This window comes from Pistacia vera, unplaced genomic scaffold, assembly GCF_008641045.1.
Source record: "Pistacia vera cultivar Batoury unplaced genomic scaffold, PisVer_v2 Contig437, whole genome shotgun sequence".
In the NCBI taxonomy this organism is placed as follows: Eukaryota; Viridiplantae; Streptophyta; class Magnoliopsida; order Sapindales; family Anacardiaceae; genus Pistacia; species Pistacia vera.
Genome location: NW_022196265.1, coordinates 1 through 59,812, shown reverse-complemented (window position 1 = coordinate 59,812; position 59,812 = coordinate 1). Strand labels below are relative to the sequence as shown.

The following is a 59,812-nucleotide window of genomic DNA, read 5'->3' as shown; positions in this document are numbered from 1 at the left end:
TTGATATCCGAGCATAACTCTTATTGTAAACTATGTGGCCTTAAGAAATCGTTGCCACTTGATCATATGCAGAATCTGCAAAATCACCTATTTAGAAATATAAGACACCATTAAATCAGTGTTAAAAGCATGGTAGAATATTAAAATCATGTATCAAACTAAGTGTTAAATGAGTTGTATTGAATTAGTCGGTATAGCATTGATGAGTCACATTCTTTTTATCAACTTTCAAAACAATCTTTTCACCTACATTCAAAACAAGAGACCTATTTTTTTTCGTTGAAGGGAGAGACCATTGAAACAAATATAAAACTGAGTAACCGACTTTTTCCCACCCAAGGTTTGACCTAATGACACTTTCTCACCCAAATAGTTTCAAAACACAGCTTTACTATCCATGCTAAGATCTCTCAGTTAAGTTTAACTAAAGAAAGGATATAATAGTAAATTCAAAAAACAGTTAAGGGGTAATGATTTCATTTTATCCCCTATATATGAACTCAAAAATAAAAAATAGAAACCCTAATTCAAACCCTTTTACTTTCTTCACCACCTAACCCCCCAAAAATCCTCCACCCCCACCAATCGACCAAAATTGCACTCGGCCTGGTGCGATTGACCAAAAATGCACTAGGTCGAGTGCGATTCCATTATTGACGGAAACGTGAAGTAATGGAACCTACAAACGGCTCTACAAAAATATTGCATTGTAATGTTCGATGTCGTGAGTATAAGGTAGATTAATTATGTTATCGTGGTCGATGGGGAAAGGCACTGACTTTACAGCTGAGGTTATCACCTATTGCATGGATAGTCTTGTGAGCTGGTTGCCTTGTGAGTAAGCACAATATGTGTACTCATCAGCAATGAGGATGGTTCCAGAGATGTTGGCCTCAGTTTGGTCGGTGTAAAGAGAGACGGTTTGCCACCAATGGGAGACGAATGGAGTAGGGGAGGGCTTGGCAGTAGTTTGGTTTTGGCTGATAAGGTGGTGGAGGAGATGGAAAGAATCTTCTCACCTTCTAACACAAATTACCCCCCTAATTTTTAAAAAATGACAGATAATCCCTTTTAAAATTACATATAAACCTAAAATTAAAATTACATATAATTTTTTTCTCTCTTCTCCCTCAATATTTCCCCTCATTTTCTTGTTTTTCCCTCATTCTCTTCACTTTGCCTTTTCCCCTTTCCTTCTCTCTCTCACTTTTTCTCTCTCTCTCTCTCTCTCTCTCTCTCTCTCTCTCTCTCTCTCTCTCTCTCCCCCTCTCTCTTCTCATAGAAACCTAGATCTTAAATATAAAGAGACAGGCTACAAGCAAAGTTGCCGGTGGTGACAAGGTGACCAATAGCTCACTTTGTTTTCCTTTACTCCCCTTCTTCCTCCTTCCTCCTTTCTTACCTCTATTCATGCCTTTCTTTATCCCCCTCCATGTACTTTCTCATATCTAAAGTCAAGCTGACTAGCCGCCACAACCACCTGCTTTGCCATTGTGATCTGATGGCTAGTCGCCATGAGCTGCTCGCTTGGCGGTGTCTATTCTCATGGTGGTGTCCTTTTTTCAATTTTGGCAAGTTTTTTCTGTGGGCAATTACTTTTGGTGTAATGGTAGATGTGATGGTGGATGATGGATTGATGGTAGATTTTGGTTTGTTTGCTGGTATGAGATAGAGAAAGTTGAGACGAGTCCTGTCATACTATATACTCGACATTCAAAAATTGTTAATATACTCCTTCTATTTGTGACGTTCTCATCTTACAATAATACTAGTAAATGTTGAAGTTGTTACAAGTTTTACATTCCATGTTGTAAATTACCGATATCTTAATGACTTCCTTAATTCATTTGATTAAGCATAAGTCGTTGTTGATGATGTAGTAATAGTATATAATTCTTTTACATGCCTTCATAGCATTTGATTAATTAATTAAATTAAATTCATTAGTTTAATTACTTGACTTAATAGTACGGAATTTGTGGATCACATGGATGTCTTATAACCAAATCCGTTGGTGCATGTTTCTTCAGAATATACACAATACTATAAGGGTGCGTTTGGTTTAGGGAATATTATATTACTGGGAATGTTATATTAATGAGAAGATAGATTATTCTGAAGATTACTAGAAATGTTCTATTAAATGTGTTTGGTTAGATTGGGATAGATTGATGGGTATGTTTGGTTAGATTGGGATAGATTGATGGGTATGTTATAGTGATATGTTTGGTTGAGAGGAATAAATTAGAGGTTATGTTATATCTATTCTCAAATTGTCCTTCTTTTATAATAATAATAATATTATTATTTTAATTATTTCTGTTAACCCCTTATATTTGAGATTTTGCTAAAACACCCTAGCATAATAAAAGTTTAAATTTTAACAAAATCATTCCCACCCACCCAAACCATTGCCGGCCGTCGGCAGTCCCCGTAATGACCTAATCAATAGCCAAAAATGACCAAATGGTAGTGGATTTGGTCGTTATGACCATATTTATGGTCGTTAACAACCAGATTTATTCTAGCCGCTTGTATCTGACTGTTTTCGATCAAATCCATGGTTGTTAACAACCATGGATCTTGCCGAAAATGGTTAGATCTATTCTAGTCGTTTGAATCTATTAACAGCCATGGATCTGGCTGAAAATGGCCAAATCTATTCTAGTCGTTTGGATCTAACCATTTTTGGCCAAATCCGTGGTTGTTAAAAGCCAGAATTGTAGCCGTTAACGACATGGATATCGTCGAAAATGACCAGATCCATGATCATCCATTTCTGGCCATCGATCTAGCTGTTTTCGGACAGATCAGCGTATGGTCGGCCCGATTTAGCTGGTCGTGCGCCGTTACAATGATTGCCGATAGTGGTCGATGATGGTGGCTTGTGGTTGGCGACCGACGAGGGTGGTCAGATGTGGTTGTGGTCTTAGGTAATTTGGTTGGAGTACAAGGGTAATAATGTCTTAAAAATCTTGTGTATGAGGCTAAAATTGTCCATGAAAATTGTTGTAAATTGTTTAGGTAACATAGACATTATTGTCCTAAATTTTATTAATAAGGTGTAAAATTATAATAAAAATAAGATTATCAAGTAACCTCATAATACCTAAGAAAATGGTAGTATTCAAATTACCACATATATAACTAACAATGATTGTTATAATTCAAATCAAGATATCTATAAGAAAGAATGACTATGATAATTCAAATTACAATATTAATTAATAAACAATTGGATAATGTGATATGTTCGTTACAATATACTGTGTATTTTCACACCCAGTTCATAACCCAAGTGGAGTAGCTACTAGCAATGTTGCATAATTTCTTGAAAGATTAAATGAACAATTTATGAAACTATAGCGATTTCAAACATATACAAATATTGAATCATATCATCTGTGTAAGGAATGAAATTAATCTATAGAACAATTTGCTTTTGACTTGCAAAGGCAGGCCAAATAAGTGGTACATGGTACAAGAAATCAAATAAACAAAGTGTTTTTTCTAAAATATTTTCAAATATTAATTATTTGAAATTAATATTAGAAAAGAACAAGCCAGCTAAATGAAGTATTCAAGTGAATAAACAAAGTTTACACTTCAAAACGGCCAATAAAATAGAATTGAGTATACAAAAGTTAATATAAAAAGAAAGAAAAAAAGACATGTGTCTAGAATTTAACTTGAACAAGTTATCACTAAACTTGTTTTATTGCTTAGATTAGAAATTAACTAACAAGTTTCGAATTCAGCTAAGATTTTGTCCATGCAGTGATTAATATCTCTTAACTGTTTTATATTCCATTCATTCATATTGCATAATTTGTCTTCTAATATTGATAGTTGAAAAAAAGCTCAAACCGGCTCCCAAGCAATGTTTTGAAACCAACCCAAGTAATAACTCGATTAGGCGACTTGGTCTTGGGTTGAGCAATTGAACCGATTTGATTGGTAGGTTGGACTGGTGGTGTCATCATACTGATGTTAGCATGATGAAGTCATGTTGATGTCAACATGATGAAGGCATGCTAATGTCAGCATGACACCATAAATCATAGTAATTTAAAAATCCCATTTCTTATTGTACTGTCGTTTCTCAATTTTAGTTGAACAAAATGGCTATTGAAGAAAGTAAATACGCAATGTGGTAAAATCATGTGCTACCGTTTGTAATTTTCTTCTTCTTTCCTACTTCACTCTCAAACCCATTTCTTAAAACCCTCGTTTTATCTCTGCTCCTTCTCTTCTTTTGCCATGGCGGCCCCAAATCACCCCAAAGATGAAGACTATTAAAATCATATGCCATCGTTTCTCATTTTCTTCTTCTTTCCTACTTTACTCTCAAACTCATTTCTTAAAACCCTCGTTTTATGTTCGCTCTGTACAGAATAAATTATTTTATTGTATAGTTGGTTACATTAGTTAGATGCTGAGCTGTAAAGCAGTTAGTTTGTTAGATTAGTCACGTTTTTAGTTAGCTACAGTTCCTTGTATATATACAACAATTTTTACTTTACTCAATAACAAAATATACAACTTTACCAAATACCTTTTACTCTGTAAAGCTTGCGTTACTCTGTTCATGGTATCAGAGCAATAGATCCTTCACGAAATCATTGATTTTCTGGTTTTGTGACATACTATTAGTTCTAGTTGACATGGAACCTGGTATAAGGAGCTCGGATCTTCAAAGTGAAGCAACAATGGAACTTGATTCAGTACGAACAGGAGAAAATATACGAAGCGGAGATCCTTTTTTTCTGCAAAACTCTGATCATCCAGGTATGATCCTTGTCTCAACTCCATTAATGGATAAGAACTACTTGTCTTGGAGTCGTTCGATGAAACTCGCATTAGGAGCCAAAGTGAAGTTAGGGTTTATTAATGGACAATGTAAGATACCTGATGAAAGTTCTCCAACATTTGATCAATGGAGAAGGGTAGATTGCATGGTTACTTCTTGGATTTTGAATTCAATTTCACGAGAGATAGTTGAAGCTTTCCTGTATACAACCTCTGCAAAAGATTTGTGGAAGGAATTGGAAGAAAGGTTTGGTGAATGTAATGGATTTTTGTTATATCAAATCCAAAGGGATATTAGTTCAATTAATCAGGGAAATATGCCGGTAGTACAATACTACACAAATTGAAGAAGTTATGAGATGAATTGACATGTTTGATGCCTATACCACAGTGTAGTTGTGGAGCAACTAAATCGGTGGCAGAAATAACTTCTTTTAATCGTTTGATGTAGTTCCTTATGGGATTGAATGATAGCTTTGATCATGTTCGAAATCAGATTCTGGTCATGGATCCCTTACCCACTATTAACAAGGCATACTCAATGATCTTGCGAGTTGAAAAACAGAGAGAGGTACATGTAGCATTTGCAGATAATCTTGAAAATAGTGTTATGTTTGCAAAAGCACAGGGTGTTAAGACAGGATACAAGAGGAAGCATACGATTAAGAAGTAAAAGAGACATTGTGATTTTTGCAATAACAATGGGCATACAAAGGAGACATGTTTTAAGCTTTATGGTTATCCTGACTAGTACAAAGATTTGAAGGAACAAAAGGGAAAGACTCAACACAAGAGTTATGCAAATATGATTGATACACCTCTGGAAGCTGGAAAGGAACCTGGCAATACTAGAACTGAGTGGGGAACAACAATATCAGAATTAATCCAACAAGAGTTGGCCAAGCTTATGAAAGGAAAGGCATTAGCTGATGGCTCTACAACTAATTTTGCTCATTTCGCTGACTTTGCAGGTATTGGTCTAACACAAGCATTAAGTTCAATTGAATTTTTATGTTCAGGATCTTGGATTATAGATACAGGAGCCTTGAGTCATATGTGTAATGATCTTGCCTTGTTTAACACCTATAATTCAATTCATAAACCCACACCTGTATACTTACTTGATGGATCAATTAATTTTGTCCAACACATAGGAAAAGTCCTTTTGCAGCAAGCCTTAACACTTACTGAGGTTTTACATATTCCAAATTTTAAGTTTAACTTACTTTCAGTAAATAAACTTTCAGAGTCTGCACTCATCAAGTTTGTTTTTTACCCTACTCACTGTATCTTACAAGACCTGCAGACTGAGGCAATATTGGTAGTCGGCAAGTTAGTGGGAAGATTATACATTCTAGATAAATTCTCTTTTAGACTAGAAACTATTAAAACTTTTTCTTCACAGTTTGTATCTAGGTTTGAATTACCTGTTAGTACCCATGCTTGTAACACCTTCTGTTTTGTCACTAATAATGTACCATCATCAACTTTATGGAATCAAAGATTAGGCCATCCATCACATGATATTCTTAATAAAGTTTCTACTGTTAAACATTCTGATCTAGCAACTTTTATTTGTGATGTATGTCCACTGTCAAAACAACATCGATTACCTTTCCATCTTAGCACAACTTACTCTATCACAGCTTTTGAATTGATTCATATTGACATTTGGGGACCTTATAAAGTAGCCACACTTACAGGGGCACATTATTTTTTAACTATAGTTGATGATTTCAGTAGAGCTACTTGGACTTTTCTTTTAAGTCATAAGAGTCAAGTAGTACATACATTGACTACATTCTTTAGAATGATTAAAAATTAGTTCTCCCTGTACATTAAAAGAATTCAAACTGATAATGAAACTGAATTTCTTAGTAAAGATTGTCAGAATCTTTTCCTTGAACATGACATCTTACATAAAAAATCATGCACTCATACACCCCAGCAGAATGGATTAGTTGAAAGAAAACATAAACATTTGCTTTAAGTAGCTAGATCCCTTATCTTTCAATCAGCTCTCCCTAAACACTTTTGGGGAGAAGCCATACTCACAGCCACTTATATCATTAACAGATTGCCCACTCCTGTTCTCAAATGGAAAACCCCTTATGAAATACTTTTCCATAAACCTCCAGATTACCTTTTCCTAAGAACATTTGGATGCATATGTTTTGCTACTAACACTCATCCTCATAAAGATAAGTTTACACCTAGAGCTTATAAATGTGTTTTCCTAGGGTATAACAGTGGTCATAAAGCCTATAAAATGTTTGATATTCAGTCTAAAACAGTGTTTATGTCTAGGGATGTCATTTTTCATGAGCATTCTTTTCCTTTTAAACAAAATAGCCCTACATCAACAACTGTGTCTTTACCTCAGATTCCTATTACTGAAAATCATCATTATACTCCTCCTAATCATACAGAATTACCTTTTCCCCTTTTGTCACCTTTATCACTTAACTCCTCTTTTATAGACTTTTCACCCTTACCAATTATACCTCATATACGACGCAGTACCAAGACATCAAAACCACTTGCTTGGTTAGAAGATTTTGTCTCTAATGTTCTTACTTGTCCATCAACTTCCACTGCCACTACTGCTCAATCTGGTGTCTCTTCACCACATACACCTCCCACATTTCCATATGTGCAATCACCTTTTTTTACTTCATCATATATGTCTTTCTTGGCAAATGCATCTAATGTCTAAGAGCCTGCTTCTTATAGTCAAGCTAGACTTAATGCTTAGTGGGTATAGGCCATGCAACATGAACTTCAGGCTTTAGAAGCAAATCATACATGGGAGTTAACCTCTTTACCTACAGGAAAGAAAGCCGTTGGTTCACGATGGGTTTAGAAGATCAAACTTAATCAAGATGGTTCAGTTGATAGGTATAAAGCCCGATTAGTTGCCAAGGGTTATAATCAAGTAGAAGGTGTTGACTACTTTGATTCCTTTTCTCTTGTAGCAAAATCAGTTACTGTATGCATTTTTCTTGCTGTAGCTACTGCAAAATTCTGGCCTATTCATCAGCTTGATATTAATAATGCATTTTTGCATGGCTATCTTGATGAAGAAGTGTATATGTTACCACCTGCTGGTTATGATACAGCTGGACCAGATTAGGTTTGTCATCTGAAACGATCTCTATACGGTTTGAAACAGGCTTCCAGACAGTGGAATAATGAGTTTACTTCTCAGCTGATTACTTATGGTTTTACTCAGTCTACTCATGATACTTCTTTGTTTGTTAAATCTACTGATTCTTCCTTTATTACTCTTTTAGTATATGTTGACGATGTCATCATTACTGGTTCTTCTGAAATTGACATTCTTGCTATGAAGAAGTTCCTTCAAGACCAATTTACCATTAAAGATCTTGGATATGCCAAATATTTCCTTGGTCTTGAGATTGCTCGGTCTTCACAGGGTACTTACATATATGAAAGAAAATATGCTATGGATATTATTACAGATACAGGCCTTTCTGGTGCCAAACCTGCTACAACTCCTTTACCTAAAGGCTTCAAGTTTTGTTCTACTGAGGATACTTTCTTTGCTAATCCTGATCAATATCGCAGATTGGTTGGCAGATTTCTTTATCTTGGCTTCACCCGACCTGATCTTGCTTATACAGTTCAGCAGCTCAGTCAACATGTTCAACATCCCTGCACTCATCATTGGGAAGCTGCTGTTCATGTTCTTCGTTACTTGAAGGGTTGTCCTTCCAAAAGCTGGTTTTTCCCTGCAAACAACTCTTTTCATTTAGAAGCATTTTGTGATGCAGATTGGGCTTCTTGTCTAACTACCAGAAAGTCTTTAATTGGTTATTGTGTTTATCTTGGTTCTTCTCTCATCTCTTGGAAAACCAAGAAATAGACCACTGTCTCCAGATCTTCTGCTGAAGCTGAATATCGCAACCTTGCCTCTACTGTTTGTGAATTGCAATGGATTTCCTATATTCTTCAGGACTTAAATGTTCATCTTCACCTTCCTATTCCTCTATGGTGCGATAATTAGGCTGCCTTCCATATCACTGCCAACCTTGTTTTCCATGAGCGCACCAAGCATCTCGAAATTGAGTGTCATTTGGTTCACAATCAATTTAAGGTTGGTTTTGTTCATCCTCAACATATTCCTTCCAAGCTGCAGGTTGCCGACATTTTCACCAAATCCTTAGCTGGTCCTTTGTTTCATCAATTTACTCCCAAGTTGGGGTTGCTGGATTTCCATCAAGTTCCAACTTGAGGGGGGGATGTACAGACTAAATTATTTTATTGTATAGTTGGTTACATTAGTTAGATGTTGAGCTGTAAAGCAGTTAGTTTGTTAGATTAGTCACGTTTTTAGTTAGCTACAGTTCCTTGTATATATACAGCAACTTTTACTTTACTTAATAACAGAATATACAACTTTACCAAATACCTTTTACTCTGTAAAGCTTGCGTTACTCTGTTCACACTCCTTCTCTTCTTTTTCCATGGCGGCCCCAAATCACCCCAAAGACGAAGACTATATGAAGAACGTTATACCCAAACGAATTAGTCTTTTCCAATCCATTCAGTCACAACCACAAGCCCACATTCAATCGCTACCTCACAACCCTATCAAGTTTGTTCTTCTTCTTTTATTTTTCTTTTTCAAACGATAAGAGATTGTGAAGGTTACTGATGATTTGAGATTGAAGGATGCATAGAGAACCGGAAATTGAATATTTAGATCGTGTTTGGAGATTGAAGGATGCATAGAGAATAATTGAAGATTGAAGATGCAGATCGTGTTTGGAGATTAAATTTTTTTTTACGGGTTTTCACTTTTAGTGACTCAGTTTTGGCCCTGAGCTGGTTGGACCAGTGGTTCGCTATTGTTCCTCTAGTCCAACTACGGGTCACTATGGGTTAATTAACATAGTCGGGTTTAATGAGTGTCCAGACTGGTGAAGGCCTCGGTTCTCGGTTCGACTGGTTGAACCAGCTTGGTCAGGCCGGGTTTCAAAACACTACTCCCGAGTACATGGAGCATCGAATATTTTTTATTCCCTTTGGTTACTGATATCATCCTCTCTAATTAGATAGTACAAAATTTTTATATACAATGCATTAGTTTGTCTTAGTTGCAGACGCATTTCTTTTGAATACATAACTTATTTAATAAAAAAACAACATTTTAGAGTCATTAAAAATTTTGAATACGTGAATTTTTATATTTGATGTCTATACAAAAGAATTTTGATATTTGATATCACAACATTTTAGAAGCTCATTAAAAGAGAGTTTGTGGACAAAGGATGTAATTATCAACAAAACAAGCTAAATTTATTGTGATGTAAAATGTCATATTTGTAACGTAAAATTGTGTTCTCTATTTTACATTTAACTCTTTCATTTCGATGATTTTTTTTTTTTTTTTTGAAGATTATATGAAACGCAAGGTCTTCGAATGATTCTATCTTAAATATTTGAAATGTACTTGGACGTTTTATTCCACCAAATACGAGACACGAGTTTTACTATAATGTAAAAAATTAAATAAATAAATATAAAATTTGAAAGTGTTTGTATAATAACATTAGAAATAGATCTTTTTGTAGATCTCAAGTTGTCGGTTTTAATAAATTAGTTCAGAAGAAATTTTCAGATCATTTTCATGCATGAAAAGAAATATATTTTTATTGAAACATAATAGTTAATCATATTATTTTATTTCTCATATGAGCCTATCAAATCATCAAATTAATTATGTAATACATATAACATAATATATATTTATTAGAGGTTGGGGTATTCTCACAACTAAAAAAACGAAAACTAGAAATCTAATTTGCATTTAATAATTTATTTTATGGGAGGACTCATTTTCACAAGAATTTTGGATTGTTGTCAATGAAGAAATATCAAACAACTGCGGAAACATAGGGATTTATATATATTGGTCAACTATATATATTCACATAGATAGATATATTTTGATAAAAATGTCATAATTTATAAGTTGTAAATTCTTATATTAGAAGTTTACGGTACACCTCACATGATTAATCACAAGAAGTTAAGGTTTCACATTACAAGTTATGTGTGTTTTAATGAGATGATCATTTCTCTCCCTTATTAGTTATTATGTTCAACCTTTCATATTTTGTTAATGGTTGAGCTAAAACTTTCTTATATATCTTAATACACAGCGGGGATCTTGACATGGCAATTCCATATGTGGGAACAGAAACGTGGATCAAATCACTTAACTTGACAATTTACAACGGTTGGCAACCGTGGGCTGTTGAAGGCCAAGTTGCAGGGTTGGTTGATTAATATATTTAATTTAAAAATTTATCATTAATTATTATCCTATCAACTTTTATGTACTAATAAACGGGAATTATTATCCTATCAACTTCAACAACTATATATGTGATGTTTGGAATCTTTCGATAAGTATTTTCTTTCTTTGTTTTAATTGTTTTAGTATTTTTATTATTATGCCTTGATATTAATTGTTTAAGATGAATAACTAATTGTTAGAAGGGAAATTTTCCAAATTTTATTTTGTTTTCATATATTGTTCAATTAAATGATGGTTTGAAATTGATAAGAGGGAAGATAGATTCTGTTTAAAAGAGGAACAGGGCCTCCAAAGAAAAAAGGTTGAAGAAGTTGGATTATCAATTTTCTTATTTTCAAACCTGAAGTTTTTAGGCCTTATATAGCCTGACAACCTAACTTTTTCCTACTAACAAAAAGACTCTTGCATAATGATAAAACCTAATTCTTCGTTAACTACAGTTCCTAATACTATTCTATATGAATAAAATACTAATGGGTCCCTTCGTTTTAATATTTCATATCCTATTCCCAATCATATTCTTAAAATAACTGTTTGTTTCATTATCCTCAAAATACCATTATATTTTTTCCAACTATATTTTAAATCCCTTAAGTTTATTAATTTAACTAAACACCCTCAAAAAAAGTTTAAAAATTAACAAAAACACCCCCACCTATCCACATTTGTCAAATTCCAGCCACCACCACCATTGGAAGGTGGTCGAAATTTGGTATAATGGCACACTACCGGCTGGATCTGGTCGATACTGTGCCCATCTATCATTTTTCGACCAGATCCACTGTGGATCTGGCCGTTGACAGCCAGATCTTTGGCCGTAGCTGGTCGTCGTTGACCATCAACAATGGCCATATCTTTGGCCGTTGTTGACTTCAGATTTGGCCGTCGACAGCCAGAAATGGCCATATATTTGGCCTTTTCTAGCCAGATCCGTGGTGAATCTGGCTAGAAAAGGCCATATCGGCACACAAATGGCTAGATCCTATCGGTCGTGCGTCATAACGCTAGATTCCAATGGTGGTGGCTGGACTCTGGCAACTATGGGTAGGGGTGTTTTTGTCATTTTATAAAATTTTTATATATTGGGGTGTTTCATAAATTAGCAAACCTAGAGGGGTGTTTTTGTTAATTTTTAAATCTTACCTCGTTATTCTCACCCAACTCTAAATATCAAAAATCTTATCCAAAATACTAAATCAAACGGACCCAATAATATTCTAATTATAATCATTTGCCCATGCAGGTTGTCTTTTTGAACGCATAGACCTTCTAACCACACTCCTATCATGATCATCCAAGTTCCTAATGCTGCCCACCCTTGCAGAAGCAACCTTGTCCTCAAGGTTGGGAAAGATATTGCCATAAAGAGCTGCGAGGTCATCAGCATCTTCCCATGACGTCTCCTCCACTGGCAGGCTGTGCCACTAAACCAAACATTGTGAAACTAAGACCCCATTGTGAATGAGTTGTCGAATACTCACAATGGTGGGCGGAGAAACCTATGTCTGATTGTGATAAACCATAGGGGGAAGAGAGGAAGCTGAAACTGGTGGAATGCCATGGCATGGCTTAAGCAAGGAAAAGTGAAAAAAAAGATGAATCTTGGATTATGAAGGCAACTCAAGGCAGTAAGCAACCTTACCATGTTTCTAAGATATTGTGAACGGCCCGTAATACTTACGGCCAAGCTTCGTATAACGTTCCTTGTGTAGGGAGACCTATTTATATGGTCGAAGCTTCTGGTAAACAGATTGACCAACCTGGAAGCCCTTTGACCGGCAATGCTTGTTGGTCTGGCAAACCATGCACTGTTGAGCCTTGGCCAAGCTATCTTTCAACTCCTTAAAAACCAGATCACGAGTACTAAGCTCAAAATCAATAGCCTTTAAGTTGGATCCACGCAGAACATATGACACAATGGCAGGGGGATCGCGGCCATACACTAAATTAAACAGGGTGGTACCGACGGCAGTATGGAAAGAAGTATTATAATAAAATTCTGCCTAGGGCAAGTACTCCACCCACTTGTGCTGCTGATCCATGACAAAACACCTAAGATACTATTCCAAAAATCTATCTGTAACCTCCATTTGGCCGTCAGTTTACAGGTGATATGTAGATCTATGTTTGAGAATTATGTCATTGAGTGTAAATAATTCCTGCCAAAACTTGCTCAAGAAAACAAGGTCCCGATCACTAAGGATAGTCTTTGACAAGCCATGTAATTTGTAGATCATCTGGACAAATAGAGTAGCCACTTTGATGGCTGTAAACCTATGATGCAATGGGCCAAAGTGAGGGTACTTGGTTAGGCAATCTACTACTAAAAAAATGATTGAAAATCCTGAGGAAAGAGGAAGCCCGGTTATGAAGTCTATCGAGATTTCCTCCCAAATATGGAGCGAAATGTTGAATGGTTGAAGAACCCCCCTGGAGAATGAGATTGATGCTTGGCTTGGCTACACACATGACAATGCTGAATAAAAAGACTTGACATCCCAAGCCATCTGCCGCCAATAAAAGTTAAGAGCCAACTTACTCAAAAGTTTTTTGCACTCCCTCGTGACCACCCAACTAGTTCGCATGAAATTCCACCAAAAGCATCAGCTTAACAGTTTCATCGTTAGGCACTGCAATGCAACCCCAAAAAAATAACAGTCCATCATGAATGGTATAACTTGTAAGGACCTCTAAACCCGCTGAAATGGCTTACAGTAAAGCTGTAGAAGTGTTATCCACTTGAAGGGCTGCTCGTATTTGTTGTAGAATGTCAAAAGTAGGTGCCGAGAGGCCGAGAAAGGTGTGTGGTTGCGGCAGTTCTGCGTCGAACTGATGAGAAAGAGCATCAATAGCAACATTGTCTTTTTCGGGTTTGTAATTCACCGAAAAATCAAAGCCTAACAATTTGGCAAGGTAAGTTTGTTGTTTTAGAGTGTGAGCTATTTGGGAGATCATTGTACAGAGACTTTGCTTATTCATACGAATGATGAATTTTATGCCCAACAAATATCGTCATCAACGCATGACTGATTCGGTGACAACATATAATTCACGCACATACACTGAAGCACGCTGTAGATGACCTGATATTTTCTTGTCGAAATAAGTTACGGGACATTAATTTTGTATCAATACAGCCCTAACACCAACCCTAGAAGTGTTAACTTTGACAATAAACACCTCCTTAAAATTAGGCAAAGCCAATACTAGTGCAGTGGTTAGGGCATTCTTGAGTTTGTCAAAGGTTGTTTGGGCATCCATGAACCATACAAATTTATCTTTTTGCAAGAGTGATGTCAAAGGCCCAGCAATGGTGGTGTAGGCATGCACAAACCAGTGGTAGTACCTGGTCAGGCCAAGGAAGCCACGTAGTTGCCTAATCAGGTGGGAAGGGGCCAATCCAACATTGCCTGAATCTTGGAAGGATTCGGTTCAACGCCAGCACCAAATACAATATGTCCCAAATACTCAATATGGTTAATGGCAAAAGAGCACTTCTCGCGCTTCGTATTAAACCAATTATCACGCAGGCAACTGAGCATAATAGAAAGGTGATCCACATGATCCAACACCCCCTTACTGTAAACAAGTATGTCATCAAAGAATATGATTATGAATTTTCTGAGGTATAGTCAAAGCACATATTTCATTATAGACTAGAAGGTGGCTGTAATGTTGTTGTTGCCAAAAGGCATGACAACAAACTCATAATAGTCGTCATGTGTATAGAAGGCAGTCTTGGGAATGTTGAATTCTATCATGCGAATCTGATGGTATCCAAAACGAAGATCAATTTTTAAAAAAATTGTGGCACCAAATAACTTATCGAGCAATTCATCCACTGTCACGACCCAATCTAACCGTGGGCCCGATTGGGGATCACAAAGCACCCACTTTCATGACCATTCTACTTAGTACTGTCCCACCCCCCCCCCCCCCCCCCTCGAGCAATTCATCCACTGTCACGACCCAATCTAACCGTGAGCCCGGTTGGGGATCACAAAGCACCCACTTTCGTGACCATTCTACGTAGTACTGTCCCACCCGCCCCCCTTAAGGGATTTCTTCGCCTCTCCTACTACTTGAACCTAAGACCAAGGGGCTATAGTTAATTTGGTATTCACCATGCTTCCCAATTAACTATAGCCCCTTGGTCTTGGGTTCAAGTGGTGGGAGAGGCGAAAGAAATCGCTTAAGGGGAAGGGGGGGGGGGGGACAATACCTTCCACGTAAGGAGCTGTGTGAACTCCATGGCCGGGCCAGTCAGGGTGTCAGAGCCAGACAGTCCGTTACATCCACTATCGAAATAGGGAACTTATCGAGGATTATAATGTGATTAAGGGCACGGTAATCCACACAAAACTGCCAAGGTCTATCCTTCTTCTTGATAAACAAAACCGGTGATGAAAAAGGGCTACGGCTTGGTCGAATGATGTCACTATCATGCATGTCCCTCACCATGCGTTCCAATTCACCCTTTTGAAAGAAAGAATATCCATATGGTTCAACACGTACTGGTTCTACACTCGATTGAAAAGGAATGTGGTGATCATGCGGTTGAGGTGGTGACAACTAAGTTGGTGGTACGATCACAGCTACGAAACTATCCTAGGTGGTTTGAATGCATTCGTCAAGTACAAGGTGAAGGATCGAAATCCATTACAGCCAAACTATAAAGGTGAAAGGTTTTCGCCACTGAATCAACCTCTAATAGTCGCTCCAATTGATGGAAGTGGATTAGTTCCACTAGTTGTCACTACTTGCCATGTAATATCAATGAATTGGAGTGAAAGAAAGAGAGAGAGCCTTATAGTCCATTAAAATAGGTCCCAATGTGGAAAGCCATTGTGCGCCTTGATAATTATTTGTATAGGAAATATAAAGGATATTGGGATACAACTTGTTTTGAGTGTTTGAGAAGGAGTTAAAATAGTAGAGTTGGTTTATTGATGAAGAGAAAAGTGAAGTGACGTGATGATTTTTAGGGAAGTAAAGAAAGTAGGCTATAGGTTATAGGCTATAGTAGAGAACTTGATGGGATTTTATGATAGAAGCGCTGCAAATTTTTTTTTTTTTTTTTAATATTATTGTTAGCTTAGTTGATACAAGAGTAAGACAACCTATTTATAGTATGTAAAGTCGGTGGTTTTAACCTACATATTCTAGAGTTCTCCCTAGTTTTCTACATTTTTTTTAATTTCTAATTATTTCATTTACTTGATTATTATTATTTTACAAAATATATTAGAGTCTGTTTGTTTAAATATTTTTCCCTATCTTATTAATACTATTTCTAAAATACATGTTTGTTTCCCTATTCTGAAAATTCTAATATATTTTATTCAACTATTTTAAACCCCCTAAGTTTATTAATTTAACTAAACACCCCTAAAAAAAGTTTAGAAATTGATGAAAACACCCCCATCTACCCACATTTGCCAGATTCCGGCCATCACCATCGGAAGGTGGCCGAAATCTGGTATAATGGCGCACTACCTACTGGATCTGGCCGGTAGTGCGCCGATCTATCAGTTACTGGCCAAATCCACTATGGATTTGGGCGGAAAAGGCTAGATCTACGGCCAAATCTATGGCCATAGTTGGTCTTCAACGACGACCACATGTGTGATCGTCGTTGACGATCAAAGATGGTCAGATCTAGCCTTTTCTGGCTAGATCCACGATGGATCTGGTTGGAAAAGGTCATCTCGATGCATAACCGGCCAGATCCAACTGGTCATGCACTGTAATGCTAGATTCCAGCGCTGGTGGCCGGAATCTGGCAACTGTGTGTGGTGGGGGGTTTTTTTTATCATTTTACAAAATTTTATATACTGGGTATTTAGTTAAATTAGCAAACCTAGGGGTTTTTTTTGTTAATTTTTAAATTCTACCTTGTAATAATCACCTAGGTCTACCTATCAATAATATTTCAAAAATACTACTCAAAATAATAAAACAAACACACCCTTAATGTTTCTAGAAGATCTAGAAGATTGCATCATAATTTATTACTCCTCCTTGATGGTCATTCTTGTGACTCTGATCAGGTCTCGTAATCGTTCGAACTTTCCTCTTGGTATTGCTTTCGTGAAGATGTTTGATATTGTTCCTCAGTCCTCAAATACTCGAGCTCTATTTCTTCATTAGCTGTTGCTTCTCGAAGAAAGTGGTACTTGATTGCAATGTGCTTTGTCCGACTATGAAATATTGGATTCTTTGTCATTGTGATCATTGACTTGTTATCGCAGTAGATCTTTGTAGGCTTAGTTCGTGTTTCTCCCATGTCTTCAAGTATGCGCTTTAGCCATATAGCTTGACTTGTAGTTAATGCTACTTCAATATACTCTGCTTCTACTGATGATTGTGCAATTGTTGCTTGTTTCTTCGATGCCCAAGAAAATATCCCCGAACCGAGTGTGAAAGCATATGCTGATGCACTTTTCATGTCATCCATGGATCTTGTCTAGTCACTGTCGGTGTAGCCAATTAGTCTTAAGTCAGGTGTGAATTCATACGAGATGTCATAGTTCTTTGTTCCTTGTAAGTATCTGAGTACTCCTTTTACTACTCCATACTAAACTTGAGTTGGACTTTACATGAATCTTGAAAGTAGACAAGTCACGTACATGATGTCTGGCCTTGTGGTTGTTAGGTAGAATAGATTCCCAATAAGGCTTCAAAATTTTTCCTAGTCTGCGCTTGGTGAACCATCTTCCTTTTTCATAGCTTTATTGTTGTCGAGTGGAATGGCAACTGTCTTGCATCCTTCCATCTTGTACTTCTTTAGTAGAGTTTCAGTGTATTTCTTTTGACAGATAAAGATTCCTTCTTTTCTTTGGCTTATCTGGATTCCAAGAAAGTAATGCATCAAACCCAGATCTATCATCTTGAATGTGCTCATCATGTCTTCCTTGAAATCTCGAACCATCTTTTTGCAATTGCCTATGTAGATCACATCATCCACATATAGAGAGACAATGAGTGTGTTTTTTTGTACCTTCATCAATCTTAATGTATAGTGTTGGCTCACTCTAGCTCCTCCTAAATCCTTGCTCTGTAAAGTAATTGTCAATCCTGTTGTACCAGGCTCACAGAGCTTGCTTTAACTTGTACAAAGCCTTCTTCAACTTCAGAACTTTGTCTTCTTTTCCTTGAACCACGAACCCTTGTGGTTGCTTGACATAGATCTCTTCTTGGAAATAGCCATTGAGGAATGCAGACTTCATATCTAGTTGGTAGATCTTCCACTTTTTCTATGTAGCTAGTGCAATCAATGCTCGAATGGTGTCTAGACATGCTACTGGTGCGAATGTCTTGTCGTAGTCGATGTCGTATTGTTGTGAGTATCCCTTGGCGACAAGTCTTGCTTTGTTCTTCCAGATTAAGCCATTAAAGTTAAGTTTGGTTTTGTAGACCCACTTAACCCCAATGACCTTCTTGTCTTGAGGACATTTTGTGAGCTCCCATGTCTCGTTCTTCTCTAACATCTTTATTTCTTCTTCCATAGCTTTTCTCCATATTTCTTGTTTTGAAACTACTTCGTAGCTTTCTGGCTCCATAATAGTCAAGTTACACCTTTGTATATGTTTGAAATAGATCTAGTTCTTTTTGGTGATGCTTTAAGAGATGATTCATGTTGTTGGATTGATTCTTGTATGGGTGCTTGAGTTGGTGACTCTAGCTGATCAGTTTCTTCTTTTTCTTGGTTATGTGTTGGTGCCGACAAGTTGATACTTTTCCTTTCGATCTTTTCTGTCTCCCAATTTTATGTCGCATCTTCGTTGAACTAGACATCTCTGCTAATGATAAGTTTCTTTGTTCTTAAGCTATAAAGTCAGTAACCCTTTAATTGAGTACTATAGCCTAAGAAGATTCCTTTTTCGGTCTTCTCATCTAGCTTGCTCCTTTTTTTTTTTTTTTTTTTTTTTTTTTTTTTTTTTTTTTTTTGTGTGCAGAATGTGAGCATAGTAGATGCAACCAAAGACTCTGAGGTGCTTAGCTGATGGTTTGCGTCCGCTCCAAGCTTCAACTGGTGTCTTGTCTTTTATTGCATTAGTTGGACATCTATTTAGTAGGTAGACTATAATGTATACAGCTTTTGCCCAAAAGGTTTTTGAAAGTCCCTTCTCCATTAGCATAGCCCTTGTTGTCTCCATCACGGTTCTATTTTTTCTTCTAGAAACACCATTTTGTTCTAGGGCATATCCAACAGTGAGTTGATGTTGTACACCTTCTCCTTCGCAGAATTTGTTGAACTCCCTGGAGGTGTATTCTTTCCCTCTATCACTTCTGATTGTTTTTATGTAATGACCACTTTGTTTCTCAACATAGGCTTTAAACTTCTTGAAGATTCCAAAGACTTGTGATCGCTCCTGTAGGAAGTAAACCCACGTCATTCTGGTGTAGTCATCAATGAATAGGATAAAGTATCTGTTTTGATCATTTGATGGAGTACGCATTGGACCGCATATGTCTGTATGGACTAGCTCCAACAGCTTCTTGGCTCTCCAGGCTTTTCCATATGGGAAAGGTTGTCGGTGTTGTTTACCGAGCATGCATCTTTTGCATGTATCATCCATCTCCTTTATTGTTGGTAGATATCGCATCATTTTCTTTTGTTGGAGGATCTTCAACCCATGGAAGTTGAAGTGCCCTAACCTTCTATGACACAACAATGATTCGTCCACTTGTGCCTTCATAGCTGTGTCAATTGCATATCTCCATTGGATAGGGAAACACCTAGTCTCTTGCATTTTGACTCTTGCAATTATGAGGGATTTATCCTTTTTGTCATATATAGTGCCGGACTTTCCCTCAAAATGCAAGGAGTAACCTTTCTCGATCATTTGACCAATACTTAATACATTTTGAGTTATGTTTGGAACCAAAAGTACTTCACTAATGTACCTCTTGCGCTTTTTTGTGTCAATAGCAATGGTGCCTTTTCCTATTGCTTCTACATACTCACCATTTCCAATTTTTACTTTCGTTTTTGTTTTATCAATATTACAAAAAATAGTTTCATTTTTTGTCATATGATTACGGCAGCCACTATCTAAAAGCCATATATTATTCTATTCTTTAGTTACAGTTTAGGAGACATGGAAAAGATAATTTTCTTCTTTTTCTTCTGAAAAATTTGCTTGATGATTTCTTTTCAATTGGCACTCTTTTTCAATATGCCATGATTTTTTACAGTTTCTATATTGTGGTTTTTCTTTAAACCAACAATCTTTTTCCAAGTGACTTTTTCTATTGCAAATTCCACATGGAGGAAAATTTATTTTATTTTCAAAATGTTTATCTTGATTTTGATTTTGATTTTTGAAGTTTTCTATTGTTTTTCTCCTACTTTCTTTTAGTTTTTGAGACCGCTTATTTGTTTAGATGGAAACGCATTTTCTGTAGTATTTTCATTTCGCCTATTTAAATGTTTTTCATGTGCTTCAAGAGAGCCCACTAGTTCAGTGGGTGTTAATTTTTCTAAATCTATAGATTCTTCAATAGCAGAAATTATCGAATCATATTTTTCAGTGCAAGTTATTAGTATTTTTTGTACTATTTTCTTCTCAATTATATTTTCTCCATAGTGTCACGCACTTAACTTCTTTGCTAAGTTCGTGCGGCCTTAACTCGTCGGAAATGAGTTAAGCAGCCTAACGCTCACACAAACTCACAGGCTAAAAGCTTATAAACGAGAGAGAAGTATAGAGAAAATATAAACTCTGTATATTGATCGGATTCAAGTTATGAACTTTACATGGTGGAGTTGCCTATTTATAGGCTCAAGCTCCTCAAAGTAAATGAATTATTAAGCTACATGGGTTCGAGCATTGGTGCAGCCTTGAAAACGAAGCTCGTGGGTAGCGAGCATTGGAGCAACCTTGGAAACGAAGGTGCTTAGTCGCCGAACCTAGTTGCTGAGTCGTTAACTTAGCCCCTAAGTTAACTTAGCTCTTAAGTTTGCTTCACCCTGAAGTATACTTAATCAGTAAGTAACGTGCAGCATGCTTGGGCAAGCAGGCTGGTCGTGACATTCTCCCGCACCTAATGCTGCGACGCCCTCGTCGCACTATCCTTATAGCGCAGGATTGAGTCTTGGAATTGCCACGATGAGTCTTCGGTCTCCCAACTGGCCTCAGTATCGGGAAGTCCCTTCCATTTGATGAAGTACTCCCATTAATTTGGCACTCCTCGTCGGCGAATGACTCTGTCGGCAATCAAAGGAATAGGATAGCTATTTTTAACAGATACCTTGTTTAGTGCTCGGTAGTCGATGCACATGCGCAAGGAACCATCCTTCTTCCTTTGAAACAAAACTGGTGCGCCATAGGAAGCTTTGGAGGGCTTGATGAACCCTGCATCTAGTAGTTCCCGTAACTGCCTCCTTCATTCCGCAAGCTCAGGTGGTGCCATACGGTAAGGACCCTTGGCAGGTGACTTGGCGCCTGGTTCTAGCTCAATCTGATGGTCTACCTCCCTTCTAGGTGGTAGTTCCTTTGGCAGCTCGTTTGGTGAGACATCAATAAACTCCTCGAGTACTTGTGCTACTTCCCGGGGCACTGCCTCTGGCGGGATTGGCTCCTCGTCGTCAAATTGCTTAAGGATGGCCAATTAGCTTTCCTCTTTCTTCTTGATGCCTTTCTTGAACTGCATAGCCCAGAGTGTTGTTGTCTCCGGCTTGATAGAACGGCTAGTGGGCAACACACAAGCTTGTTCCCCGTCCATGATACACATGGTGTTGGTTGATGGCAAGGGAAACGCCTTGACTTGTTCCATGAACTCCAAGCCAAGGACAACTTGGTAGTCATCCATCGGTGCAACTGAGAAATCTAAGTAGCCGGACCAAGTTCCCATTGTGGTTCTGACATGTCGAGCCACTCCATGTATCGGTTGTGCCACTGAGTTGACTGCCTTGATGGTGCCTCCACCTCCTGAAGCCTTGATGCCTAGTCGACGTGCTTCGCTTACTGAAATGAAATTATGCGAAGCTCCCGTATCTACCATGGCTTTGGTGGCCTTCCCATTGATGGCCATATCAACATAGAGCAACCCTTTGGCTTGGGTTTTTGGTGCGGATTGAATCCCATTGAGTAGTTGCATCGATCCCATATGTGCTCCATCACTACTGCTTTCGGCTTGCTTGCCCTTCTGATGCTTAGCTATGAGGGAAGTAAGAGCTTTCTTCTCCGGACAGTCTTTCACCCAATGAGGTCCATTGCAAATGAAGCAGTTGTTGCGGGGTTTGATTGCGCTCTTGTCCCAACGTTTGCCCTTATCTTTACCTTTGGATGAGGAGTAGTCTTGGCGGGTGTCTCGGTTGCTCTCCTTGGATTGCCCCCTGTCTCCCGCACCTTTAACAAAGCTGCCCTTCTTATCTTTGGATTTGCCGGTAAATTCTTTTTGGGTGCTGTAATCAATCAAACTTTCAGCAACTGCTATGGCCGTGGTAAGATCTTGCACTCCCCGACACCTTAGCTCTGTTTTCACCCATGATTGCAACCCATCCATGAAATTGAAGAGTGAGTCCTTGTCGGACATCTCCGGGATCTCTAGTATCAAGTCGGTGAAGTCCTTGATATAGTCACGAATTGTACCTGTTTGCTTGATCCTTCGCAAGCGAGCTCTTGCGTCATCCTCGACATTCTCCGGGTAAAACTGCCGTTTAAGCTCTCTTTTAAAATCATTAAAAGTAGAGATAGTGCAAATACCTTTTTCGATGTCTCCTTCCTTCTCGTCTCCTCCACCACAACCTTGCGGTGTCTGTGAGATAGAGGACTGCAGATTTCAATCCTCGAGCTTTCCTCCGTGACGCCTACGACCCCGAAGTACTTGTCTAGTCCCACAGGAAGTTGTCAACCTCTTGTGCCTTGCGTGAGCCACCAAAACTTCTAGGCCTTGGGACGTCAATCCTTTGGCTTTCAATGACGTTGCTGCCGGTCCTTGCAACCATGCCGTGCTTGCATCGCGCTAAATCAGCTTGCATCTCGTCTAAACGAACAAGTGTGCTGTTGATTTCGGTTTGGAACACATGACGGGTTTTGGCAAGCTCCCCTACGAACTCCTCACGGATTCTCCCCATTTCAGTCCTGAGCGACTCTTCCATTTGAAGCAACATAGCTTTCACGACAGTGTGGGTTTCGGAAACCTCAGACTCTAGATCATCCACACGATGATCTAGATCCTCCGACTGCGTGCTCACCCTTTCTTCTACACGAGATAAGCGTGAGTCAAAACTGGAAAGAAAATCTTTGGACTTACCTCTCTGCCTTGAGGGGTTGGGGTTCGGGTCGACTTTCTCCGGACGACCACGTTCTTGGGAAGTCTCCATCTCTGCCGTCTTGGTTCCCTTCGAAGCGACAGTATCCTTTGCCATTGAATGAAAACCAAGGTTATGCTAACCGAGGCTCTGATACCACTTGTCACGCACTTAACTTCTTTGCTAAGTTCGTGCGGCCTTAACTCGTCAGAAATGAGCTAAGCAGCCTAACGCTCACACAAACTCACAGGCTTAAAGTATGTAAACGAGAGAGAAGTATAGAGAAAATATAAACTCTGTATATTGTAGGCTTTATTTTATATAATATCAGAGTAAATTATTAATTTTATATTTTTGTAAATTATAATAGCAATTAATTCAAAATGAAACTAGGGGCGGAATGGCCAGGTTCTCGGGTAGCAAAAACCGAAGACTAAAGTTGGAATTGAACCGGTGTGGAAACGAACCCCACGGGCTTTGTCATAAAATTTTAATATTATTCCATAGTTTTGCTACATCAATGTCATCGATCTTTTAGTCTTTTTCTAAGTCTATAACCCAATATTTTCCATAAATCGGTTAAATAAGTCTACTCTATTACGCCTCCACTAATGAAAGTCTCAGTAATATAATATATATTACCCCCATATCTCTATAATTAAAATTGTCACATTTGCTTTAAATACACTAGTGGATTGAAGAGAAAATAAATAAATTCATAGACATAGTTTTTATCAGATAATTATATGTTGTCTAACTCTTTTTTTTTTTTTTTTTTTCTCCTTTAGGCCATAATATACTGTACATACAGCATACAGCTATAAAAACTCCGCGTTTTTGTTGAGCAACACACCGGTTTCCTTCCAACTATCAACCAAACTGAAATGAAAAACCGATAAAACTAGCAGGGCAAGGACAAAAGGAAGTAACATTCTTGATTACGAAGTCAAATTCAAAGTTATGTCCCGTCTGTAATCGCTAATATTGCCCCATTTCTTTAATAATTATCTGATATTGATATATAGTAAAGTCAAGTTTTGAACCATTGAAATAGTAGACCATGCAATTCTTTACGTTTAAAATCACTGATCGAAACATTTAACCTAATTTAATTCAATGAGTTGTGTAGCCGTCTCCCATATAAATCCTTGATTTATATCTCCTCATTCAACAAATACGCCCCATTTGAACTTCATCTATGGCATCTTGTCGAATTTCGCCTTTGGGCCATCAAATCATCACCATCTTATTCTTGCTCTCTCTACCTTTCCAGCTTCAATTCTCCTCCATCCGTACAAAATTCCAGACTCTCCAACGCTTATAAAGCCCTCCAAGCTTGGAAACATGCCATCTCCTCTGACCCTAAACTTCACCGGTAACTGGTGCGGCCCTGAGGTCTGAACTATACCGGTGTTTATTGTGCGCCTGCCCCGGATGATCCGGGCACCATTACGGTTGCCGGAATAGACCTGAACCATGCAAACATTTCGGATATTTGCCTAAAGAGCTTGGCCTCCTTACGGACCTCTCTCTCTTCCACATAAACTCTAATCGCTTTGTGGTTCAGTTCCTGATTCGTTCCGTAATATGAAGGTTCTTTTGAGCTTGATATTAGCAATACCCATTCGCCGGTCAGTTTCCTTCGGTTTCCTTTGTTTACCTTCACTCAGGTTTCTTGATATCCGATTCAATGAATTCCAAGGTGATGTCCCCTCAAAACTCTTGATTTAAAACTTGATGCCTTGTTTATCAACAGCAACAAGTTCCGAACATCCATACCGGAAAACATTGGTAATTCTACTGTTTCTGTTATCGTCTTAGCAAATAATGACTTCAGTGGGACTGGCTGCATACCCTCCAGTCTGACGAAAATGGCGCAGACTCTTCAAGAGATTTTGTTCATTAACATGGGATTGACTGGTTGTTTGCCGGAAGATATGGGTTGTTAAAGAAATGACAGTGTTTGATGTTAGTCTTAACGGGTTGGTTGGCCCTTACCAGAGTCCATGGGGAAATGAAGAATGAAGCAGCTAAATGTGGCTCATAATAAATTTTCTGGTCAAATTCCTGAGAGTATTTGCTCACTGCCAAACTTGGAGAATTTCACATTCTCTGATAATTACTTCTGCAGTGAGTCAACGTGTCTCAAATTACCAGCTAAAAATGACACGAAGAATTGTTCCTGACAGGCCACTTCAACGATCACCTGAAGAATGTAAGTCATTTTATGCCTATCCTGTCGATTGTGCGCCTTTGGTTGCTCATCCAGAAGTCCTCCACCACCACCACCACCACCTCCACCTCCTCCACCTCCACCTCCACCACCTCCTCCGCCTCCACACTCCTCCTCCACCTCCACCACCACCTCCGCCCTCACCCCACCCCCAAAGAAGTATCCACCACCTCCGCCTCCACCACCACCGCCAAAGAAGTGTCCACCACACCCTCGCCAGTGACATTATCCATGATCAGACACAGATATATATATAGGAGAAATATATAGTTCTGTTTTTGTTAATTTATTACTTCCAAATTAAATTGAATAACCAGTCTGTAAGTTATTGTATAATTCTGGGTTTGGAGATGAAAGTTTCAGCGAGGTTTCTGTCCAATGATGATTACTTGTTGAATTTTTTTTTGAGATGTCAGTCAGTTATACCTACCCATGCATGTCATATTCACTCACGGATTAATAGCAATTATATAAACCTTAATAGAACAGTCCTGGATCCTGCTTATCACATTATGAATCAGATAAAAATCAAAGCCAATTAATCAATTTTTAATTTAATTAACTACTGGCCAAACATTAACGACGTCGTCTTCTAATCATTGACGGAATATCAATTATTAGATAAAAATAAAAACATAGAGATAGGTTATGACAAAATGATTATTAGATATGGTAATTATCTCTCGGTAACCGAATGGTTCGATTTCAAGAAGCCTTGAGTTCGAATACCTCTTCAGTTGTCAATGGAATAGCTATTAAAACTCTTACCTGATCAATAACTCTAAGATTTCAAGAGATTAGTTAAAGTATGTGTAAATTGATCAGAAGACTTCCGATCATTAAAACAAATAAAAAAAAAAAGTATTGGATAATGGTAGACTAGTTGATGAATGTGAGGTGACAGTAAGAAGAAAGGGAGGGGTAACTCAATGAAAGGATATTTACTCCTTCCTAAGGACACCAGATGTTGTGTCACAGCTAATTGTTTCTTTTTCCTTTTTATCATATCAATATTAGGAAATTTGACTTCATTTTTTAGTTGGGTATATTTTTTCATTGAAAAATATTTTTAAGAAATATATCAGTAACACCAAGGATTATGACGGTGATTGTGTTTCAAGGAGCAATGAAGGTAACGGCATATCGTACATTTTGGGATGGGCAAAAGAAACCCGGCCCAATTTACCTGGGTTCCAGCCCAATTTGTCTTTGCCTAGATGAGTTTATAGAAATTAATACGAAAATTGGTATTAAATTCTAAAAAAAGTTAATAACTAGACAAATACGCAATATATAATGAATGGTGAAGAAGAGTATTATAAATTATTGTACAATTTATTGAACGTCTCAAGTTTTGTTTATCCCGCTTTTTAACCTAATCAAGAAAGTGTACGATCTCATTCATTAATCTAATATACGAAATCTTCTGTTATTCGATCAATCTACTGAAATATTAATGTTCAATTGCCAAAAAATTTGAACTCGTTGAATTTGATTAATGAATTTTAGATGATTTATTTCTTACGCCGAATCACAACCATAAATCCTCATTGCTACTGCGATTGACTTGGTTAGGAGGGTTATAGTGATAAATTTGCTTTATGTTAAGTACATTTGTTAAATACATTTAAGAAAACTTAAGAGATGACTGACAGTCAAGAATATTTTCTCTTCATCGACTTTTGAATTGAACCATTTTGGGGTCAAGTACAACATCTATGGCTTTGCAGGATGTTCAATGAGCTTGTCCCGAGGATTAATTAAGATATACCATGGGGGCTCTGAACACCGGGTCATCAAACAAAAAAATACATTTAAGAATTATTTTTAATTATAATTTTACTTGAAAATAAGATTCACTCAAAAGTTTAACAGGTTCAGTTCAAATGATACAAAATATTTGTAAATTACACCACCATCCCCTAAATATGATTTATTACAATCACTCCCCTCGCGGGGCAAGGTACAACTCTCTAAAGCAGAAAGAACCCTCCCAAAGTACAACCCTCCAAAGGAGAAAACATATCTACTTAGAGATATATAAATGCTCAAACCAAAATAGGTTTTGAGCTTGAAAATACACTCAGAGCGTCTCCCAGCAGTTGTGCAGAAAACCCTAAACTCGTTTGCGCTGCACTCACCCAACCATGGCCGTCGGGTAAACAAACTGAAACTGACCCTATTTGTTCTCGACACAATTACTCATTTGCATGAAGCAAATTCTCTCTGTGTATTTTTTTTCGTTGTTTTGGTTTTGTGCAGAAAGAACAAGAGGATTTTAAGGGAAGAAGGGAGGAAAGAAGAAGGCGTGAGTATTGTTTACAACATTTACTCAATCTACTTCTCTTCTTTAGATCGTCGTTGTCTTCATGTGTTGGGTTCTTATCCTCTGTTCTTGCAACAGGGCGGATCCATTTGCCAAGAAGGACTGGTATGACATCAAAGCTCCATCTGTTTTCAGTAACAGAAACGTTGGCAAGACTCTTGTTACCGTACTCAGGGTACCAAGGTACTTTTCTTCCTTTTGTTATGATTTATATCCGTATTGTTTCCATTTCGTGGCTTGGACTTGGCACAAAGGTGTGGAGTGATAGTAATGTTATTGTTATAATGGCTATTGGGTTTTGTGATTGTTTAGCATTAGGGTTTTGCGAACCATTTTCGCGTTAGAGTTGATATTGGTTGTGTTGTCTTGTTTTGTGTATTATATCTCTTGTTAGAAGTTGACCTAAATGATTTTGAGTGAAATGAATGTATTCGTTTTGAGTCTTATCATCTAAAGACAAGTTTAATTGTAATAGATTGGTCTTAAGTTTTTAAGTCTTCATAACTTAGTATATTTTAGTTAGGCATATGATCTTCTAAGATATTTTAGTTATGGTGCTGTAACATGCTAAAGAATGCCTTGTTTCATCTGGTTTTGGTAATGCATGTAGTGCCATTTTTTAATGTGTTGATGTTGTGTGTAATTATTGTAAATTTAACTACCTAGTTCATGATAACATCTCGTCATTTTGACAGATCGCGTCAGAAGGACTCAAGCATGAGTTTTTGAGATATCACTGGCGACCTTCAGGGTGAGGAGGAGCATGCTACAGAAAGATCAGATTGAGAGTGAAGATGTTCAAGGAAAGAATGTCCTCACCAATTTGGGATGGTTGATTTTAAATGTTAAAATTTTCCTATGGCTTATCAATTCTTGTTCCAATGAAATTATCTAAACATTCGCAATTGATTTATTCAGGGGATGGACTTCACTACAGACAAATTGAGGTCGTTGGTAAAGAAGTGGCAAACGTTGATTGAAGCCTATGTGGATGCAAAACAACTGACAACACACCTTGAGGCTGTTCTGTATTGGGTTCACTAAAAGACGTCCAAACCAGGTTAAGAGGACTTGCTATGCACAATCCAGCCAAATTAGACAGGTAACTAACAACTGTACAAAATGTTTTGTGTTATGTATAACCTGTGTTACAAGTATGTAGGGACTCAAAGTATTGTTAGATGCTGATTTTATATGATTGCGTTGCATTATGTGAGCAATGTGATGGTACTTATCTTTTCAGATTCGCCGCAAGATGAGGGAGATCATGGTAGCACAGGCCGCATCTTGCGATCTTAAGGACCTTGTCCAAAAGTCATTCCTGAAATGATTGGGCGAGAGATAGAGAAGGCAACTTCAAGCATCTATCCCTTGCAAAATGTTTTCATCCGCAAAGTGAAGATACTGAAGGCTCCCAAGTTTGACTTGGGAAGTTGATGGAGGTAATTTTTCTTGCCCTCTCTGGCTTGCTACATGTAAAACACCCAGGACCATGCATTTGATGTTTCAAATTCAACTATATTGAAGTTGATTGGTATAAAAGATGGGTACTTAGATTTTTTGGTTGCAAAGTGATGCCCTGCATTTATTTTAAATAATCCCATTGCATTGTCAGAAAGGACCCATATTTTTTATATGAAGTTGGTATAATTTTGATTTATGATTTACCTTGTCGTTTTAGGTTCATGGTGATTATTCAGAGGATGTTGGCGTGAAGATGAGGAGGCTGCTGAGGAGACAGTGGTCGAAGGTGCTACTGAAGAATTGGAGCTTAAATGAAGATTCTTTTCATGTCTTTTAACATGTTCCAGTTTTAAGAATTTTTGAGCATTTTTGTTTGAAAACTTGAATAGTTTTAAGTTGCACATTTGTTAGCTGAGATGTTTACAATGGTTGTTATGTTATTTACATGCTTCTGTGCATTAGTGTAGGAGACAATTTTTGGTCCAAACCCGTTTCAAAGAAAGGTGTAGCCTTATATTTTGTTATTGATTCATTGACATCATAAGAACCTTAGCTAAATCTTTTGATGCTTGGTAGCGCCTGACATTTCCATTCTCTCGACGTTTGAGTTATGTGATGAAATTTAATTTCTGGGATAATCTTTACTGGTTTGAATTTGTCATTAGTTCTTAGTTGGTGATCCGTCTTACAGAGGTTATAAATGAAGCTAATGGAATTAACTAAAGGCAAAAGTAATGTTGATTGATAAACTCTTAAAGTAATAAGTGTAATAGTGGATTGTATTGCAACTTACAATGTATTACACTAATTTGGTTGCGTAAAATGAAATGTGTTACCGAGCCATTGGGACTGACGGTTTTTCTTTGAGAGATCAGAGGCATTTATCGTTAATGTTCTTCAATATTTGCCTACCGTACTAAAAGTAAATAAAGTGATGTTTGATACGGCCTTCTTTTTTATGGAATTACTTTCGTATTTTCACTATAATAATTAAGGATCCATTCGTTTTGTTATTTTGGTAGGATTTTGAAAAAATTATGTAGTTGTAGATAGAGTGAGTATTACGAGATAAAATTTAAAAATCACAAAAAAACCTCTAGGTTTGCTAATTTAACTAAACATCCTAATATAAAAAATTTGTAAAATAAGGAAAACACCCCCACCTACCCACAGTGCCAGATTCCGGCCACCACCGTTAGAATCTGGCCAGAAAATGGCGTTACGACATAAACCGAGGATCTGGCCGGTGTGCGTGATATGACCTTTTCAGTCAGATCTTGCGTTCAACGATCGCAAAAGGCCAGATTTGGCCGTCAGATCTGGCTTTTTCCTGTCAGATCAGTGTAGATCTGACCAGAAAAGGCCATATCGGTGAATTACGATCATTTCGATCGTTTCTACGACGTGTGAGATTCCGAAATCTGGCAACTAAGTGGGTGGGGGTGTTTTGTTAATTTTAAACTTTTTTTTCTAAGGGGTGTTTAATTAAATTAATATACTTAAGGTTTAAAAGTAATTAAAAAAATGAAATGTATTTCTCAAATAATAAAACAAACAAATATTTTGGGAATAGGATGGGAATATGGATAGGAATAATAAAACAAACGGAGCCTAATGTCACGCACTTAACTTCTTTGCTAAGTTCGTGCGGCCTTAACTCGCAAAATGAGTAAGCAGCCTAAGCCTCACACAAAACTCACAAGCTAAAGATGTAAATGAGAGAGAAGTATAGAGAAAATATAAATCTTGTTATTGCTGGAATTCAGTTATGAACTTTACATGGTGGAGTTGCCTATTTAGGCTCAAACTCCTCAAATGAATATGGACTAAGCTACATGGGTGTCGAGCATTGGTGCAGCCTTGAAACGAAGCTCGTGGGTAGCGAGCATTGGAGCAACCTGGAAACGAAGGTGCTTAGTCGCCGAACCTAGTTGCTGAGTCGTTAACTTAGCCTAAGTTAACTTAGCTCTTAAGTTTGCTTCCCTGAAGTATACTTAATCAGTAAGTAACGTGCAGCATGCTTGGGCAAGCAGGCTGGTGTGACATTCTCCCGCACCTAATGCTGCGACGCCCTCGTCGCACTATTCTACTTGTAATTGTGCGGTTGTGAATTCATTTCAGTTGAATTGTGCTACAAATAAACGTCAATCTGTTTTCTTTTTTCTTCCATAAACGTGGTGAAGACAGCAAACATATAATAGAATATGAAAGAGTATCATTTGGAAATTAATGAGAGAAAGAGATAGGAAGAAAACATAATCCGAGTACGATAGTGAAGGGGAAATTTCTTATTCTCTATGAAAAAGTCTCAAAAGCATCACGTTGCAAATCTCAGAAGGACCACTTTTCAGCTTTTTAGTTAATTGAAAATTTCTTCAGTTGGTTGTGTGTGAAATCATGAGACAGAACAAGTGCTACAAATTGTGAAGTCTCTGCATGATGTTGAAAAAAGACTAATATTAATAAAGTAAATGAATGTTTCAAATACTGAAATACAAATCTTAATTTTATTGGTTTAGGGAATCAATAATTTCAATTCGATAGGGACTCTTGGATATATACTACTCAAGAGATCCTGAGTTTTAGATATATACTACTCAAGAGATCCTGAGTTTTGGATATATGCTACTCAAGAGATCCTGAGTTTGAGTCCCTCCTCGGTTACTAACCTAGTTAGTAAATACGGATACGGCAAAAAAGGGGTACGAGAATTTTATGGATATGATACGGTAAATGATGAAAAAATACGTTTGTAAAAATTCGGTCATAAAATTCGGATACGGAAAAAATACGGTGCGGGTATATACGAGTTTAATACGGCACATTATCAATAATACGTTTTAAAAAATATGGCAATATCAATCATAGTTTTAGCACTTTTCATGGATCATTTGGTTAAAATCTATATAACATTTCAAATATACAGGTACGACAAAAAAAGGATACGAGAATTTTATGGGTATGATACGGCAAACAATGAAAAATACGGGAATCATTAACGAATAATATAGTCGAGGCATATAATTTGTGAATAATACGGCTGGATTGATAAAATATGGCAGTTCACAATAATACACAAATTATACGGCTGGGTGTATAATTCATGCATAACGCGTGAATTTACTAACTAGGGTTACTAATAGGGGTAAGTTCGATAGGAACTTTTGGGTGTATTACTACTCAAGAGATTTTGAGTTCGAGTCAATCCTCAGTTACTAATAGGGGTAGTCACTGAAGTTCTTACCTGGCCAATAATTCCAGGTCTCAGACTCTCAGAGAATTAGTTGAGATATGCGAAAGTTATATGGACACACCTGATCATAAAAAAAAAAAAAAAAAAAAAAACAATAATTTCATACATGATTATTCTTAATACAAACTTGTCAACTATTAAACTAACTATTAAACTAATATTTCACATTAAATCAATTATTGATTACAAAATTACGCTAAAAAGTTGTGGTACATTAATGGTTTGACCAATATATGAATTTATAGTGTTTTTTAAATTTTTTGAATATATCAACTTTAATGCAATTGTTTTACGAATAATGTATAAAGTATAAAAATCAATATCATGGCATACTGCGATTTTTTTATATACATGCAACCGTTCTACCTTGGTCCTGTAGAATTTCTACTAATGCAATCTAGTATTTATACATACCTCAATTTACTTATAGAGTCAATTGAATTAATTTTGTGATGTGAATATTTATGAATAATTACTAATTATATCCGTAGTATTTACTATTTAGAATATGAAAAAAAAAAAAAAAAAGTATTATAATGTAGAGTTAGATTGACCCCTAAGCTTTGATTCAATAGCAAAAATTTACTGTTATTAGGTTTTAGGTATTAAAATAAAAAGAAAATTACTTTTTTGCACCCAAATAATGGTTTAATGACACTTTCCCATTCATAAACTTTTAAAATATTACTTTATTATCTAAATTTATATTTTGTTTTCGATTCCAACATTGTTACAACCCCATACCATCACCATTCTCTTCTCCGATCATTACTCACCAAAACCCCTCAAACCCTACTCCCACCGACCCCAGCAATCACCAAAAATCGAGTAATTAGGGTTTGCGCAACTGCCTCTCCCAAGTCAAATTCCTATCAATCCCAACCACCAAAAGACTCATCGACCTCCTATCTTCAAAAATCCTAATAGTCTAGACCGAGTTTGATCTCATTTTTCTGTCGGAATATAAATTTGGATAGTAAAGTAGTATTTTAAAAGTCTGTGTGTAGGAAAGTGTCATTAAACCATTATTTGGGGGGAAAAAAGTCGTTAACTCTAAAATAAATAAGGAGAACACTTCCATAAATACTCAATAACTCACAATAGTGTAAGTTCTAAGAGCTTATTAATGGTTTCACTAACACCATGAGGATTTTTGTTTTTTTTTTAAATGTCTCTGTTATCGAATCAAATCTCAGGGTTTTAACATTATAATATATAAATTTATTAATTAATGTAGATTGGAGATAGCAAGAAAGCCCAAACCATAAATTGGGCCCATGCCCCCAAATCGGAGTTGGACCTTACAATAAACCCAAAAGCTTATTCAACTAGGCTTTATTTTATATAATATCAGAGTAAATTATTAATTTTATATTTTTTTGTAAATTATAATAGCAATTAATTCAAAATGAAACTAGGGGCGGAATGGCCAGGTTCTCGGGTAGCAAAAACCGAAGACTAAAGTTGGAATTGAACCCGGTGTTTGGAAACGAACCCCACGGGCTTTGTCATAAAATTTTAATATTATTCCATAGTTTTGCTACATCAATGTCATCGATCTTTTAGTCTTTTTCTAAGTCTATAACCCAATATTTTCCATAAATCGGTTAAATAAGTCTACTCTATTACGCCCCCACTAATGAAAGTCTCAGTAATATATCATATATTATATTACCCCCCATATCTCTATAATTAAAATATGTCACATTTGCTTTAAATAACACTAGTGGATTGAAGAGAAAATAAATAAATTCATAGACATAGTTTTTATCAGATAATTATATGTTGTCTAACTCTTTTTTTTTCCTCCTTTAGGCCATAATTATACTGTACATACAGCATACAGCTAATAAAACTCCGCGTTTTTGTTGAGCAACACACCGGTTTCCTTCCAACTATCAACCAAACTGAAATGAAAAACCGATAAAACTAACAGGGCAAGGACAAAAGGAAGTAACATTCTTGATTAACGAAGTCAAATTCAAAGTTATATCCCGTCTGTAATCCGCTAATATTGCCTCCATTTCTTTAATAATTATCTGATATTTATATAGTAAAGTCAAGTTTTGAACCATTGAAATAGTAGACCATGCAATTCTTTACGTTTAAAATCACTGATCGCAACGTTTAACCTTATTTAATTCAATGAGTTGTGTAGCCGTCTCCCCATATAAATCCTTGATTTATATCTCCTCATTCAACAAATTACGCCCCATTTGAACTTCATCTATGGCATCTCCTTGTCAGAATTTCGCCCTTTGGGCCATCAATATCATCACCATCTTATTCTTGCTCTCTCTACCTTCTTCCCAAGCTTCCAATTCTCCTCCATCCGTACAAAATTCCAGACTCTCCAACGCTTACAAAGCCCTCCAAGCTTGGAAACATGCCATTTCCTCTGACCCTCTAAATTTCACCGGCAACTGGTGCGGCCCTGAGGTCTGCAACTATACCGGTGTTTATTGTGCGCCTGCCCCGGATGATCCGGGCACTTTTACGGTTGCCGGAATAGACCTGAACCATGCAAACATTTCAGGATATTTGCCTAAAGAGCTTGGCCTCCTTACGGACCTCTCTCTCTTCCACATAAACTCTAATCGCTTTTGTGGTTCAGTTCCTGATTCGTTCCGTAATATGAAGCTTCTTTATGAGCTTGATATTAGCAATAACCAATTCGCCGGTCAGTTTCCTTCGGTTCTTCTTTGTTTACCTTCACTCAGGTTTCTTGATATCCGATTCAATGAATTCCAAGGTGATGTCCCCTCAAAACTCTTTGATTTAAAACTTGATGCCTTGTTTATCAACAGCAACAAGTTCCGAACATCCATACCGGAAAACATTGGTAATTCTACTGTTTCTGTTATCGTCTTAGCAAATAATGACTTCAGTGGGACTGGCTGCATACCCTCCAGTCTGACGAAAATGGCGCAGACTCTTCAAGAGATTTTGTTCATTAACATGGGATTGACTGGTTGTTTGCCGGAAGATGTCGGGTTGTTAAAGGAAGTGACAGTGTTTGATGTTAGTTTCAACGGGTTGGTTGGCTTTTTACCAGAGTCCATGGGGGAAATGAAGAATTTGAAGCAGCTAAATGTGGCTCATAATAAATTTTCTGGTCAAATTCCTGAGAGTATTTGCTCACTGCCAAACTTGGAGAATTTCACATTCTCTGATAATTACTTCTGCAGTGAGTCAACGTGTCTCAAATTACCAGCTAAAAATGACACGAAGAATTGTATTCCTGACAGGCCACTTCAACGATCACCTGAAGAATGTAAGTCATTTTATGCCTATCCTGTCGATTGTGGCGCCTTTGGTTGCTCATCCAGAAGTCCTCCACCACCACCACCTCCACCACCTCCACCTCCACCTCCTCCACCTCCACCTCCACCTCCACCTCCACCTCCTCCGCCTCCACCACCTCCACCTCCACCACCTCCACCTCCACCTCCACCACCTCCGCCTCCACCACCACCGCCAAAGAAGTATCCACCACCTCCGCCTCCACCACCACCGCCAAAGGAGTGTTCACCACCACCCTCGCCAGTGAAACATTATCCATGATCAGACACAGAGAGATATATATAGGAGAAATATATAGTTCTGTTTTTGTTAATTTATTACTTCCCAAATTAAATTGAATAACCAGTCTGTAATGTATTGTATAATTCTGGGTTTGGAGATGAAAGTTTCAGCGAGGTTTCTGTCCAATGATGATTACTTGTTGAATTTTTTTTTGAGACTGTCATGTCAGTTATACCTACCCATGCATGTCATATTCACTCACGGATTAAATAGCAATTATATAAACCTTAATAGAACAGTCCTGGATCCTGCTTATCACAATTATGAAATCAGATAAAAATTCAAAGCCAATTAATCAATTTTTTAATTTAATTAACTACTGGCCAAACATTAACGTACGTCGTCTTCTAATCTATTGACGGAATTATCAATTATTAGATAAAAAATAAAAACATAGAAATAGGTTATGACAAAATGATTATTAGATAATGGTAATTATCTCTCGGTAACCGAATGGTTCGATTTCAAGAAGCCTTGAGTTCGAATACCTCTTCAGTTGTCAATGGAAATAGCTATTAAAACTCTTACCTGATCAATAACTCTAAGATTTCAAGAGATTAGTTAAAGTATGTGTAAATTGATCAGAAGACTTCCGATCATTAAAACAAATAAAAAAAAAAAAAGTATTGGATAATGGTAGACTAGTTGATGAATTTGTGAGGTGACAGTAAAGAAGAAAGGGAAGGTGTAACTCAATGAAAGGGATATTTACTCCTTCCTAAGGACACCAGATGTTGTGTCACAGCTAATTGTTTCTTTTTCCTTTTTTATCATATCAATTATTAGGAAATTTGACTTCAATTTTTTAGTTGGATATGTTTTTTTCATTGAAAAATATTTTCAAGAAATATATACAGTAACACCAAGGATTATGACGGTGATTGTGTTTCAAGGAGCAATGAAGGTAACGGCATATCGTACATTTTGGGATGGGCAAAAGAAACCCGGCCCAATTTACCTGGGTTCCAGCCCAATTTGTCTTTGCCTAGATGAGTTTATAAGAAAATTAATACGAAAATTGGTATTAAATTCTAAAAAAAGTTTAAATAACTAGACAAATACTGCAATATTATAATGAATGGTGAAGAAGAGTATTCATAAATTATTGTACAATTTATTGAACGTCTCAAATGTTTTGTTTATCCACGCTTTTTAACCTAATCAAGAAAGTGTACGATCTCATTCATTAATCTAATATACGAAATCTTCTGTTATTCGATCAATCTATCTTGAAATATTAATGTTCAATTGCCAAAAAATTTGAACTCGTTGAATTTGATTAATGAATTTTAGATGATTTTATTTCTATACGCCGAATCACAACCATAAATCCTCATTGCTACTGCGATTGACTTGGTTAGGAAGGGTTATAGTGATAAATTTGCTTTATGTTAAGTACATTTGATTAAATACATTTAAGAAAACTTAAGAGATTGACTGACAGTCAAGAATATTTATTCTCTTCATCGACTTTTTGAATTGAACCATTTTGGGGTCAAGTACAACATCTATGGCTTTGCAGGATGTTCAATGAGCTTGTCCCGAGGATTAATTAAGATATACACATGGTGGCTCTGACACCCGGGTCATCAAACAAAAAAATACATTTAAGAATTATTTTTAATTAATAAATTTTACTTGAAAATAAGATTCACTCAAAAGTTTAACAGGTTCAGTTCAAATGATACTAAACTTATTTGTAAATTACACCACCATCCCCTTAAATATGATTTAATTACAATCACTCCCCTCGCGGGGCAAGGTACAACTCTCTAAAGCAGAAAGAACCCTCCCAAAGTACAACCCTCCAAAGGAGAAACATATCTACTTAGAGCTATATAAATGCTCAAACCAAAATAGGGTTTTGAGCTTGAAAATACACTCAGAGCCGTCTCCCAGCAGTTGCTGCAGAAAACCCTAAACTCGTTTGCTGCTGCACTCACCCAACCATGGCCGTCGGGTAAACAAACTGAAACTCGCCCCTATCTGTTTCTCGACACAATTACTCATTTGCATGAAGCAAATTCTCTCTTGCTGATTTTTTTTTCGTTGTTTTGGTTTTGTGCAGAAAGAACAAGAGGATTTCTAAGGGAAAGAAGGGAGGAAAGAAGAAGGCGTGAGTATTGTTTGCAACATTTATCTCAATCTACTTTCTCTTCTTTCAGATCCGTCGTTGTCTTCATGTTGTTGGTTTCTTATCCTCTGTTCTTGCAACAGGGCGGATCCATTTGCCAAGAAGGAATGGTATGACATCAAAGCTCCATCTGTTTTCAGTAACAGAAACGTTGGCAAGACTCTTGTTACCCGTACTCAGGGTACCAAGGTACTTTTCTTCCTTTTTGTTATGAATTTATATCAGTATTGTTTCCATTTCGTGTCTCGGCCTTAGCACAAAGTGTTTGGAGTGATAGTAATTGTTATTAGTTTATAATGGCTATTGGGTTTTAATGTTGATTGTTTATTGCAACTAGGGTTTTGCTGAACCATTTTCGATTTGTTAGAGTTGATATTGGTTGTGTTGTCTTTTGTTTTGTGTATTGTTAATCTCTTGTTAGAAGTTTGACCTAAAATTGATTTTGAGTGAAATGAAATGTATTCGTTTTGAGTCTTATCATCTAAAGACAATGTTTAATTTGTTAATAGATTGGTCTTAAGTTTTTTATTAGTCTTCATAATTTAGTACAGTTTTTAGTTTAGGCATATGATCTTCTAAGAATATTTTAGTTATGGTGCTGTAACATGCTAAAGAATGCCCTTGTTTTATCTGGTTTTGGTAATGCATGAAGTGCCATTTTTTAATGTGTTGATGTTTGTGTGTAATTATTGTAAATTTAACTACCTAGTTCATGATAACATCTCGTCATTTTGACAGATCGCCTCAGAAGGACTCAAGCATAGAGTTTTTGAGATATCACTAGGTGACCTTCAGGGTGAGGAGGAGCATGCTTACAGAAAAATCAGATTGAGAGCTGAAGATGTTCAAGGAAAGAATGTCCTCACCAATTTCTGGGTATGGTTGATTTTAAATGTTAAAATTTTCCTATGGCTTATCTAATTCATTGTTCCAATGAAATTATCTAAACATTAGCAATTTGATTTATTCAGGGGATGGACTTCACTACAGACAAATTGAGGTCGTTGGTAAAGAAGTGGCAAACGTTGATTGAAGCCTATGTGGATGTCAAAACAACTGACAACTACACCTTGAGGCTGTTCTGTATTGGGTTCACTAAAAGACGTCCAAACCAGGTTAAGAGGACTTGCTATGCACAATCCAGCCAAATTAGACAGGTAACTAACACCTGTACAAAATGTTTTGTGTTTATGTATAACCTGTGTTACAAGTATGTAGGGACTCAAAAGTATTGTTAGATGCTGATTTTATATGATTGCGTTGCATTTATGTGAGCAATGTTGATGGTACTCTTATCTTTTCAGATTCGCCGCAAGATGAGGGAGATCATGGTAGCACAGGCCGCATCTTGCGATCTTAAGGACCTTGTCCAAAAGTTCATTCCTGAAATGATTGGGCGAGAGATAGAGAAGGCAACTTCAAGCATCTATCCTTTGCAAAATGTTTTCATCCGCAAAGTGAAGATACTGAAAGCTCCCAAGTTTGATCTTGGGAAGTTGATGGAGGTAATGTTTCTTGCCCTCTCTGGCTTGCTACATTGTAAAACACCCAGGACCATGCATTTGATGTTTCAAATTCAACTATATTGAAGTTGATTGGTATAAAAGATGGGTACTTAGATTTTTTTGGTTGCAAAGTGATGCACCTGCATTTATTTTAAATAATCCCATTGCATTGTCAGAAAGGACCCATAATTTTTTATATAAAGTTGGTATAATTTTGATTTATGATTTACCTTGTCCGTTCAATTTAGGTTCATGGTGATTATTCAGAGGATGTTGGCGTGAAGATGGAGAGGCCTGCTGAGGAGACAGTGGTCGAAGGTGCTACTGAAGTAATTGGAGCTTAAATGAAGATTCTTTCTCATGTCTTTTAACTATGTTCCAGTTTTAAGAATTTTTGAGCATTTTTATTTGAAAACTTGAATATGTTTTAAGTTGCACATTTGTTCTAGCTGAGATGTTTACAATGGTTGTTATGTTATTTACATGCTTCTGTGCATTAGTGTAGGAGACAATTTTTGGTCCAAACCCCGTTTCAAAGAAAGGTGTAGCCTTATATTTTGTTATTGAACATCATAAGATCCTTTGCCTAAATCTTTCTGATGCTTGGTCGCGCCCGACATTTCCATTCTCTCGACGTTTGAGTTATGTGATGAAATTTAATTTCTGGGATAATCTTTACTGGTTTGAATTTGTCATTAGTTCTTAGTTGGTGATCCGTCTTACAGAGGTTATAACTGAAGCTAATGGAATTAATCTAAAGGCAAAAGTAATGTTGATTGATAAACTCTTAAAGTAATAAGTTGTAATAGTGGATTGTATTTTGCAACTTACAATGTATTACACTAATTTGGTTGCGTAAAATGATAATGTGTTACCTGAGCCATTGGGACTGACGGTTTTTCTTTTGAGAGATCAGAGGCATTTATCGTTAATGTTCTTCAATATTTGCGTACCGTACTAAAAGTAAATAAATGTGATGTTTGATACAGCATTCTTTTTTATGGAATTTACTTCGTAATTTTCAACTATAATAATTAAGCTGCCATCTCTTTTATCATTTTGTGAATTTATACAACTTCTTTAAAGGCTCTCTTTGTTGAAATGCAAATGGAAAGAAAAAGGGACGATCGAAATCATCATTATGTGGTAAATTACAAGATGACCATCTATGTGGAAGTGCTACTCAACAATGGAATGGAGAGTGTTCCTATTTTTACTCAACAATGGCATGGATGGGTTCACAATATATTGCTTTTGAAAGCCAGTTCATTTATAAAACAAAGTGCGATTGGAACGTGAAGAAGGAGATACTAAAAAACAAATTATTAGTGTGGAAAGAGATAGGATACCTTAGATAGGGCTCTGGAGTTGAAGTTAATACCAATGTTTTGAAACCTAACCTGAGGTGAAACCCGGCAAAGTTGCTGGGTCTCGGGTTGACCGGTTTAACTGGTTTGACCGGCAGTCAAATCGGTTCACAAAAACTTCTAAAATTTAACAAATACATCCCTAAAAATTATGTTAAGTCCATATACATTTAAAATTTAGCAAACACACCCCAAATACAAATCGGTTGGCGATTGGTTGGCGACGGTGACACCCCAGATGCAACCCCAATCGTCCCTTGAGCCAATTCCCCTTAAAATATACCTAAGATCTGGTCAAAATAGNGTGCATTAGTGTAGGAGACAATTTTTGGTCCAAACTCCGTTTCAAAGAAAGGTGTAGCCTTATATTTTGTTATTGAACATCATAAGATCCTTTGCCTAAATCTTTCTGATGCTTGGTCGCGCCCGACATTTCCATTCTCTCGACGTTTGAGTTATGTGATGAAATTTAATTTCTGGGATAATCTTTACTGGTTTGAATTTGTCATTAGTTCTTAGTTGGTAATCCGTCTTACAGAGGTTATAACTGAAGCTAATTGAATTAATTTGAAGGCAAAAGTAATGTTGATTGATAAACTCTAATGTAATAAGTTGTAATGGTGGATTGTATTTTGCAACTTACAATGTGTTACACTAATTCGGTTGCCTAAAATGAGATCAGATGCATTCTTTATCGTTAATGTTCTTCAATATTTGCGTACCGTACTAAAAGTAAATAAATGTGATGTTTGATACAGCATTCTTTTTTATGGAATTTACTTCGTAATTTTCAACTATAATAATTAAGCTGCCATCTCTTTTATCATTTTGTGAATTTATACAACTTCTTTAAAGGCTCTCTTTGTTGAAATGCAAATGGAGAGAAAAAGGGACGATCGAAATCATCATTTTGTGGTAAATTACAAGATGACCATCTATGTGGAAGTGCTACTCAACAATGGAATGGAGAGTGTTCCTATTTTTACTCAACAATGGCATGGATGGGTTCACAATATATTGCTTTTGAAAGCCAGTTCATTTATAAAACAAAGTGCGATTGGAATGCGAAGAAGGAGATACTAAAAAACAAATTATTAGTGTGGAATGAGATAAGATACCTTAGACAAGGCTCCGGAGTTGAAGTTAATACCAATGTTTTGAAACCCAACCTGAGGTGAAACCCGGCAAAGTTGCCAGGTCTTGGGTTGACCGGTTTAACTGGTTTGACCGATAGTCAAACCGGTTGATAAAAACTTCTAAAATTTAGCAAATATATCCCTAAAAATTTGTTAAGTCCCTATAGTTTGAAATTTAAAAACCACACCCTAAATACAAATCGGTCAGCGATTGGTTGGTGGCGGTGACACCCTAGATGCAACCCCAATCATCCCTTGAGCCCATTCCCCTTAAAATATACCTAAGATCTAGTCGAAATAGGTTCGATTTTGGCCAGATCTCACCGACGTCGGCGTCGGCATCGACATCAACATTCTAGGCTAGATCTCATCGACGCCGGCTTCGACAACCCTCTTCATCACCAAGAAATTAGTCCCCTCTTCCTCCCTACCAAAACCCACCTTACCTTACCCCCGTTAGCCTCGCCAATTGCTAACAAAAGCCAGTTGTTGCCATTGCCAGTTTTGTTTGATTTTTGATCGATTTACTCACCAAAATTAACTCTGTCACCACCATTGCATTCACCGGCACTTTATCATCAAAATCCCTAACATCCCGGCCGTCAATTGTCCGTCGATCATCCTCCCAAATCTTAGGGTTTTTGGTGAATAGGAAAAATATAAACCCGGCCCGTTGAAGCTTTCTGGTCCCAGTTAAACCAGCCGGGCCAAGCCAGGTTTTAAAACATTGGGCAATATTGATAATATAGACTATGACATGGCTTTGGGTTCAAATCCTTTAGGAAAACTAAGAAATGAAGCGGGATTCATCTCCAGATAAAACTGGAGGTTGCAAGGATAACCTATTAAAATTGTCACGCCCCCTCCCTGATAGTCCCTATCCCATTGGATCCGGGCGCTCCAAGGGTCCCAAGAACTCGAGAGGAAGGTGAATAAATCACAAAGTCATTTATAAAAATCCATTTATTATAACATAAGTTAAGTAAAATAGTTATCCATGCCCGTACAAAGAATCCCTGGAACGCAAATGCAGAAAGTCAATTACAAAACATAGTATCAGAGCACACTAAATGAACACACATCATGAGGTAGAACATGCATCCATAGGCCAACCTAGAGCTTACAAGTAGCTCTGCACGAACCGTGTAGTAAACCCTGGGGGGAGAAAACATAAAACAGTGAGCTGGGAAGCCCAATGAGTGGATAATACATTTATAAAGAAAATACTTGTAAATGAAAATATATTTCATGATAAAGTTTGATGAATGTTACACAGCCACTGATCCATATATGTACTCATACTCACCACCACCATACTAGTACCCAGGGGACCAGGAATCACAACTCTAAAGTAAAGGTCCCTAATACGGACAATCCACTAGGCCACCCACAGTCTATCTCGAGGTGGCACCATCCACAGTCTATCCTTAGGATGGCCGAAATCATCCTGGGATAGCCATACTCGACCTATAGTCTATCCTCGAGGTGTCATGATATAGCATCCCATTGTAAAATCCCGCACACGGTCTATCCTCGGGGTGTCAAACTGTTTGGAGCTCGTCAGGCGCTCGTCCTGTCCTAGTAGGATGGTCCAAGCTCATCGTCGTTCGGTAGTACAGGCCATCTCTATGTGCACATGAAGTCAAATAATATCGCTAGCCAAAGTCTAGAGGAGATGGATACTCCCGCAAGGTTGTCTCTAATCTAATTCATCGAACACAACCATATATATCTATATCTATATATTATTAATAGATCTATATATATATATATTTATATATATATAATGTAACGTATAATTAAAATCGACGTGTGAAAATGAATGCGGTGTTTGTGATGTTGAAAAATATGCATCAAGTAAAGTGTTCATTTACTCCCCAAATTTATTAGTTATTCATTCAACCCTTCACTTTTAAATCTTTGCAATTTACCCCTTATCTACATGACAGGTTTCAAAAGTTATAAATTACCTCCTGAATTCTTCGCCGTGGTGAGGAAATTCTTCGTTGCAGCGAAGTTCTCCCGAAAGCTCCCAGAACATTCCAGGAGCTACCTCGCCGTGGCGAGAATTCTCTTCGTCGCGGTGAGAACCAAATTTTTCACAAATCTGGGTTTCTTCTCCACCCAGCCGTGTTTTCTCTCAACCTTTTTCTATTCTCTTCAATTTTTCCACACCTTAAATACACTTCGACACACCCATATACATGCAATGAATCATCCTAAACATACAATACACACAAAACACCCAATTTCGGGATCTCCATGATCCCATAACTCAACCCATAATTCCAACTCTCTCTACAACTCTCAACTCCTCCACAACCCACACAAACAAACCAACCCTTCCAAAAATGGTTGGATTTTCCATTCAACTACACCAATCACACACATATAATACACCCATGATCAACACACAAAATGATTTTTCCAAAGTATGATTTTAATGCAATATATAATATTCCACTCACCAATTCTTCCTCCTTAGCTTAGGTGCTCAAATCCTTGTTCCTCTTCACCTATTGTCCCAAAATCAACCCACCATTAGTTACTCCTTAATATTAAAGATAGAAAAACAGAAAATGTTGAAGTTTAGGATGAAATGCATGCATGAACTATACTTTTCTTGAATAATTTTTAGATGTTTTTCCCCTATTTTCTCTCCTTTCTCTTCCTCTCTTCTTCTTCTTTTTCTTCCTCTTCTGCCGATTTACCCAAAATGAGAGAACCCTAACTCTTTTATGCTAATTGAAAATTTTCAATTTAGTCCTCCATCTTTTCGATTATGACACCTTCCTCCTTCAAGGTTTCAATTCCATACACTTTGCCCCCTAATTTACAAAGAAAACTTCTTAATGAAATTAACAAAAATTACGGGGTAGCACAAAAATCCTCTTTCTAATTCCCATTGTGAAAACACTAAAAAGAGAGTAACTCTTTGGAAGTAGAGAATCGATTTTATTGAGATGTGGATATTGTAATTTCTTTAAAATTGAAATATGACTTCTGTTGTGGGAGAATGACATTTTCTCACCCACAAGTTGGCAAAACGACACTTTCCCACCCTTCGTTAGGTTTTGTTATGTTTTCCGTTAATATTTTACTAAAAATACGAAAATGCCCTTAAATATTTAACTTTATAAAATTTTTATTAATTTTTAATAGCCAAAAAGTCAAATATTAAAAAGTGAAAGAAACCCTATCTAAAAAGTTAGAAGTAATGCTATGGAATTGTTTAAATTTAAATGACTTTAATATTTATTTATTTATATTGTCATCAATATCTCATCACTATATATATAAAGTTGAATACCCATGCGGATTGTTCACCATGTGACACATTTTGAAACTCATAGAATTGTTCCATTTTGACAAATAGGATTTGTGGTTGTCATGTGGTTAAATTTTATTGGTGATAATGTAGAAAGATATTAATTGCTGCATTGGTATTCAAAATCCAAGAGTAAAAGCATACCTATTTGAGTGACACGTGGAACTTTTTTTTTTTTTTAGCTCTAAAATTGCTTTATTTTTTAGCTCTAGAATTGCTCTCTCTTGCTACATTGGATGTGTGGCTTAATGAGATATTTTTAGCTCTAAGATTCATGAATACCCGTGCTGGTTGTTCGACATGAATACCCATGCGGGTTGCTCGCCATGTGGCACATTTTGGAAGCTTTAGAATTGCTCTATTTTAATACATTGGATTGACAAGCCAATCAAATTGCTCTATCTTGACACATTGGATTGATATTTATTACTCTATCTATAATTATTAATTAATTAAAAAATAGAATAAGTATTAATAAATAATAATAATAATAATACAGGTGCATTGCAGTAGCATTCTAAAGGTCTAACTATAATGACACCTTGGATTTGTGATTGTCATGTGATTGAATTTTATTGGTGATGATGCAGACAATATTAATTGCTGCATTGGTATTCCAAAGTCTAAATAATTAGACATAAAAATTGGATTACATAGGTGCATTGCATTGACATTCTAAAGGTCTAACCATAATGATACCTTGAATTTGTGATTGTCATGTTGTTGAATTTTATTGGTGATGATATAAACAATATTAATTGCTACATTGGTATTCCAAAGTCTAAATAAATAGACATAAAGATTGGATTAGATAGGTGCATTGCATTGGTAGTAAAAGCATACCTGTTTATTAATAATTGTATAGGTGAATTGTACCTAGGGTTATGCAAAACTGGATATCTGATTCGGTTGGGCTTATTTCTGATCCGATCCAGATTTTCGAATCAGGTTATATCCTGATCCGAATTATATAGATATCCGGTTTTTCGGATCAGATAACTAGATACCTGAAATTGATCCGAATTTTACAAAAATGCTTATTACAAATATAAAAAATCAAAAATAAACTACCAAATACATAGAAATTGGCGAACATATAGAAGCAAAGAAACAATTAAATATAAAAAATAACAAATCAAAATGCCCTTTCATTTTCAAAACATCTGAAACACTCAAAACACAGTTCTAAAACATGTAAAAAACACAAACTTTATGTTATTACCATATTTGTACACAAAAATTAACCAAAAACAAATGCATGAGCAGCAAAAAGATACAAAAAAGATGAACTCAATAACCATTTTTGAACACCAAGACCACATGAAAAAAGACCATGTAGCCATTTTTAAAAAGAAAAAACTAAACCAATAGTGTTGACAAATGACAATTCTCCATAAACATGAACAAGGCTGTTTAGCCATTTTGAAGCAAAGATCTAACATACCCACCAAATCTAAATGGCTTGTGAAGAAGAAGAAACAAAAACTTATACCGGGAGAGATCAAAGATGGAGAGCCAGTAAATGAAGATGGTGATGGGTGGTAGCCGGTGGGTGTTGAGAGATTAGAGATGCAGAGACGAGAAAGCGAGATGGAGATGGAGATGGAGAGACTTTACTTTTTTGTTTTAGGTTTAAGTTTTTACACTTTTTTGTTTTAGGTTTAAGTTTTTACTTTTTAGTTTTTACTTTAAAGTGCTAATGAAATTCGGATCGGATACGGATATCCGATTGTTTTTCACGCTTGATCCGTTTCCATCCGGATATTCGGATTTTTCTATTTTTACTATCCGAATCGAACTCAGATTTTTGGATATTCGGTTTTTCCGGATTGGATCTGGATTTCAGATTTCGGATAATTTTGCACACCCCTAATTGTATTGACATTGCAAACCTTTCTTCGTATTCAATTCATATTTAATTATGTTGACATTTGAAAGGTCTAAATAAGGGGTTATAAAAGAAGTGTATGTTCAGTTGTGTATTATCACAATATGTTAGTTAGTATAAACAATACGTCTGGTCTTTTGTTAATTGTTTATAGGTCATGTTAGTTTGTTCAATATGTCTATTCTTCATGATTTTGTTAATCGATGATTTTTTATTTATTTATGTTTTTGTTGTTGTTTACAAGTCAAAGATTCATGAATTGACATGGAATAAAGGAAGAATGTCCGATTGACATTGTCAAATGAGTTGTTACTTTGATTCGTTCTTCTGAACTATAAGTATATCTTCTAACTATTTTAATACAAAATTGTAAGCATATCTCTTAACTATTTTAACGATTATTATTTGGTTGAATGATTGTTTTTGTTCGGTTAATCTATTTGAATAATTAATTGTGTTAGTCCTGCCGAACAGTAAATGTATTCCTTAACAATTTTAATATAAAGATTAATTAACTTTTGTTGATTTCGTTTTCAGGTAACTGTTGTTATACAAATGAATAATTGTTCCTTAACAATCTTAACATAAAGATTGATTAAATTTTGTTATGTTTGTTTTCAAAGAAATGTTAATATACTTTACTAAGATCAAATCGAGGATGATCTTATTGTCAGTCGAACTGTGAGTATGTATTTTATCTATATTTGTAGAAACAGTTCATTTGTGTTGAATATGTTTTCTGTAATAGCATTCGTGTAACTTAATTTGTTATATGAATGATTAATTGTTTATGTCCTGCTGATGTGCGAGGATATATGTTAAATGAATTAATTTTGGTTGATTCCATTTTCCAATTAATAGGTGTTATTTGAAATATTTCTTATCAGTTTTAATATGATAATCCCTTAAATTTGGGTCAAGTAAACCATTAATTTTATCATCACACGTATTTCGGTTTCCACTGAATAATAAGTAGTAAATTGACCATAACTTGCTCAATAAAAATCTAATTGATGGGAGGATTGAATCTTTAGAAACTAGGTAGACAGTGCTTTAATTTGATATATTATATGCTTATTTTGGATAGTTGTAGCCCCACTACCGAACCATTCCTTTTATCATCATAGACATTTTGGTTTCCACTGAACAGTCAGTAGTAAATTGACCATAACTTTCTCAATAAAAATCTAATTGATAGGAAGTTTGCATCTTTAGAAACTAGACAGGTAGGGCTTTAAATTGATTATTACACACTTAATTTGGATAACTGTAGCCCTACTACCAAATCATTTTTTTATCATCACACACATTTTGGTTTCTACTGTTTCTTAATTTCCACTGAATAGTCAGTAGTAAATTAGTCATAACTTGCTCAATACAAATCCAATTGATGAGCGGTTTGAATCTTTGAAAACTAGACAAATAGGGCTTTAATTTGATATATTATACACTTAATTTTGATAACTGTAACCCTACTTTTGAACCATTCCTTTTATCATCACACATATTTCGGTTTCCACTGAACAGTCAATAGTAAATTGACCATAACTTGCTCAATAAAACTCCAATTGATGACATGTTTAAATATATAGAAACTAGACATACAAGGATTTAATTTGGCATATTATACACTTAATTTTGATAACTATAGCCCCACTGTCGAGCCATTCACTTTATCATCACATACATTTTGGCTTCTCCTGTTTCTCGATTTCCACTGAACAATTAATAGTAAATTGGCAATAACTTGCTCAGTAAAAATCCAATTGATGAGCGGTTTGAATATTTGAAAACTAGACAGATAGGGCTTTAATTTATATATTATACGCTTAATATAGATAACTATAGACTTGTGGCCGAACCATTCTTTTTATCATCACACACATTTCAGTTTCCACTGAAGAATCAATAGTAAATTGACTATAACTTGCTCAATAAAACTCCAATTGATGAGAGGTTTGAATCTTTAGAAACCATACATAAAGGGATTCAATTTTGTATATTACACGCTTAATCTGGATTATTGTAGCTCTACTGCCAAACCATTCCTTTTATCATCACACATTTTAGTTTTCACTTAACAGTCAATAGTAAATTGACTATAACTTTCTCAATAAAAATCCAATTGATGAGATGATTGAATCTTTAGAAACCATATAGAAAATGTTTTAATTTGATATATTATACGCTTAATTTTGATAACTGTAGCCCCACTTGCGAATCATTCCTTTCATTATCACATATATTCCGACTTCCACTTAACAATTAGTAGTAAATTGATCATAACTTGCTCAATAAAAATCACATTGATGAAAGGTTTAAATATTTAGAAACTATATAGATAGGGATTTAAATTGATATATTATACACTTAATTTGGATAACAGTAGCCCCACTGCTGAACCATTTCTTTTATCATCACACATATTTCGGTTTCTCTATTTCTTGATTTCCACTGAACAATCAGTAGTAAATTATGCATAACTTGCTCAATAAAAATAAAATTGATAATCAGTTTGAATTTTTAAAAACTAGATAGATAGGGCTTTAATTTGATATATTTTATGCTTAATTTGGATAACTGTAGCCCCACCGCTGAACCATTCTTTTTATCATCATACATATTTTGGTTTCCATTGAACAGTCAATAGTAAATTGACCATAACTTGCTCAATAAAACTTCAATTGATAAGAGGTTTAAATTTTAGAAACTAGACATACAAGGATTAATTTTGTATATTATACGCTTAATTTGGATAACTGTAGCTCCGCTGCCGAACCATTCCTTTTATCATCACACATTTCGGTTTCCACTGAACAATCAGTAGTAAATTGACCATAACTTGCTCAATAAAACTCCAATTAATGAGAGGTTTGAATATTTAGAAAGTAGACGGGTAGGTCTTTAATTTGATGTATTATACGCTTAAGTTGAATAAATTTAGCCCTACTTCCGAACCATTCCTTTTATCATCACACACATTTCGATTCCCCTATTTCTTGATTTCTATTGAACAATTAGTAGTAAATTGACCATAACTTACTCAATAAAAATCCAATTGATGAGCGGTTTGAATCTTTGAAAACTAGAATGATAGAGCTTTAATTTGATATATTATACAATGAATTTGAATAACGATAGACCTACAGACGAACAATTCATTTTATCATCACACACATAAAACTAATTCAATTTTAGTGATGACAAAGGAAAACAAATATTGATATGCAAATTTAGTTGTATTTGTTATATCTCTTTTGTTGGAGATCTCATATCGACTAGGCATGCTCAAGCCAATGAGTTTATAAGAGTAGGCAATCCTCCCACTCAATAAGGCCTTTTGGATGAGGAGTTAAGCTCAACTCCAACAAGTGGTATCAGAGCCAGCCTCATTTGAGCTGAGTGATTGACCAGCGGTGAGTTGCCAAACTACCTCCATTCATAGGCAAGTGGACTATATGGGCTTGACCGTGAGGGAGAGTGTTGAAGATCCCATATCTACTAGGCACACTCAAGCCAATGAGTTTATAAGAGTGGGCAATCCTCTCACTCAATAAGGCCTTTTGGGTGAGGAGTTAGGCCTAACTCCAACAAGTTTGTTGTTATTTTTTTATGTTGTATACATATATCGAAAACATGTTGTTGCTGAAATTTTATTTGTATCACAAATATCATCTGATGTTTGTTGCCGAACCATGTAGTTTTAGTAAACCATTTATAATATACTGAAACATTATTATTATCCTTAAAGGAAAACAAATATTGATATGTAATTTTAATTATAATTGTTCTATCTCTTTTTGTTGATATATTTTTATATTACATACATATATCATGAAAAGAGGTTGTTGCTGAATATAACTGATTTCATTTATGTAACAAATATCAACTGATGTTTGATGCTGAACCATGTCGCTTTAGTAAACCATTTATTTTATCATCACACACATTTAAGTTTCCACTGAATAATTAGTAGTAAACTAACCATAAATTGCTCAATAAAACTCCAATTGATGAGAGGTTTGAATCTTTAGAAACTAGATAGACATAGATTTAATTTGATATATTATACGCTTAATTTGGATAACTGTAGCTCTACTGTTGAACAATTCTTTTTATCATCACACACATTTTAGTTTCCACTGAATAGTCAGTAGTAAATTGACCATAACTTTCTCAATAAAAATCCAATTGATGAGAGGTTTGAATCTTTAGAAATCAAACAGATAGGGCTTTAATTTGATATATTATAGATTAATTTTGATAACTGTATCCCTACTTTTGAACCATTCATTTTATCATCACACACATTTCAGTTTCCACTAAATAGTCAGTAGTAAATTGACCATAACTTGCTCAATAAAAATTCAATTGATGAGAGGTTTGAATCTTTAGAAACTAGACAGATAGGGATTTAATTTGATATATTATACGCTTAATTTGGATAACTGTAGCACTACTATCGAGCCATTCATTTTATTATCACATACATTTTGATTTTCCTGTTTCTCGATTTCTACTTAACAGTCAGTCAGTAGTAAATTAGCCTTAACTTGCTCAATAAAAATTCAATTGATGAACGGTTTGAATCTTTGAAAACTATAAAGATAGGGCTTTAATTTGATATATTATACGATGAATTAGGATAACTATAGACCTGCTATCGAACCATTCATTTTATTATCACACACATAAAACAAATTTAATTTTAGTGATGACAAAGGAAAACAAATATTGATATGTAGTTTTAATTGTATTTGTTCTATCTCTTTTTGTTTATTTTTGGATTGATTTTGTTGTTTGATTTGTGGGTTTTATAATTACGTCTTTCTTTAGGATGCTGTCATCAAATGCTTTTTTTTTTTTGCTATAGATGGTGGTCAATTCTAATTGCAGCAAATAGATCTATGTCACAAAATCTTTATCTTCATTGCTTCTTCAATGCTTCAATTAAGTTGCATTCAGATTATACTGTTGGAGTTATTGTTACTTTCTATGTGAGTTCTCTTCTCAACAATCAAAATCAGTTTTTTTCTTTGGCTCTGCAAGTCCTAGCTTAAAAGTTCACATTTTTCAATAAGATTTCTCTTTCTCTGATTGATTTATAGATTTATCAATAATACCCGGTGGCTTACCCTGCAATTTTTTTTTGCTTTTCTTGACAAAGTTTTTAACTTTGGTTGCAGATTTCAAATGGTGACATATTTGAGAAGAACCATAATGAACTAGACTTTGAGTATAATTTGTGGATATTTTATTTATTGATTTTTTAATTATCAATTCAATATAAAATGAACTTCAATATAGAAAATATATATTTAAAAGACAAAAAAACCAATACTAATGTAAAATAATAATAATAATAATAATAATAATAATAAACATATCCGCGCAAAGCAACTTGAAAATTAATATAAGTTACAGAAATTGCGAAAGGCCAGCATAAATTTTAAGTTTAAATAGTTGATCTTGTAATATTCATGTGATCTTAAATATCATATACGATTCACTACAAAATATTGACATCAAATATCAAAGACATGTCTGCAAAAATAATATTAATTGTACAAAATGATGATCCTTAAAATATAATTAGACCATATATATTCAAATGATCTTCTCAAGTTGGATGAATGATTTAATGACATCTACCTATAATTGATATTAATAATTATGCAGTTACAATTATTAATTTTATCTTAACACGAGTTTGTATATATATATAATTTATATTTACTACGAGTTTGTATATATATAAAATTTATATTTACTTTAAAATTTGTATAATTTAACAATTATTATATCTTAATCTAATTAGTTTATTTTGTTAGAATAAATTTGTTTATAATCTATTTCAAAAACACTGAATAAACATACCAACGCAACGCACGGGCCTCGTGTCTAGTTATTCAATAATCTATTAAATTTATAATGTTTTTCATAATATAATGTTTTTCATTTTTACTAATTAACATAGAAAATCAATATTCCTAATTAATTAAATAAACAAAGGAAAAAATATATCTTTATACTTGAACTAATAAATAGTAGAGTAAAGGCTTTGACTTAACTAAATTTTAATATATAATAAACTATTTAAGGGTATTTTTGTCTTTTTAATCAAATATTAACATAAAATACTAACAGAGCCTGACGAATGGTGGGAAAGTGTCATTTTTGAAACTTTACAGGTGAGAAAGTGCTGTTTCGCGAAACCTTGGGTGGGAAAATGTCGCTCTCCCCTTTTGTTGCACAAAACAATTTAATGTGTGACCCTTCAAAGAAGCTGCAAGTGTTAAAAGCAGAGTGGAATTATCATGCTTCTTGTCATAACAGTTGGAAAAGACAGACTTTAGTTTCACCATAAGTCCATGATATTGAAACTTAACATCTGAACATATATTAGGAATGTTGTAGTGCATTCATACGATGTCGTAGGAGACTATAACATAGAGATGCTCAAGCAGCTTATTCTGATTAGATCAGGTCTACTTCTTACATTTCTAATAAGTTAAGATGAACTAGTTTGCTCTAACAGTTCCAAGAAGTATCCCTCACTCTTCATTCATTAGTTGTTGAAGGTTCACACACCCACATAAACAACACCCCTTCTTCCGCCGCCCGCTACTTCTCCCACCATTGTAAATGAAGTCCCTCAAGAGCGCACCTGTTTTACTTTCTGAAAACTTGTATTTTCCTTTTGACTTATTTTCATCCTCCAGTTTCAGCAAAATATATTGGATAGTTTGCACTTCAAGCTGCAATCGTCCAATCTTTTCGGACCCTTTACGTGCCTCTTCTGTCACTTTTTTTCTGCAGATATCTCCTGTTGCTTCAGATTCTGCTGAGGACTTCCCCTCCAAAGATGTGGGGCTCTCTTCAGTATCTTTTGACAACCGATCATTCATCTCCACCAGCTGAAGAATGGCTTCCTCGACTTCTAGTAACTGTTCTTTCACTGTTTCGTACTCAGGATCATTGCCCTTCTTGCTCTTCTTGTCCATCTCCATTTTCTTTTTCAAGTCTTGCAGAGTTGTTTGAAGATTCGTCAATTTCTGAGCATCAGAAGCAAGTCTCTCCAAGATCTTTCTCTGGCCCCCTCCTTTATTTGGCTCTCTGTAGCTTCCGGATAACTCTAGCTTGTCAACACCCAACTCCTTCTCAAATTGCAATTCTGAAGAGGGATTGTCCTGATCCACATTCCTGGAATGATGATGGATGGGGATATTTGCCACTGGTGCAGCTGCTCTTTTTTGTGTGTTATTGACCATTGACTCAAGACCACTATCTTGGTCAGCACATTCCCACAACCCGAGCATCTGATCGTTGGCCCCACTATTCTCTCTCCTGCTTCTTCCATAGAATGAACAGTCCGAGACTTGGTCAAGTGGAATATCTTTCATTGACGTTCTACTCGGAATCTCAGAGGTTTCAAGTTTACTCTTCTGCAACTTTGGATTATCAATGAACTCGTCCTCAATTCCCATCTTTTCCTCCTTAAATTCTTTTTCCTCACATGAGAAGGCGCTTCTTAAAGTCAAATCTTCAGTCTCTGTTATTTCATCTTCCACTTTGATGCCAGGTTTTACATTAACCAGTATTTGGGACCTTTCCATTTCTTCAACTACTGCCTTTTCAACTGCTTTAATTCTAGTCTGCATCTCCTTCAACTCTGAAATTCCATCTGGAACCATAATGCATTGAACATCTTTGGGTTCTTGACAGTTCATTTGATGAAGTTGACCAGCCATTTCTGAACTCTGGTGACAATTAAAAGAATTTCTTATTACGCAGTACAAAATATAGATAGCGGATCTAAATAGTGAAGACATGCAGATCATTTTCACAGATTGGCCCAGCATTCTTTTAAACTAATTTTATCAAGCATCAAAAGCATTTGAAAAAATACTACAATTTTCTGATAGTGGATAATTCCGGAGACTGTCAGTTGATATAAAGTTTCTAAAAGTAGGTGTAATAGCAATTTAGAGACATGTTAAGCCAATAAAAAAATCTGGAAATTTAAAAAAACAAACAAAATCTTCCTACTTGCATTCTAGATGCTGATTTGCTTCAAAAAGTAATGTTTTCTAGAGGAGGAAAAGTACATTACCATTTGCTCTTCATTGCTTGTTGGACAATTCTTTTTCTGACGAAAGACATTGTGCTCCAAAGATGCCACATTATCTCTCAGGGAAGCTATTAGAGGAACATATGAAGACAGTTGGGACTTCAATTCTCCAATTTCACTTTCCAAGAATCCAGCTCTTTCTTTCATCTGTTGCGTCTCCAAACTTTTTGTGGCACTTTCATCTCCAAGACTCTCACAAACTTCAGTAAGCTCATATACTTTATTTTCAAGTAGAACTTCACGGGTGGAAGAAATTTGCAGATCAAAATAAAATGACGAAGCCTCCGCCTCCCACAGTCCAAACTCATTGCATCTCTCCTGCAATTCAGTACTCAAGTACACTTCTCTAATCCTTTGTTCTTCAACCTCCTCATGTAACATACCCACTTCAGACTCCAAACTTCTATTTACTTCAGAAAGGGATTCAATTTCCCTTTTTTGTCTTGTGCAATATTCGGATACTTCAAGAACTCGTTTCTCTATGTTTCCTTTAATAAGTTTTAAGTCTTCACACTCCTCCTTAAGTTCTTCAACAGTTTTGCACAATTCCGCATTCAAGTTATGTGCAGCCTTAAGCTTCTGTTCTGCTTCTAAAAGCTCTGTGGCCTTCTTTCTCAGAGAATCCTGCCCAGCAAAAGTTTGATTCTTCAATTGCTCATTGAGTTCTTTGACTTCATGCAGCTCCTTGTTCAACTTGTCAACCGTTTCATTTAGTTGTAGACCTTCTGCTTCTTTCATTTTCAATTTGTCCCCTAGCAATTCAACCTTCTCCTTGAGGTCACTGTTAATCATACGGAGACAGTTGAGATCTTCAGTAAGAGCTTTAACTTCCTCAGCTTTCTCAATTCCGAAACTCTTGAAAACCAAAGAGAGGTTACTGAGATCCAGTGCTTCCTGTAGTATCACACTATTTTCCTCTTCAAGTACACACATCTCATCTTTTAGGACCAAAAATTTCTCAAGCAAAAGTCGGTTTTCCTCACTCTGCTTGGACTTTTCTTGTTGCAATGCCAGGTAAGCCTCCTGCAAACTCATCAGCTTTATGCCATGATATTCCAATTCGCCTGTTAATGTTTTCTGTCGTTGCTCTCCCTTGCTCACTTCTAACATTAACTGCCTGTTCATCTCGAGGAGCTCATCCTTATCTTTTTGCAGCATAGCACATTGCTCGGTCATGATCATAACCTCCTGCTCAAAGATTGTCTTCTCTGACTCAAGTTCAGCTCCCTCTAACCTCATTCCTCCGAGTAAAGTTAAAAGCACTGAGTTCTCAACTACTAGTTGCTGCTTCACATCCTCACTACTCAGGAGTGAACTTTTCAGGTCCTCTATATTATCCAGAATACGTGGGATTGGGATTTGCCCCTTTTCAATCTTATCTTCATGATAGTTAACAGGATCAAATTGGAGAGCCCTAAACAATTGAAAAATTCCAATCCTCAGATTTTCAATCTCATCCAACAAGAATTCTGTTTCCACCTGCTGCTCAAGATTTTCACACTCCAACTCGGATATCAGTTTATCTGATAATTTGGAGGCCTCAATATGTCTCTGACATTCTATTAACAGAGATAAGTTCTTTTGTTCCAGGTCTTCTATAAACTTCTGCAAAATGAAGATCTCGACCTGAGCATTTACAGCTTTATCCAGTTCTTCTTCAAATTCTTTCTTTGTCATCCTAGTTTCTTCTTGCAGTAGACGCAAATGGTTTTCCAGATCTGCCATTCTGGACTCACTTGTATTTACATAACATTCACGCTCTTGTTGCTCCACACTAAGAGAGTCTCGTAGTTCTTCTACTTGACTAAGTGTGGATTCTTTCTCCTTCTCAAGATCAGTATATTTTTCCTCTAATCTTGTAAACCTGTTTTCCAGGTTACCAAGTCTCTTTTCAACATTTTCAAGCCGAGAGACTAAGGTGCTTCTTTCATTTTGGAGATCTGATTTCTCATTTTTGAGCAACTGGCAGAATTCTTCTAAACTCTTTGACTTTGCCCTCAAACCTTCAAGCTCAACATTTGCACCAGCAAGTGATTTTTCCAGCAATACATTTTTTTCCAAGAGCTTCTGCATATTCTCAGTCATAATTTGTAACTGAGAAAGCAAGGTAGTTTTCTCAGCAACAAGAGAGGATTTATCCTCCCGGAGAAATTGACAGGACTCCTTTAATTCCTTGACCTTCTCTCTTGACCCTTCAAACTTGCCACTTAATTCTGACAATGAACTCTCAAGAGCAGCATTCTTCTCCAAAAGACTATCCATGTTCTTCAACTTCTCATATAGAGCCTCTTTCTCTTCCCTCTGCTGTTGGCAGAATTCTTTCAGCTTTGAGTTCTCACCTTGCAACTCCTTCACCGATGATTCAAGGAATTCAGGATTCAAACCTACTGAGAGGACTTGCTCCACTAAAGCCTGGTATCTCCTATTTAACCCAATGATTTCCTCCTTCAAATAGTGAACCTCCAGCTGAAGGGCATTACTTTTGGCCACTTGGAGTACAATCTCTTCTTCAAGTTTCTTTTTCATCTCCCTCAAGTTGCGAATTTCATTCTGTAGATTGTTTATTGAAGTAGTAGAAGAATCGTTCAATTCAATCAGGTTCTGATTTTCCTTTTTAACCTTCTGGATGTCTTCCTCCAAATCATGATTGCATATCTCCAAGTCCTCAAGTGTTTGAAGCTTATTTTGAAGCTCCAATTTAAGAGCTTTCTGCTCCTCTTGAGATTCACACTGCACCTTCTGTAAAGCCTGAAGAGTGGCTTCAACTTGGACAAAACGTGAGTTTTCATCCTGCATTAAAGCCTGAATTTTCTCCAGCTCTTTTTGCTTCTCAGAAAGTTCTTGATCCTTCACTGCTATCTTCTGGGCCAGACTTTCTGCCTCTACCTGCAGAGACTGATTTGATCTCTCCAACAGATCACACTGTTGTTCCACGGTCTTTAATTTTACAACTCCCATTAGAATTTCATAGTTCAGTCGTTCCGCATCTTCTTGGGCACGAAAAATTTCAGTCTCCATCTTAGCCATTTTCTCCAAACACTGCTCGTACCGGAAAGCTGTGGCTTCTTTTTCTTCATTCAGTCTGGTAAGGGCTTGCTTCAGTGCTTTAATTTCAGCTTCTGATCTTTCAGTTTGTTCGTTAAGCATTCTGGCATTTTCCTCGGCAAGTGAAATCTTTTTCTCCAGTGCATTTATCATCTCAAGACATTGCTTGTACTGAAGAAGACCAGCTTCCTTTTCAGCCTGAAATCTAGAGAGTTCTTGCTTGAGATTTTGAGCTTCTATTTCCGCCTTAGACGCTCGCTCATTAAGTCCTTTCGAATCCTCTTGGGCTTGGGAGATCAGAGTCTCCAGACTAGATATTCTTCCCAAACAATCATTGCACTGAAGAAGCCTGGCATCCCTCTCAGCTTCTAATTTGATAAGCGCTTCCTTCAACACTTTAATTTCAATGTCTGCTTTGCTAGCTCGATCATCAAGCCCTCCAGCATCTTTTTGCGCATGTTTAAGTTCTGTCTCCAGGCTAGAAAACTTCTGCAAACTCTGTTGGTACTGAAGAAGAACGGATTCCTTCTCAGCTTGAATCTCTGCAAGTGTTTTCTTTAAGGCTTCAACTTCACTGTCAGCTTTACCCGCAAGACTCTGGTTCTCACTTGAAAATTGAAATAAACTTTCTTGCAAACTGTGTTTGTTCTCTTCTGCTTCATCAATGTTATGACGATTTTTTATCCTTCCTTCAACGTTTGAACATTCTGGCAGTACTGCTCCTGGCCTAAACATCTCACTGAGCTGCTTTAAACCCCTTTTGCTTATTCCAGAGTTTGATTCTTCTGAGTACCCTCCATTCCTTTTCAAAGCATGAAAGTTGGTTGAAGAGAGTCCCAGGAAATCTTTATGCAGGTCATCAGGTTCAAGCAATGCACGTATGGGATGCGGCATTTCTGGTGTGTGAGGCTCAGCTTCAGGGCCTGATGACCCAGACGGTGAATCATCAGGCAGTGCATAGGATACTTGGTTGGGAAATGCTTCTGCCATGGTTCGATGG

General features: G+C 36.2%; 3 protein-coding genes and 2 pseudogenes across 3 annotated transcripts; 4 read left to right on the top strand and 1 right to left on the bottom strand.

The window, feature by feature from the left end:
* Nucleotides 1-23,817: 23,817 nt before the first annotated feature.
* On the top strand, nt 23,818-25,873 carry LOC116144052 (annotated as a pseudogene).
* Nucleotides 25,874-26,749: 876 nt separating this feature from the next.
* On the top strand, nt 26,750-29,755 carry LOC116144020 (annotated as a pseudogene).
* Nucleotides 29,756-34,892: 5,137 nt separating this feature from the next.
* Nucleotides 34,893-36,453, top strand: LOC116144081 (leucine-rich repeat extensin-like protein 6). The gene has a single exon (XM_031429534.1). It carries the CDS (start codon nt 34,923-34,925, stop codon nt 36,255-36,257), a length of 1,335 nt encoding a protein of 444 aa, XP_031285394.1. The 5' UTR covers nt 34,893-34,922; the 3' UTR covers nt 36,258-36,453.
* Nucleotides 36,454-38,117: 1,664 nt separating this feature from the next.
* LOC116144026 (40S ribosomal protein S3a-like) lies at nt 38,118-40,484 on the top strand. The gene is made up of 7 exons (XM_031429481.1): nt 38,118-38,238; nt 38,347-38,394; nt 38,496-38,601; nt 39,151-39,288; nt 39,384-39,569; nt 39,717-39,917; nt 40,166-40,484. Exons 1-7 carry the CDS (start codon nt 38,228-38,230, stop codon nt 40,259-40,261), a joined length of 786 nt encoding a protein of 261 aa, XP_031285341.1. The 5' UTR covers nt 38,118-38,227; the 3' UTR covers nt 40,262-40,484.
* A 13,354-nt stretch (nt 40,485-53,838) lies between these two features.
* On the bottom strand, nt 53,839-59,805 carry LOC116144021 (protein NETWORKED 1A-like; the record flags this gene model as incomplete). The annotated part of the gene is made up of 2 exons (XM_031429468.1): nt 53,839-55,396; nt 55,750-59,805. Coding segments are annotated over 2 exons (5,262 nt in total), but the record flags the coding sequence as incomplete, so codon positions are not given.
* Nucleotides 59,806-59,812: the final 7 nt, after the last annotated feature.

Coding starts and splice junctions, on each gene's coding strand:
- LOC116144026 (XM_031429481.1), top strand. Junction 39,570..39,716: donor AATCCAGCCAAATTAGACAG/GTAACTAACACC, acceptor TTATCTTTTCAG/ATTCGCCGCAAGATGAGGGA. Junction 39,918..40,165: donor ATCTTGGGAAGTTGATGGAG/GTAATGTTTCTT, acceptor CGTTCAATTTAG/GTTCATGGTGATTATTCAGA.
- LOC116144081 (XM_031429534.1), top strand. CDS start 34,923: ATGGCATCTCCTTGTCAGAATTTCGCCCTTTGGGCCATCAATATCATC.